Genomic DNA, 72,089 nt, shown 5'->3' on the forward strand with positions numbered 1-72,089 from the left:
CTTGAGGACAATATTATGGAAATGGAAGAGGATGTAGATGAAGACGAAATGGGAGATACGATACTGCGTGAAGAGTTTGACAGAGCACTGAAAGACCTGAGTCGAAACAAGGCCCCCGGAGTAGACAACATTCCATTAGAACTACCTTCGGCCTTGGGACAACCAGTCCTGACAAAATTCTACCAGCTGGTGAGCAAGATGTATGAGACAGACGAAATACCCTCAGACTTCAAGAAGAATATAATAATTCCAAACCCCAAGAAAGCAGGTGCTGACAGATGTGAAAATTACCGAACTATCAGTTTAATAAGCCACGGCTGCAAAATACTAACGCGAATTCTTTACAGACGAATGGAAAAACTGGTAGATGCACGCCTCGGGGAAGATCAGTTTGGATTCCGTAGAAATGTTGGAACACGTGAGGCAATACTGACCTTACGACTTATCTTAGAAGAAAGATTAAGAAAAGGCAAACCTACGTTTCTAGCATTTGTAGACTTAGAGAAAGCTTTTGACAATGTTGACTGGAATACTCTTTTTCAAATTCTAAAGGTGGCAGGGGTAAAATACAGGGAGCGAAAGGCTATTTATAATTTGTACAGAAACCAGATGGCAGTTATAAGAGTCGAGCGACATGAAAGGGAAGCAGTGGTTGAGAAGGGAGTGAGACAGGGTTGTAGCCTCTCCCCGATGTTATTCAATCTGTATATTGAGCAAGCAGTAAAGGAAACAAAAGAAAAATTTGGAGTAGGTATTAAAATTCATGGAGACGAAGTAAAAACTTTGAGGTTCGCCGATGACATTGTAATTCTGTCAGAGACGGCAAAGGACTTGGAAGAGCAGTTGAACGGAATGGACAGTGTCTTGAAAGGAGGATATAAGATGAACATTAACAAAAGCAAAACGAGGATAATGGAATGTAGTCAAATTAAATCGGGTGATGCTGAGGGAATTAGATTAGGAAATGAGACACTTAAAGTAGTAAAGGAGTTTCGCTATTTAGGAAGTAAAATAACTGATGATGGTCGAAGTAGAGAGGATATAAAATGTAGACTGGCAATGGCAAGGAAAGCGTTTCTGAAGAAGAGAAATTTGTTAACATCGAATATAGATTTATGTATCAGGAAGTCGTTTCTGAAAGTATTTGTTTGGAGTGTAGCCATGTATGGAAGTGAAACATGGACGATAACTAGTTTGGACAAGAAGAGAATAGAAGCTTTCGAAATGTGGTGCTACAGAAGAATACTGAAGATAAGGTGGATAGATCACGTAACTAATGAGGAGGTATTGAATAGGATTGGGGAGAAGAGAAGTTTGTGGCACAACTTGACTAGAAGAAGGGATCGGTTGGTAGGACATGTTTTGAGGCATCAAGGGATCACAAATTTAGCATTGGAGGGCAGCGTGGAGGGTAAAAATCGTAGAGGGAGACCGAGAGATGAGTACACTAAGCAGATTCAGAAGGATGTAGGTTGCAGTAGGTACTGGGAGATGAAGCAGCTTGCACAGGATAGAGTAGCATGGAGAGCTGCATCAAACCAGTCTCAGGACTGAAGACAACAACAACAACAACAACAACAACAAAGTGATACTGATAGTGATTTTTGTTATGAACAATTTAAACCGAAGAGATGGTTGACTAATGAACTAAAGGAGAGACTAATAATTGCAATAGAACTATTACAGAATGGAAGAGAATAAACTGAGAAAATGAAAAAAGTATTAGCAGTAACTAAAATTAAGCAATGGCTACAGCTACTGACACAAAAAAATAGTAAAAAGTTAATACAGTTACAAAAACAATTAGTTGAAGGTACAAATAATTAAAAAGTTAATACAATTACAAGACTATATCTGAGTGTAGGACTGTTACAATTTGCAAATGGTGTTAAGTTTGACTTTTGGCTCGAGTAGGTTCACTTAATACTATTTAGTTCTGTCATGTTTGTGACTGTCTTCTTTCCAGCTGCAGTCTTAATGATTACTCTGCCATCCTGAGTCCACACATTCTGAAGACCGAAATGGAATATGGCACTGTTTAAAATCTTTAGCCGCTCGTGTGTCAGATTTTCCCTTATTGTAAGCCCTGTCCTTGCTAACTTCTTCTTCTGGGTAAAGATCTCAGCCCTTTTTCGGTACGACACAAATTTAATTATTATTGGACGAGGTTTGGTAGCACCTGCTAGTTTTCGTCCCACCCGGTGGCTCCTGTCAATGTCTGCCTTCGTCACTTCAACGCCTAATTTTTCACGCGCAACCTGTATAAGCAGGTTGTCCGTGTCTTCTTCTTTATTTTCTGCTACTCCAAACAGTCGTAGACTATTTCGTCTTTGGTACTGTTCTAGCTCGTCTGTTGCGGCAGATAGTTTCACTTCCAACTCTCGTGCCTTTTTCTCGTGTTCAGACACAGACTTTTTTAGTGCTGTAATTTCGGCAGTATTGGCCTCAACAGTTTCACGCATTTTAGCCAATACTGCTGCCGTTACAGTATCTGATATAGTGCCTGCTATCAGATCGAGATTGTTTTTATCGCGAAGCGCAGCGTTTACCTCAGCGCGGACCAGCTCCGCTATACCGGGAGCCGCGGCCGCACCTTCCGCCAGGAGCAGGCCCGCCGCACCTGCTGCTTCCCCGCTGCTGGACGCGCTGCTGTTCACTCTTCTGTTTACCATTTTCTCGAAGATATTGGCGGAGCACAGAAAGAAAAATAGCACTACTGCACTGAACACTGTTGTTTACACGATTTCCACTTGTACTAGACAACACCACCTGCGAGAACACCTTCGAATTCGACTAAATTTCGCGAGACAAACTTAACACGTGTTACACTGCAGCCGCCATTGGCATTGAGAAAGGATTTTTGTATAGACATCGACCGCGTGTACCTGAATGGTGGCAAATCAGACTTACATCCACTCTCTAATAACAATGATCCGTCAAGTAAGTTCTAAATGCAATCACACGTCAGGACGGATCAAAAGCAACCCAGAAGATGCTACCAATTTGATAATAAAACGGTCGCCAGCCTAATTAGGCATTAACTGATTTTTTTCTCTGTACAAGTAGGCAGATATTCGTGCAAAGTAATAAGTAGTAACACTGCATAATATAGTAGAATTTTAGAACCAGGAAATCTATTGAACTGATAGTTTCACGTTCTGTACTGATATGGAAAAACCATGAATATATAACACTACACTATAAAGTATACTACAAAACTTTTTACTGTCTATTAATCTGATTAAAATCGGGCATAGGTTACCCTAGAAATAGCACTTTCGAGCGACACACAAAATGTCAATTTTGATAAAGATAAAACACAGATAAATTTTGACTTTTATAGTCACTTTAACTTTTGCTGGTCAAACCAATTTAAAACACTTCAGAATTCAAATGAATAAAAGGGGGGGTGGGGGGAGGGACCCTGAAACTTTTATGATCACTGGATTTAAAAAAATGATTACTGAATTTATTATGCGTTCAAGATCTCCAGTATATAAGTTACTGCTCTTTTCATCTTATTTACTGCTCATTTAAATATCTTTATATCTGTCTCTAAATAATAAACTTCATTACTATACCGATATTAAAGTTATCTTTCAACTTCGTTAGACCTTCGTTATTCATTTACTGGTTCATTAACGAAACATTTCTTTAGACACCATTCTAACATAGCTAGTTCTGCAAACAATTATTGTTAACACAAATTTTAATTTCATTTCGGGACACTCGGATTGCACAACATTTGGAAAGGAACCTGTCCAGGTTAGTTGTGACGATAATTAAATGATGGGAAAGTTCTGGTAAAATTTAGGTTATTATTGCACAATTCACTCTCTGATTCATACGTATACAGTACTAAAAGTTTCAACCTGCTAGTATCGATGGGGCAGTTGGCGGGCGGCGAGATGGCGAGGCACAGAGCACACATACAACCACAGCTATGGCTCTTGACGTTTCGGCACTTTAATTCTTCTTAGCGTCGCAATACTTTTCCATTTAGTGCCTATGGAATTTTGCCACGCTGTGCGGGCGTTGGAACGGCCTACCCGAGGCTCAGTGAAGCCACGTCTTCCAGGAGAGCCTCCTCGCTCCAGAAGGTGTTGCTCAAACCAGTTCCAGACTCCAACTACTACTGAGCACGTTGTGCCGTGCAGTGTCCGCGTGCATTTTCCCGCGCTCGCCTGCCATCCACCTTTTACCGCTCCCCGACAGACCGGGTATTCACCCGAGGTTTTGCGTTCTACATATCCTAACACATTGCCTACGTATGGACCAGACGCACAGTTACAATTTTAAACTTTTACAACAGTTTCAACATTTTTTACTTTTCAATTCTATTACAATATTGCTTGACATTTGACATAAACATTAATATTCACATTGAAACCTATTTACAGTTTTCTTAACATAATGACATGAAAAAAGAAATGAAATCAGAACATCAATTACACACGTTTATCGAAAAATCAGAAGAAAAAAATTATTTATATGTACAATAGTACAGCGTCATTGTTGTTACACATGGTAATAAGACATCCCGTGGGGAAAACAGGAACAGAACAGATTGAAGACTTCGAAATGTGGCGCTACAGAAGGATGCTGAAAATTAGGTCGATTTTCATGGTAAGAAATGAGGAGGTATTCCAGACAATCGGTCAGAAGAGGCACATATGGAAGACACTGACAAGAAGAGGCAGGATGATAGGACAAATGTTAATACATCGGGAAATAATTTCGACGGTAGTAGAGGGGCTGTAAGGGGCAAAAACTGTGAGGAAGACAGAGGTTCGAATACATGCACGAAATATCTGAGAATCAAGGTTGGAATTGCTATTCAGAAATAAAGAGGTTGGCTCAGCAGAGGAATTCGTGGCGGACAGCACACTGATTGCACAGGATTCTGGACGGAAGTATGTCAGCATTCCCTATTGTGGCATGATTTTAGAGAAAGTGGGATAATAGTTGAGGGATTCAAATATTATTCCGGCTTTGTTTATTCTTCATAATAATGACCAATGTCTCATTTCCCATGGATATGGGGAACCTAAACCGTTTAGTAGAACTACGATTTACTGTATTTTTCCATGGATATGGGGAACCTAAACCGTTTAGTAGAAGAACGATTTACGGTATTATGTGTCAGCAACGTCACTGGCGCTAGGCTGGACAAACTGGCAGATCTTTCCAGACTTGTTTTAAGGAGCATTGTATCCTTCACCAGTCCAAATCAGCGATGTCTATGGATTTAGTTTTAAGTAATCATAAAATACGCAATACTGAGGAGGATCTTTCCGTGTGATTTGGGCTTTTCTTTAATTTTTTTGGAGGAGATCGAGATTTTTCAAATGTAAATTTAACAGTCCTGACACTGCTGTTAACGAGCAAGTTCAGCTCAAGCATAATAATATCCTGAATAACTGTACAACGATTTCAGTGACCTGTGTCGGAGTCAACTTACTGTCTTCTGCTCCTTTTTCACAACCCTGCCACGGGCCCTTCATGTGCGTTCTGTATCTCTTTTGTTGCAATAACATCAAATGGTTGGTTACTGTAAAATCGTGTTTACTTTTGAACTTTTTTAAATGTTTTAAGTTTTTTATCTTTCAGATGTTTTACCTTTTATTTTCACTGGTTCACAACCTGTAGTTTGTTGTGTTTGACTTTTCTGCTGTTGGATATAGTTTTTTTCGATTTTATGTCTTTCGGTTCTTGCCTTATGCTATTATTTATAGCAGCATTCTATGTCATGTGTTTCTTGCTTTGTTGCACTTATTGTGTTATCAGTCATGCAGCTTTTTCTTAATTACCTGTTAAAGCGAACATCTCCCGTATTGGAGTGCCATTAGTTTCGGTTATTACCTACACTGATTCTGCATTTTTTCGGCATTCTTATGTGCTTGTACCTCAGTTCCTCTCCATACCATGTTAGACATCCCTTTCATGGTGTTTACCAGGAACATTAGTGGAGTAGGTTACAACAGTTTCTTTTTTTTTCATTTCAGACAGATAGAAGAGGGGGTAAGACACAGTATGGTAATGTATAGTGAGTTCTACTGTGCAAGACTTCGATCAATAAAAATATTTTACAACTACGGCGAATTTGTTTACCATGAACATGTTGCAGAAGACTTGTGGATTTCCCACAAATAAATTTTTTTAGAAAAAAGTAATTTAACAGTTACACCTTCTTAACCTATTCATGCTACAGGAGGTTTCACTGAAATGTAATTATTTACATCAAACAAAGTGCGCAGTTTTCTTACACAGGCGCGTTTTACTTCGAAACATGGAGAAGCTCTTTATGAAATGCTCGTGAATACTCCAGGCGAAAATGTATAGATAGTTCTACTGTACTGCGTAATGTATCTGTAATTACTTTTAAAGCTGCACTCTGGAACGTTTCAAAACATTTGTTGCCTTAGCTACCGTTCTAGTTAGGCGAGACTACATGCATCCCCATTCCAACCCAACGGGAATGCAACATGGCGCTAGAGATTTCCCTGGAGCTAAGTAACAACTGCTTATTTACGAGGCGTTGTAAGCGTTAAGGTCATCACACAAAGTTTCTGCCCTACGGACATTAGTTGTGGTAATTGATGGTTAGGACAATCGCCCTGGAGTGCCGTTCCATGACTGAGGGGGGTGAACTTCGCTTACTGAAATCTCAAGTTTGATTAGTACTTCACCCCGGAGGAGATGTCACACGACGAGAGAGGAGCTATTCTCATTTTCCATTTCTGTATCTCTGCTGTCAAAAGAAGAGACTTCGCACATAGGAATAAGACGTATTTCAAAGAAATAAAGGTGAAGATAGGTAATGACACAAATAAATAGGATTTCTGTCGTTGTTTTCTGCAGTATATAATCACAAAAACTAGAAATTACAAATCTGTACTTTCCTTTTAACTCTAAGAGTTCATTTTCTAGACAAGATATTTCTTGTACCTATCTGTTTCTCCAGGTCAGATTACAGGTTTTCAGGACGCCCCAATTCAGACCACTTTCATACAAAACTTTCTGAAATTAAGATCAAAGGACAATAATAATAATATCTGAAATTCATTTCAACTTTGTCACAAAACCAATGTCTTGATTTACATTCAGATGTCTTATCCTCTCTAGAGATGTTTACAAGTCGAATCACGATGGAAAGGAAGGTCAAGATTATAAAAAAATGGGTCTACAAAATAAAAATCGAAGCAAGAAACATAATCTAAAATAGAAGAGGAGAAAATGTGCGAATTTGGAGTTTGGTTATATGGCGATGGAAGTAGAATGAAGGAATGTAAATGAAAGAAATTCGTCTTGAACTTTTTAACTCAAAACCGAAAACTAGAATAACGTGCTAAATACATATTTTAAAAAATCTGGAAGAAATGGGTGTACAACCGAAAGACGCACAAAATGCAGACATCTTACAAACAGCTGTAGTCACATTTCACGGCGAGGAACGAACAACTGTTGTCAAGTAGTCAGATGAACAAAATGCTAGACAAAGTGAATCGATCGAAAAAGTCTAGCTTAAACTACAAAGTGAAAACCGAGAACAACGGTAATAATGGCTTTAAGTTTATTGTGGCCATTAAAAGACCAACTAACAAATTAAATTAAAAAATAATAATAGTTAAATAATACTGCTGAATAGATTGTTGGAACTACTCTGAGATGTCTCAAAGGCCAAAACAACTCTATTAGTTCCGGTGTCGCTAAATTAATTAATTGTATTTGGACTCGTATTGGCGATTAAGATATAATAATAATTATTATTATTATTATAATAACTTATTTGGAATAGAGCTATCACCCTGCAAAATACTAGTACGAAACTCGGTTTACTTATTTAAGTGACATATCCACATTTTGCTAGCGCTCCATACTCCATGAATGATTGTTTACGTGAACTAATGCGCTGAGCCTGTTGAGCGCTTTAAGTTGTATTGGATTGTTACAAGAACTTTTAAACTTCATTTTATCTGAAAAGATGGTGACCTCAAAAATGAGGCGTCTTTCATATCTGCTTCAAAACAATTGCTGTAAAAAGACATGGCACTATAACTGCGTGTGACCCACAACCATCACGCTGACAGTTTAAACGATTACTCTGCATGGGCTCTTCTGCTGTGAATTTGATAACTGTGGAAGTGACGCTGCAGTAAGCACAGTGACCGACAAAGCTCCTTACTGCTTTGGCTGACGAAGGTACTGTCTTGCCTGCGTCGAAGCCACAGCATTCCAGTAGCTGCAGTGCCTCCCAGAGAAATTTATCTGCTGGGCAGACAATAATTCTTACTTAACTGTCGGACTTTTCTCCGACTGTGTGAACAAAATTTGCGACCGAATTATACGTTTATTTTGGACGTTTCATTATCATCTTAATTAGGCAGCCAGCGCAAACACCTGGGCCACGAAGAGGCGAATTTCTTTCCAGATAAACGAGAAGACAATCTCATCTGTTGCCGGCTTATCTGTCGTCATCCTGCAGTCGGTGCCGGGGAAGCTAAAAAAGAAAGAAAAAAAGGAAAACGACTGCCGCTCCAGCTCACAGGCCCGCTGGAGGGACCGTAATTGGCTGAAACATTAATTGGCCCGATAGCGAAAAGCGAAAGCGTCCAGCTGTTTTTCGATGTTATTTCCTAATGACTCAGGCCTCTTAACAAGGACCTATACGGCGCTCGAGACCACAATAAGGTAATAAGTTTCACACACGTATGCAACTTCCAGCGAGACCTTACAGAGTTAAGAGTGTGAAATCGGAAACGCTGACCTTCTAGGAGTCTGTTTTACGCTCAGCGTAGCATGTATCTCAAGCGAGCCGTAGTGTCAGGCAAACAGTCTGTTTCCACGGCTGTGCAGAATCCGGCAGACTCCGGCGGAGCTAAGGAAACGAAAACTAACAGATTAAAACCTAAATAAGAGACTAAGCACATTTGAATTTGAAGCTGTGTCAACGGATGCCAGTAGGATTTAATATGTTTGTACTCTACAAATCCCTGTGTAGTCATGCTTCCAAACTATTATGGTAGTCGGCCTTCCAAAGGAAAATGTTGCCGAGTCTTATGCAGATCCGCTAACTCGTGCAAAGTAAAGACTGCAAGTGGCCTGTTCCGTAGTTATTTGTCTCATGATACGTCGAAAGTCCCTGAGATCTGAGAAACGCTATTTACCACTGCAGGTAGCATACTTCACTCTCGGACTACGATCAGAACACATTTTTGTTTCAATTACAAAATTCCATTGTAATCACGTCAGATGGAAGCAAAAGTTTTCTAGCTTTTTTTCAAGGACGGTTTCAAATTACAGTTTTGGAGTTACGCTGTACGTGACAGTCGTAAAAAAAGTACATACACAGCCTAACCTAGGTAACGAAGAATTGGATAAGTGAAAAAACATCATCAGTGATACTAACAACCACGACATTGTGACGGTACGGAACTGTTCATAATTAGTGTCAAGTTTTCTGCGTCCTCGTCGCCTTACATAGATGAGTAATCGTGCTGTTTATTGATAAATGTGTGGGCGCACAGATCCATGTTTGGGGAATAGTGTTATGTATTAGTGCGTATTGTTTTTTTTGCTGAATTTCATCTGTTTGAGGTACTCCTTGGGTGGCGTGCAGCGTTTGAAGTTGGTCAGCAGGCGCCTGTTACGTCACAGCAAGTATGGTTCAAAGCTTTCATTTCCACACTGAGTCGTAAGGAGGATTTCGGAATAAGAGGCTAAAGACTCCAGAAAAAATTTGTACGCAAGAATATGTATGAGGTAGCTCACAAGAAAAGCTTTGAATTTGTTTTACTACTGAAACTTTTGTTACAGATCTATCGGCACTTACCGTCTGTTGCATAAGCTGTTGTAATAAATGCACAGTGGCATTTAATCTGTGGATTATCGTATAGTCGATTAAAGATATTGATTAATAATAGTAATAATTGTTTGGTTGGCTGATTTTGGGGAGGGGACCAAACAATGAGGTCATAGGTCCCATCGGACGAGGGAAGATAGGGTAGGAAGTCGGCCGTGATCTTTAAAAGGTACCGTTCTGCCGTTGGCCTCAAGCGGTTTAGGGACATTTGCAGAAAACCTAAATCAAGATAGCCGGACGCGGGTTTGAATCGTCGTCCTCCCAAATGCGAGTACAGCTTGCTAACCACTGCGCCACCTCGCTCGGTGTATTAATAATAATAAATATATTTATTTTAAAGAAAAGATACTAAAAGGGTTACTACGATAACGCCATGCAGTGAACCATTTCAGCCTGTACAAGCGGGAGTCTGTCTGGACCTCTTGATGTGAGATCACCCCAGTTTCCGTGTATAGACACGACGGTCGCAGGAAATATGTTGTTTACCCAATGTTTTAAATAAACACAGACCTATAATTATTGTTACACACTTCCATAGTCGGATAAACTACAAGTGACGGATAAATCGAATTTCTCAGACAATTTCTATTTTATATCTCTTATTTCCTTATAGTTTTTTTAAAGGGATTCTAGAGTTGAATCAACGAAAACTTACACGAATTCCTGTTTATCAGTCTATAGAGGTTCAAAAAAAGTGGTTCAAATGGCTCTGAGCACTATGGGACTTAACTTCTAAGGTCATCAGTCCCCTAGAACTTAGAACTACTTAAACCTAACTAACCTAAGGACATCACACACGCCCATGCTCGAGGCAGGATTCGAACCTGCGACCGTAGCGGTCACGCGGTTCCAGACTGAAGCGCCTAGAACCGCTTGGCCACTCCGGCCGGCCATATAGAGGTTCATTAGCGGCTTCTCTTAAAGTGCACAACATTTACCTCGCGATTAATTGATCGCAGTCGCTTCAACTTTCGCTTAACTTAGTTCAGCTGTATTAGTGTTTGTACCTTGTAAGAATTAACTATTGAGCAAAACTGGAGTTAAACCATATATGCTGGAAACTGATTTAGGAAAGGTACGCAGACGATCAGCTGGCAGATAGTTAAAACAATTACTGCACAATAGTGTGTCAGTATTTCATTCCATGAAGCACAATAACCTTCTTTCTAGCAGAGCAAAGTTGTTTGTACTACTGTTAGGACATTGTTCAACAGAAAGAAATTGTATATAACGATTTTGTGGGGGTTAGGATGCGCCGCCTCAACTTATGCATACCTCTATGTTCGCCTGATCAGCTGGGACGGACACTTACATTTCACTATGATTATGGTGCCTCGACGTTGGGTGGACTCCAGGCGATACCAACACATACTGGGTGGTCACCATAGTGCATGACTGTTCGACATCCACCACAAATTTGCGAAGACTGTTCGAAGCTGTGTCCAAGTCGCTGAACTTCAACTCGGTAGTGTGACAGTTGTGCAGACAGGAGTGATTTCAGGTCCTGGGTGGGTACATAATTACTATCATATAGATGCACCAATTCTCACGCCATTTCGACGCCAAACTGGAGTGTATTGATTTTCTGAACGTCTAGATATTCTGCGGAGATTTATAAACCAACAATTAATGTACATGTTCTAGCATCCATGCGTCCATTCTAATCTCTGAAGTGGGCCAAACGTGTGGGGCGGCGGCATCTGTAACGCCAACCTAGTCTGTGCGTATGGCTAGCATGGCGGCCCGTTAGTTGTTGTTACCCAGCATGAAAGAGGAGAAATGGTATTCCAGAATGAGATTTTCACTCTGCAGCAGAGTGTGCGCTGATATGAAACTTTCTGGCAGATTAAAACTGTGTGCCGGACAGAGACTTGAACTCGTGAACTTTGCCTTTCGCTGGCAAGTGTAGAGCACTTGCCCGCGAAAGGCAAAAGGTCCCGAGTTTGAGTCTCGGTCCGGCACACAATTTTAATCTGCCAGGAAGTTTCAGAAATGGTATTGTTAGAAGCCTGAGTGCTAAGAGAAATGTATTTGTAATAGTCACTGTATGGAAGAATATACGTTCCACATCGCCATGAATAAATTTCAACAAAACTTCGTACACATGTTACTAACCATCTGGAAACAAGCACTGTAAGAGCTAGAATGCCCTGCGTCCCGTTAGAGTGGAGGAGGGAGTGAAAATGGGGTGACACCAGAGCTTATCTCAGGAAAGCCTGAAACAAATTCAATCATTTTGTATGTTCTCAGTTCATTATTTACATAAAAGTAATGTGGGGGAAGATATCCCTCGTGCCTCTAGGTGTAGAAGGGGGGATATGAAGTAGGGACAGGTAAAAGTGTTCGACAACGACCTGCTGGAACATTTCCTGTATTTAATTGACAATGAGTACTTTAAAAGTATGAAGCCCAGACACTCTCATGTCTGTGTTTAGTGCGTCAACGGGGCCGCAAGAAATGCAGGGTGCTAATAATTTTGTCATCGAGTTTCGGGACACAGTGGAATACCAGAGATACGTCCGAGCCCCCCTCTCGCTTCGCATGTTATAAAACAGCGGAGAATCAGATGAAATATGCGTGCAAATACGTGCGAAACATTTTTAATAAATGTGAAACATGGGCGTGTTCGAAATGTATGCGACTTACTCATACGCGTACGAAGCCGCAGGAACAAATGTAAACCTTTTTAATCCGTTATGCCTGCCGAAGTTGTGACGGTTGGCTTGCGCCAGACCCAGATTTTCCTCTGCTGTAATCGAATCTGGTAATTGACATGCCATAGAAAGTAAACGTAGACTTTGTCTTGGTTCCACAGCTATGATTAATTCAAAGAACGAAGTCATTTACATACAAATCGCGGTGTTTAAATCCGGACAAATGAAACTCTACTTTTAAAGCAAATTTCTTAAAACAAAATACAAATGAAAATGAAAATCCTTTTATATACCAGTATTGGTATTTTCAAGAGCAACATTACTCGATGTAACCTCCTTCCGCCTTAGTGACCGCCTCCGATCATATCCTGAGGCGATCGCAAGCCCTCAAAAAAAGCGCCTTCCATATTAGCGAATGCTGCTTCGATAGTTGTGCGTAGATATGCACCATTAGGGTACCTCATCTAATTGGTAACTCTTTGAACTACGCTCCAAACGTAGTAGTCGAGGGGGCTCAAATGGTTCAAATGGCTCTGAGCACTATGGGGCTTAACTGCTGTGGTCATCGGTCCCCTAGAACTTAGAACTACTTAAACCTAACTAACCTAAGGACATCACATACATACATCCCCGAGGCAGGGTTCGAACCTGCGACCGTAGCAGTCGCGCGGTTCCGGACTGAAGCGTGTTGAGCCGCTCGCCCACCACGGCTGGCCGAGGTGGCTCACATCCGGGCCTTTCGGAGACCAGAACTGCTCTGACCAGAACACAGTTTGGACAAAACGGTTCGTGTGGGGTCCTCCTCTGCCACCCGACGCATCTTTCGCTCGCTGCCATCCAATACTGACTCCGATTTCCTCAGCGATTGGCCCGGGTCCTCCGAAATCAGCTCCTGAGACTTTTCGATGACTGCTGCAGTTCGTGACACGCGTTTACCCTAATGAGGTTTACTCGTTGGGTTAGCGGAACCTTCCCCAGACTTCTGCGAAGCATTCATTATACTTGGCCGCAATATCGTAAACAGTTGATCTCGGGTACCCGAAAAATCGAACGCCCAGAGCGAGGACTTTCGATAATCGCGGTTCTTCGGCTTTGCTCTGCACTTTTCCGTAACATCTCGGCCATTTTGAGGTTTTGACTGTTTAATAGTTGCGCATGGCTTTCAAGAACGCCAATTGCGACCTCCGGAGGAACTACGATATGGTGAGAAATTGTAATTGATATTTGTCCGGATTTAAGCGTCGTGCCCTGTGCAACGAAGACAGTAACATTACAGAAATTAGAAATTTCTGTGGTCATTAGTGAAACTGATTTATGGTTAGTTGTTTATTTCAAGTTTCAGCTATCAGTCACTTTTTATTTTACGCTTAATCTAACATAATGCACCGAGTTTCCAACATATTCTGTTCGTCTTCAGGCGTTTATACATACATACATACATATAGAGAAGTGTTACTTAAAAATAAACTGTCTTAAACTAGATTAATATAGAACTTTTTATCCATTGTCTTTTACTGTAGCTGCTGGTGTGGCATTTTGGGGAAAGAAGTGGGGCAGTGTATGGCTAGAAATCGAAATCAGTGATGCCTTCTACTGGTTTTCTTCTATGCGGTTGACTATGCATATCACAGCAAGATGATGAACAGAACATGTTCGAATCGCGGTGCGTTATGTTAGATTAAGCATAAAATAAAAAGTGACTGGTAACAGAAAATTGAAATAAATAATTATCCCACACAGTCAAGGTGCACAAACATAGCCATTATGGCTGAAATTAATTATGGTTTTTGGTTACTTTCCACGGAACTTTCCAGCAACTAAAATGAAGTCATGTAGAAGCTATTGTCATACCAGGAATACTGTTGTTAGTTGTTTATACTGTAAAGTGGTAATCGTGCAGTTCATTCTTCCAATAGATGTTCATTCATTACAACATTAAATCATTTTTACGTCCTAGGCCGTTCAGGGTAACAAGCCATGCTTGGTGTCCAGAATGAGATTTTCACTCTGCAGCGGAGTGTGCGCTGATATGAAACTTCCTGGCAGATTAAAACTGTGTGCCCGACCGAGACTCGAACTCGGGACCTTTGCCTTTCGCGGGCAAGTGCTCTACCAACTGAGCTACCGAAGCACGACTCACGCCCGGTACTCACAGCTTTACTTCTGCCAGTATCCGTCTCCTACCTTCCAAACTTTACAGAAGCTCTTCTGCGAACCTTGCAGAACTAGCACTCCTGAAAGAAAGGATATTGCGGAGACATGGCTTAGCCACAGCCTGAGGGATGTTTCCAGAATGAGATTTTCACTCTGCAGCGGAGTGTGCGCTGATATGAAACTTCCTGGCAGATTAAAACTGTGTGCCCGACCGAGACTCGAACTCGGGACCTTTGCCTTTCGCGGGCAAGTGCTCTACCAACTGAGCTACCGAAGCACGACTCACGCCCGGTACTCACAGCTTTACTTCTGCCAGTATCCGTCTCCTACCTTCCAAACTTTACAGAAGCTCTTCTGCGAACCTTGCAGAACTAGCACTCCTGAAAGAAAGGATATTGCGGAGACATGGCTTAGCCACAGCCTGAGGGATGTTTCCAGAATGAGATTTTCACTCTGCAGCGGAGTGTGCGCTGATATGAAACTTCCTGGCAGATTAAAACTGTGTGCCCGACCGAGACTCGAACTCGGGACCTTTGCCTTTCGCGGGCAAGTGCTCTACCAACTGAGCTACCGAAGCACGACTCACGCCCGGTACTCACAGCTTTACTTCTGCCAGTATCCATCTCCTACCTTCCAAACTTTACAGAAGCTCTTCTGCGAACCTTGCAGAACTAGCACTCCTGAAAGAAAGGATATTGCGGAGACATGGCTTAGCCACAGCCTGAGGGATGTTTCCAGAATGAGATTTTCACTCTGCAGCGGAGTGTGCGCTGATATGAAACTTCCTGGCAGATTAAAACTGTGTGCCCGACCGAGACTCGAACTCGGGACCTTTGCCTTTCGCGGGCAAGTGCTCTACCAACTTTTTTTTTTTTTTTTTTTTTTTTTTTTTTTTTTTTTTTTTTTTTTTAAGTCGAAAATTTGTGCCGGACCGGTATTCGATCCCGCGCCTCCCACTTACTAGGCAGATGCTCTGACCATTTTTTTTTTTTTTTGGGTCAAGTGCTCTACCCTCTTTTTTTTGCCATAACAAACATAAACTGCTTCTAGCATTTTTTTTTTAATATAGAAGACGATGACTTCATAACATAAATTTTTTCTGGGAAACGTAAATAAGTGGACTGTCCACCTTTTTTTTTACATAAGTGTGGAAAAAAAAATAAAAAAAAAAAAAAAAAAAATAAATAAAAATAAAAAAAATCCTGCTTCCGTCAGGACAAAACAACAACGGTCTACGTTCCTCTTTCAGGCGCGTACCTCGCTAATCCCGTCATACCTCGCGTTGGTGTCGGGTACGTCTTCACGTGTGTTTGTGGATCCTCTCCACTGTCCTGGTCCTTTCTTGTTCTAATACTTATAGGTAATAATTACATTCTCCTACCCGGGACACCCCAACTGGGTGGGGGATCAAGCAAGGCACTCCCTAAAAAATTTGCGTAATATGTTCTATATCTCGGATGTCTCATAAGCTGTGAGTGATGTTCCTGTAATAAGGCCCAGAAGTCAAGCACATTCTTACTGCCGTCTCGGAAAAGATAACGTACAGTCAAACCTCGAATCCAAGTCACGGCGTTTGTCTTTGTTCGGGGATAATATGTCCTATCTGGGAGAAGTAATGTGCGTGGTTCTACTGTTTGCGGCCCCACCCGAAGGAGGAAGGCGATCATTTTTTTGACCAAACACCATACGTCCGCCGAAGGACCGCATATCAGGCGATGCTCCTCTGTGTCTATAACATTGCACTGCGGACACAGTGGCTCGTCCGCCATATGAATTGTATGCAACCTGGAACGAGTCACGTATTTCCCATTTACCACCTGATACCACAGTGCGCGCGTTCCTGTATCAAGGTGTGGATGGTGCACTGTACGCCATACCACTGACCACGTAACTGTTGGTTGGCGGCGCTCTACGGCATTGTTCGGCCGTCGTCGAGTTAAGATGTGATATATATCACGTGCCGTTGCCGTCCTGGTAGTCGGTAGTTCCATATGTACATAACTGTGTTCCACAAAAAAGGTTCGCATATGGGTAAGCGATGGTGAGATGTGAGCCACCGCTACTGGAGCCGAACGAGAAGGTGGAGCGAGTACGTCTATCAAGGTGCCCGTCAGACTTGTCTGGTGTCGTGTCCACATCTTTATCATTGTGGTTACATAAATAGCCATTGCTCGGTCGCGTACGTGGACTAGTCCAAGACCTCCACGACTACGAGGAAGGGTGAGGGTTTCGTATCCTACCTTAAAAAGCAGACCCGTGCTCACAAAATATCCTAGTGCCGCCAGGATTCGGCGGGCCAGCACCACCGGCATAGGAAGAACTTGTGCCAGGTGGGGGATGCGAGAGGCTAGATAAGTGTTGGCAAAGGTGACCCGTTGTATCATATCCAGTGCCCTTAACCTGTGACTTCGGACACTCGCACGAATTGTTTGCAGAAGATGTCTGTAACTTAGTGCCGCCGTGCGTCGAACGTCTGTAGTGAAGATAATTCCTAGGCATTTCATCTTGTTGATCGGCTGTAATGGTGCTACACTTCCTGTCGGGAGTCCTCTCCCGATGTTCATCGCTCCCGACTTTGCCATGTTCAGGCGACTTCCCGTAGCCATACAATACAAATTAATCCAATGCAAGGAGGCTCTTGCCTCGTCTCCTGACCGTGCTAAAAACACTAGATCATCTGCGTATGTTCGGCATATAAACTTGTTGTGCCTTATCGTCATTCCTTGGAGTCGATTCCGGAGCCCGCAGAGCAGGGGCTCGACAGCGATGGCATACAATATCGTTGACAGCGGGCACCCTTGTCTGACCGATCGTGAGATGGTGATGGGCCCCACCAAGCGTCCGTTGATGAGCACTTTGGATGCGGCTCCGTGGAGTAGTCTCATAACGACGGTGACAAAACTTTCCGGAAACTTCATTTTTGTCATAACGTCCGTGAGATAAGCATGACTCAGCCTGTCAAATGCGCGATCGAAGTCTATCGATACCAATACACCCCGGAGACGACATGTTGAGGCCAGTGCGATAACATCGCGGTAGTCACTGAGTGCCGTTTGTATATTACTGTCTCCTCCTAGCTGGGTTTGGTCGAGTGAAATCACTTGACGTATTACGCGTTTAAAACGTGCTGCAAGTATCCTGGCGTAGATCTTGTAGTCGCAATTAAGAAGGGTCAGTGGCCGGTAGGCCTGTATCCCTGTGCCGCCAGATGGTTTGTGGATGGGGATGATCATTCCTTCCACGAAGGCGGGTGGAAGAGGCACGTTGGGAGACATCAATTCGCAGTACATGGCAGTCCATCGTGGAATCATGAGATCTTTAAATGTACGATAGAACTCTAACGGAAACCCGTCGGGCCCCGGCGACTTGTGCGACGCTCCCTTATCAATCGCTCCCATTACGTCGTCAACTGTGATTTCACCTGTTAACTCCAGGTTGGCCGGCTCGTCGAGACACGCGGAGAGCGTTCGACGGACCTCCTGAAAGGCTGGCTGATCGTGTTCCGCTTCTTCATAGAGATGACCGTAGTGTTCCACGAAAGCGTTGGCAATGTCTTTTTGCGTTGTCATGCGGCGACCATCTGGCAGTACGACCGTCTGTATTAAGGTTCTGCGGCTACGTTGTTTTTCTCTGATAACGTGATACATCGACGGTGATTCTCCATGGACTCGTTCAAAGGCCCTTGCACGGATTGCGACTCCCTCCAGACGGCGGCGCGTTATGGAAATTATTTGGGCCTGTGCTCGTTTTATACCGGCTCGACGCTCTTGTGAAGGTGCTTGTACAGAAAGTTCGCGGAGCATCGTGAAATAAAATTCCGTCGTGTGTCGCCTCCACATCATCTGCTCTCTTCCGTATGCAATTAACGCTCGGCGCAATGCAGGCTTAACGCATTCCAGCCACCACTGCAACGTCGTCGGATATGTCGGGAGGCGTCGTTCACACACGTGCCAAGCATCTTCGACTATGCGTCTGCACTCAGGTTCCCTGAGGTGTGCTGTATTCAGTTTCCAAACACTGCGACTCCTCCAAACTTGTTGGCGACTCAGGGAGACCGTGCAAATATATGCTATGTGATCTGAAAAGGCGACAGGCCACAATTCCGCATCGAGGATCGCAGGTTCGAGACGACGTGTTACGTAAATGCGATCGAGCCGACTTGCAGAGTGACTCGTGACGTAGGTGTATCCACGTCTGTCGCCATGTATCTTCTCCCATGTATCAATGAGATTCATGTCCTGTATGAGTTGTCGCAGCTCCGGGCATGAAGTATAACGTGGGTGTTGATCCTTTGGTGCGAGCACGCAGTTGAAGTCGCCTCCAAATAAGACATTTTCATACCGACCTAAGAATAGTGTTGCAATCTCCTCTGCGTAAAATCGGGATCGGTCGCGCCGTCTGTCGGACCCCGACGGTGCGTAAATGTTAACGATCCGTACTCCCAGAACTGTGAGAGCCAGTCCCCGCGCTGACGGCAGGTACACCACGTCCTCGGCTACTATGCCACTACGTAGAAGTATCGCTGTTCCGCTGCCGCCGTCGGTAGTAGGTGTAATGTACGTATCGTACTCATAGAGGTCGGGGAAGCTCTCAACACATACTTCCTGCAGCAGAATGATGTCGACGTCTGACGCACGCAACATGTCTCGTAATAACTGCAATTTTACAGGCATTCTGATCGTATTAATATTAATAGAGGCTGTTCGATATGCCTGCCGCTGTTCCTCAGTGCGTAAAGCGCACATGAACGCTTATGTTAATTTGTGTGCTGCTGCCCGGTGACCTGCTGTCTGTGCGTCAATCTGCATCTTCTGCGCGGTTAACATCCGGTGGACGCAGCACCCGCCATTGCGGGTGCGTCGTCAGTGTGTGGGTCAGCATCGGATTCGTCGGCCCAGTTACTGTGCTGGAGGTCCAGCTCCCGTCGCGTCTCTCCGGTCGGGTTGACCGAAGGCGGTGGCGTTGCTGCGGTGGGTGGAGGGTCTCCTTCCGTCGGCTTTCCGTCCGGTGTGTCTGTATTCAACTCCTGTCTAGCGTGATTGGCGTCGTACTGCTGTGTGGGGGGTAGAACCTCCCGTTGCGCCTCCGGATGCACTGTATCGACGTTACACCCAAGATCGTCTGACATGGACTGCAGTAAGCAGGTATCCGACGGCGCTAGCCGTCGTTTCTTGTGGCGCTTCGGCGACCGTTGTTTGCGCGTGTGCGCCTCCGTATCCGAGTGCGGAAGTGACTCCCGGTGCTCAGGGACGAAAGCAGCTGTCGGCACAACCGCAGGATCAATTTCCATATCTCCTACCGATCCTTTCCGCTCGGTTAAGGGCGTCGTCGGCGGCGGAGCGGCAGAAGTGTGCGTCGTTTCGTCACTGGAGGCGGTCTCTGCTGCAGTCGGTTGCCGTAAACTGTCAGGATTCTGTACCTGGTCATTCTTCGGGATGGGATCTGTTCGGAATGCGTCCGCATACGTTAGTGGCAGCGGCGTCAACGTGGACGTAGGTACAGGTTCGCCATTTGGAACTTGTACTATCCTCCGCTGCATACATTCGGAACGCACGTGGCCCTCTTTCCCGCATCCTGAGCATGTTTTGGGTTGTCCATCGTAGATGACTATAGCTCTGCATCCGCCGATGAACAAGTACGAGGGTACATGTTGTGTCAGTTCTATTCTGATTTGACGCACCCCATTGAGAACGGGGTAAGTCGTGAAGTTGGACCATTTTTCCTGAACGTGGCTGAGCACTCTTCCATACGGGCGTAAGGCGTCAATGACCAAGTCAGACGGAACCTCGAAGGGAAGTTCGAAAATGCGTATGTTTCGTAAGCCCAGTCCTGCATGATCAATAGTTACTTCTCCAACATGTCCATCAGAGTGACGAAATTTGAGTCCATGTTTGGTATCTCGGATGATTCTGTCACATACTGCATCGTTAATCAGCTTGATGTAAACGACACTGCTCACTATGGAGAGGTGGATTCCGATAAGTTCGTTGTAGTCAAGTTTAACTTCGTCTCGTAGGAACCTTTCTATTTCGTAGGCTTTCGGTCTCGCATATACGTTCGAAAAACTAATCTTGAGAGTCGACTTCCGGTATGCATGTGCCATTCTGTATCGAGTCGTCTAAACGCGCGAGTACTCCGAAGAGGTAAACAACTGCGCGAGCGCGAACTACTCCGGCAGGGACGTAAACAGACGTCCGTGCCGTAGCACTGCCGAAGGCAGACTACTGAGCTACCGAAGCACGACTCACGCCCGGTACTCACAGCTTTACTTCTGCCAGTATCCGTCTCCTACCTTCCAAACTTTACAGAAGCTCTTCTGCAAACCTTGCAGAACTAGCACTCCTGAAAGAAAGGATATTGCGGAGACATGGCTTAGCCACAGCCTGAGGGATGTTTCCAGAATGAGATTTTCACTCTGCAGCGGAGTGTGCGCTGATATGAAACTTCCTGGCAGATTAAAACTGGCAGAAGTAAAGCTGTGAGTACCGGGCGTGAGTCGTTCTTCGGTAGCTCAGTTGGTAGAGCACTTGCCCGCGAAAGGCAAAGGTCCCGAGTTCAAGTCTCGGTCGGGCACACAGTTTTAATCTGCCAGGAAGTTTCATATCAGCGCACACTCCGCTGCAGAGTGAAAATCTCATTCTGGAAACATCCCTCAGGCTGTGGCTAAGCCATGTCTCCGCAATATCCTTTCTTTCAGGAGTGCTAGTTCTGCAAGGTTCGCAGAAGAGCTTCTGTAAAGTTTGGAAGGTAGGAGACAGATACTGGCAGAAGTAAAGCTGTGAGTACCGGGCGTGAGTCGTGCTTCGGTAGCTCAGTTGGTAGAGCACTTGCCCGCGAAAGGCAAAGGTCCCGAGTTCGAGTCTCGGTCGGGCACACAGTTTTAATCTGCCAGGAAGTTTCATATCAGCGCACACTCCGCTGCAGAGTGAAAATCTCATTCTGGAAACATCCCTCAGGCTGTGGCTAAGCCATGTCTCCGCAATATCCTTTCTTTCAGGAGTGCTAGTTCTGCAAGGTTCGCAGAAGAGCTTCTGTAAAGTTTGGAAGGTAGGAGACAGATACTGGCAGAAGTAAAGCTGTGAGTACCGGGCGTGAGTCGTGCTTCGGTAGCTCAGTTGGTAGAGCACTTGCCCGCGAAAGGCAAAGGTCCCGAGTTCGAGTCTCGGTCGGGCACACAGTTTTAATCTGCCAGGAAGTTTCATATCAGCGCACACTCCGCTGCAGAGTGAAAATCTCATTCTGGAAACATCCCTCAGGCTGTGGCTAAGCCATGTCTCCGCAATATCCTTTCTTTCAGGAGTGCTAGTTCTGCAAGGTTCGCAGAAGAGCTTCTGTAAAGTTTGGAAGGTAGGAGACGGATACTGGCAGAAGTAAAGCTGTGAGTACCGGGCGTGAGTCGTGCTTCGGTAGCTCAGTTGGTAGAGCACTTGCCCGCGAAAGGCAAAGGTCCCGAGTTCGAGTCTCGGTCGGGCACACAGTTTTAATCTGCCAGGAAGTTTCATATCAGCGCACACTCCGCTGCAGAGTGAAAATCTCATTCTGGAAACATCCCTCAGGCTGTGGCTAAGCCATGTCTCCGCAATATCCTTTCTTTCAGGAGTGCTAGTTCTGCAAGGTTCGCAGAAGAGCTTCTGTAAAGTTTGGAAGGTAGGAGACGGATACTGGCAGAAGTAAAGCTGTGAGTACCGGGCGTGAGTCGTGCTTCGGTAGTTCAGTTGGTAGAGCACTTGCCCGCGAAAGGCAAAGGTCCCGAGTTCGAGTCTCGGTCGGGCACACAGTTTTAATCTGCCAGGAAGTTTCATGCTTGGTGTGTTTGTAAATACATTTAAGAGAAACGTTACTAACACAAGCTCTGATTATATAGCAAATATTATTTCTGCCATACGTAACAGACAAGGAGCCCAACTATGGATCCGAGATTCTAATGTAGTGTCCTAGAACAGCTGCCGTGTCACCTGATGGTAGATTTCGATTGTTGTATAAGCAAGCAATGTCACTTCATTCGAAACAGACTCAGGTGTAAGGTAGCTGCTGGTACGAGGGAAACAAGAGAACGTGGGAAGCCAGGCAGAAGAGGTCAGCACTGAGGTGTCATCTGTACACCTATCCTGTCCACGACACTGCTCACTCAAGCCAACACCACGATACTCTGTTCCGAGTGGTTAGTAATATTAATAGGAAAAATGACGCTGTCCTTAACGCAGCACCAGAAAGTAACTATTGTTGATGATATGCACAGATACATCTTCATATATCCGTCCAGATATTCGCGGTGCAACCATTAAACGACCCACCGAGACGGTTCCACATCAGATGCCTCAACTTTTCTTTCTTTTTTCAGTCCATCAGTCCTCTGACCTGTCTGACGCGCCTCTCCACGAATTCTTCTCCTCTGTCACCCTCTTCTTCTCAGAGTAGCACTTGCATCAAATAATGTCAATTACTTGTTGCGTTGTCTTTTCCATTTACAGCTCCTAGTTCAATAAGTAATTAAACATATATTTCTCCCGACCAGTTTTGATTGAAAAAATGCGGAATTTGCATGGTGTAATATTCCCGCTTCAGCGCCTACACTTTCATTCTGTGGCGGCGCTATGTGTAGCATTTAAACGGGCATCAGTAACGGAGGTACGTCCCAAAAAGAGAGTTTTCATTGGTCTTCTTTTGGAGGAAAACCAGAGTATCGTAAATACTCATGGCCGCCTTCAGAATGTCTGTAGAGACTTGGCAGTAAACAAAAGCACGGTGAGTCGTTGGGCGAGGCCTCTGTCATGGTCGCAACAAGGTCGCGCAAACCTGTCCGATCTCCCGCGTGCTGACCACCCGTACACAGCTGTGACTCCTGCGGTGTTGGGACGTGTGGGCACTCTCATTCGAGGTGAAAGAGGGACCACAGTCTCACACCCCGCCGCTGCTCAACTAGACGGCTCTCTGTCGGTAGTGCTGACACATTCGTCCACCAATTGGGACACTGAAAGTGTGTGCCCGCTGGTTGCTCGTTGTCTAACAGAAGACCACAAACAGCAAAGAAGGACCATCACATCGGAATTGCTTGCGCGTTACGAGGCTGGTGGTGACAATTTGCTATCGAAAAATCGTCACAGGCGCTGGAAAGTGGGTTATCACTTCGAACCGGAAACCAAACTGCTGTCTAGGGAGTGGCAGCGTACCACCTCTCCCCGAAGAAAAAGTTCAAAGCCGCACATTCAACCAGTAAAGTCATCGTGACGATCTTCTGGGACTCTGAAGAGGTTATTCCGCTTGATGTCCCACCTCACGCAGAAAATATCAATTCTTAAGTGTATTGCGCTACCCTTACGAAACTGAAGAAAAGACTTCAGCATGCTCGTTGGCACAAAAATTTAAACTGAACTGTTCCTTGTCCACGACAATAAAAGGCCTCACAGTCGTCTGTGTAGCCGGAAGGAACTCACAAAGTGTCATTCGACGCTGTAGGATGGATACTTTTTGATAATGTTATTGGATGTGTTCGTAAAGGAGAATGGTATATTTGCAGAATTGTGTTCAGAGAAACAGTTCTTAGGCAGCAGTATCTCTGTCTGCGATGGCAGCACTGTGGAGTCTTAGAATCTTTGACAGATAGTAGGGGATATCTACCGTGTGCAGCAGGCGGATTTTTCTTTGAGTGTATTGTGTAATGTATGCACGAATTTTTAGAAGGTGAATTGCAGGTTTATCTCGAGGAGGAATAATGACTCAGAACAATGGTCGGATAGCATACAGACATAAAAAAAGGTTTTGAAATGAAGGTCAGGGTATTATATAATGACGTAAAAAAGTTTATTTTTACGTTCATAGATTTGTATTGTTGGTCCACTTCCCCCTTGTTACAGTCGAGTTTTTGATAATTATATTGGCTGATCCTTTGAGTTAATTTACTGTACCCTTTAAATTAAATGAATTTTCATATTAGAGCCTATAAAAGTTTTCTTTGACAGGTTCCTTTTCTAACTGAAATGTCAGAACTTAGAGGTTGAATCATGTTATTCATTTTCAAGATTATGAATCCAGTTTCCCTGGACCAACTGTAGCTAGTTTTTTGCACTATTTTTAAACCAGTTGCGGAGTCTCTCTGTGTTGCTGTTTCTGCCAGTACTTCATTTTACAGGTAAGATTCGTAATACGTGATTGTTTCGTTTCCTTTGCGCAATGTAGGTTTTGTCAGTTTCTTTAGTTTACCAGTGCCATATATCGGTGCAAAAATTTTGTGTTCTAGGTTGCATTCTTACACAGATCGAAATTTCAGTTTTCTATGCAGTTACTTTTCTTTTCAAGCAATTCTCACTGACCATATCTACTGAGCATGAAATTATTGTTATGCTTGTTTATTTTCTTATGAATGAGACCGGTTTTCATAGACACAGTATTCAGTTTCATGTAAGTGATGTGGCTTTGAGCTTAGTAGCACATGTAGGTTGTCAGTCCCCATTCTCATGTTTGTATTTACGATAACAAACACACAAGTAAAGGCTATTCACTTACAAGATTCTTCCTCATGTACCCTACAGCCTGCACCTCACACCTTCCGACTTCCATCTGTCTGATACAATGATGCAAATTTATGTGTATACAGAATGAAACAGGAAGTGAAAATGTGGAGCAGGACTGGGAATCGAACCCGAGTCCCCTGCTTACTAGGCAGGAGCGTCGGCCACTGAGCCGCTTTGGCACAGAGCTTCAGACAACTGCACGGATCTCCCTGACACTCCTCTCTCCTCGATCCAAACTCTCAGTGCCAACCAAGTCTACATTAAATTATTAAATTCCCCGTCACACACGAACAGAACTGGCGAGGCTCTCCATGTTGTGGAGCAGCACTTCACCATCGAACGTAAGTGGAGGATCCAGACTGAAACCCAGTCGCAGGTACTTATACAAATAAAATGAGACAATTTCAGAGACTTTACATGCAGATACGATTTTATGTATACAGACTGAAGCGGCAGTTGTAGGAACCGCTGCGCTAAGGTGACTTAGTGGTAAGCAGGAGACCTGGGATCGATTCCGGGCCTTGGTACAAATTTTCCTTCGCTGCTTCAGTCTACATACGTAAAAGAATATCTGTATGTCCCCAGTAACTTCTCGCAAATTTTGTCATTTCATTTGGCAAAGAAGCCAAGCACTCCACGAGAAGCAGTATGTGGGCGAAGGGGAGTTTGTTGATGCATCAAGACGCTGGCTCCGACGTCGAGCAGTAGTGGTACGGTGCAGACCCTGCCAGTAAGGCGGCGTGGGGTCGTCCCATTCACCGGAGGCTATGTTGAGAAATAGTGCTTTGTAGCCAAATGAGTATATGCTGTATTGGAGTCCTGAAAAAAACCAACTTGCTTTGGAAAAAAATGTGTTGAATTACTTACAGACCGCGTCTCGTATTATCCGTAACATTTGTTCGCTGTTGAAATGTACAGAGCAAAGACCTACTATTAACATTTGTTATTCACTTCCGTAAAACTACAAGTGGATGAAATGTTATACCTATTTCTATTTTGCACATGCTCTGTACGTTACAACATCTTCATTTTACTGTTAGGACATGGATATCATTTGTAGTTCGGGCAATAAGTTATGTAGGAAAAAAACACTAATTACGACCGTATTCCTGGGGTTAATATAGATAAAGGAAGGCGGATAACATGTTACGTGATTAGGCTACTGATTTTTCGATCGATATGGTACCGGGTAGTTCCGTTACAGTACGTTAATTCGTTAAGAGCAGGTATAACTGTATAACTCAAAATCATTCGAAGAATCCGTGTGGCCACGTGTGGTCTGGATATGTATTAAGACGCCAAAAAGTTTATGGTAGCGGGTTTCCAATTTGTGACTCCGGGGTCTGCGACAGACCCTTGATTTCCTCGGATAACGAGTGGCTTTCCTTGTTCCCCGGTCGCTGCTGCGGCTAGTCCGCTCGCCTATTAGCATAAGCAGGGAACCGGTAGCCCTGCTCTGTCCAGGTGGCCGGGAGGTGCGGGAGTGACGTCATCACACTCCTCCAACCTCACACACTGCGATATCCCGGCAGACGGTCGCACACGGCCAGCCGTTCTGGCTCAAACCTCCACCGTAACCAGACGCCTTGTCCCTCTTCTGCATTCAAAATACCTGATCAGTTAAGAAAACCTGTGTAAATTCCCTTTATCTTTTCCATAATTTACTATAGTGATTTTCATGGAGGAGGCTTGCACCACTCGTTGTTTTGTGTGGCACTATCACAGCACAGGCCTACGCTGATCTTTAAAGTGTCTTCTAGCTTCCCACAGTTGAAGAGCAATTTGGGGATGGCGGTTGCATCTTTCAACACGATAGAGCACCTGTTCATAATGCACGGCCTGTGGCGGAGTGGTTACACGACAATAACATCCCTTTAATGGACTGGCCTGCGCAGAGTCCTGGCCTGAATCCTACAGAACACCTTTGTTTTGGAACGCCGACTGTGTGCTAGGCCTTGCCTCTCCTCAGTGCAGCCCTCCGTGAACAATGGCTGCCATTCCCCAAGAAACCTTCCAACACCCGAATAAATGTATCTCTGCGAGATTGGAAGCTGTCGTCAAGGCTAAGGGGAGGGCCAACACCATACTGAATTCCAGCATTACCGATGGAGGGGCCACGAACTTGTAAGTCATTTTCAGCCCGGTGTCCGGATACCCTTGATCACATAGTGTACCAGAAATTAAAACAGCTATATGTTTCATTACCTCTTTAATTGCACTCCTCTTAAGTGAAAACGCGCTTTATATCACTTTCGTGATAGGAAATTAGACAAATGGTTCAGTTATTCTTTGTGTTTCTATTTCATTACTATTATTATTATTATTATTATTATTATTATTATTATTATTATTATGATTGTGGAGGTATCAAGCTAAGTTACTACGTAACTAAGACTGAATATGTTGTATGTTAGCGCCTAAACAAATTCTAGCTAGTGCACCTAGATTTTGAGGGCAAACTTAACAGCCGGTTCATCCATCATGAAAATCGATAATCTCGACCACTTTTGCCTTTTGTGGACAGTGATACTGCCAACACATAGGTTCCCGGAATTCCAGGATTTTCGGGAATGTTTTAATTTTAAATTATTCCCGTAATTTCGCATTCGCAATTGTAATTTTTCACCTACATCTACATCTACATGGCTACTCTGTGAATCACACTTAACTGTCTGGCACAGGGTTCATCGAACCAATTTCACAAAAATTCTCTTTACTCCACTTTTGATCACCGCGAGGATAAAACGAGCGCCTGTATCTTCCCGTGCGATCTCTAATTTCCCTTATTTTATTATGATGATCGTCTCTCCGTCAACAAAATATTCTGCGTCAACAAGATCCCGCCCCAACGAGGAACGCCATTGTTTTAATGATGTTCACTCCAAATCCGGTATCATGTCTATGACACTCTGCCCGCTATTTCTCGATGATGCAGAACGTGCTGCTTTTCTTTGAATTTTCTCGATGTCTCCTATCTCGTAAGGATCCCACACCACGCAGCAGTATTTTAAAACAGGACGGATAAGCGTAGTGTACGCAGTCTCTTCAATCGCTCTGTTCAATTTTCTAAGTGTTCTGCCAATATAATGCACTCATTGGTTAGCCTTCGCCATAACATTTTATGTGTGTTCTATCCCATTTAAGTTGTTCGTAATTGTAATTCCTAGGTATTTAGTTGAATTTACGATCATCATATTTGACTGATTTATCGTGTGACGTAAGTTTAACGGATTCCTTTTAGCACACATGTGGATGACCTCGCACTTATCATTCTTCAGGGTCAAGTGCCAATTTTAACACCATACAGATATCTTTTCTGAATCGTTTTTATCTTGTATGACTTTACTAGTCGATAATCGAGAGCATCCTCTGTAAACAACATAAGACGGCTGCCTAGATTGTCTCCTAAATCGTGTATATAGATAACGAACAGCAAACGGCGTATAACACTACCTTGAGGAACGCGAGAAATCACTTATGTTTCACTCGATGACTTTTCACCAGTTACTACGAACTGTGATCTTTCTGGGAGGAAATCACGAATGCAGTCACATAACGATATTCCATAAGCACCCAGTTTCATTACAAACCGCTTGTGTGGTGCAGCGTCCAAAGCCTGCTGGGAATTTTTAATACCTTGTCAATAGCACTCAAGATTCCGAGTGAATAAAGAGATATTTGTGTTTGACAAGACCGATGTTTTCTAGTTCCGTGTTGACTGTGCGTCAATAGACCGCCCTCTTCGAGGTAATTGTAATGTTCGAACACAATGAACGTTCCAAAATCCTGCTGGGCATCGACTTTAATGATATCGGCATGTAAAATAGTGGATTACTTGTACTGCCTTTCTTGAATGTTGGGGGAACCTGAGCAACTTTCCAGTCTTTGGGTACGGATATTTTGTTCGAGTCAGCGGTTGAATATGATTGTTAAGTATGGAACTATTGCATCAGCATACTCTGAAGGGAACCAAATTGATATTAAGACTGAATCAGGAGACTTCATTTTACTATATGATTCAAGTTGATTCACTACTCCAAGAATATCTACTTCTAAGTTGCTCATGTTGGCAGCTGATCTTGGTTCGAATCCTGGAATATTTATTTTTTGGGGTGGTTTGGGAGCTACGGTATTCAGTCTCGCTATGGCTGCCCTGTGGTCACTAATCCCTCTATTCGTGTTGATGCTCGTTATTAGCTCAGGACTTTTTGCTACTAAGAGGTCAAGTGTGTTTTAATAGCCGTTTACTATTCGAGTAGGTTCATGAACTAATTGCTCGAAATATTTTCAAGGAATACGTTTAGAACAATTTAGGATGATGTTTTATGCGTACCTCCGGGTTAAAACGTGTATCTTCTCCAGCATATACAGGGTAAATTAAAGTGGCCACCAAATATAATTGTATGAGTCGGCTACTAGTATGAAATGAGGCTCAAGTTTTTTTGTACCTTTCAGCAATTGTATCATCATTTTATGCGTACCTCTGGGTTAAAACATGTATTTTCTCCAGCATATAGAGGATAAATTAAAGTGGCCACCAACTATAATTGTATGAGTCAGCTACTAGTTTTTTTGTACCTTTCAGTAACAGTATAGTTGGGAGGTCAGTCTGGTTGCCAAGAATGCCGTGTACCCATACTAACTCGCAGCAATTCCCTACTTCAATTTCGCATCAAAATAAACTACTTTTAACAGCAAGAAATTCGCTTGGCTACAGCCTATCATCTCTGAACACTGTTAGGTCCTTCGCAAAAATTTCGATTGATCTCCGGCTTTAGCCAGATCTCAATGCCAATAACTATTTGAGCATCAGTGCTTTCTATTAGCGCTTGGAGCACTGGTACTTTCCCCACACAGCTACAATTTACAAATGTTATACTGTTCTTCCTGTGTTCGACCTGCGCCCTTTCAGACTGGACCCCTGTTTGGTTTCCACGAGATCCTATAACCTAAAAACCGCCCAGTCCATGCCACGCAGCCCCTCATACCCGTGTAGCTGCCTCCTGCGTGTAATGCATTCGTGACCTATTTGGTGGAAACCGAAACCCCATCATCCTAAGTCGAGGAGTCTGTAGCCTACAAAGTTCCAGAACCGTCCGATCCTTTGACTCCGACCCTCCACTCGACTTTCATCCAACGGTACACAATCGGTCCTGTCGACTACGCTGCAAATTGTCAGCTCTGCTTTCATCTCGCAAGCAAGACTGTCTATCTTTACCACTTCTGTTAGCCGCTCTAAACCAGAGAGAATCTCTTCTGATCCAAAGCGACACACGTCACTGGTAGCGACGTGAGCCACCACCAGCAGTTGGCTGCATCCTGTGCTCTTCGTGGCATCCAGAAGGTCCCGTTTCATGCCTGGAATGACCCCACCCAGTATGCACGTGGGGTGCACGCTGGATTTCTTCTCCCCCTTGGCAACCATGTCCCTAGGGGGCCCATAATGCACCTGATGTTGGAGCTCCCAACTACCAATAATCCCATCCTTTGTGACTGCCTAGATCTTGCAGGTTGAGAGGTATCCCCTGGAAGAGGACTACTACACCTGGCTGAGGGACAGTGTCAGCCACACACAGCACCTAGAACGTTTTTGTCAAACTAACCGGGGAAATGTTTCGCAGCCTACGACGGCTCTAGGCGGCCTCACACTGGAACACAGGTGAGGGGTCAACCCCAAATGGAGTAGTAACTGGCCTGGCCACCAGTACGAACCGACAGATGGACTCGTGAGTCGTGCTGGACGTTCGTTGGATCCCTACGGCTGACTCGCAACATTGATGCCCATCCACCACAGCCTCAAGCTGTGTACCGAAGCCAGTGCAAAATGGAGCTGACAGTGAAGTGTCAGCAATTAGACTCGCTTCCACACTCAGCATACACAGTCTGTATCCATAATAATTATGGTGTAAAACTACACTACACAAACAAACCACTATCGACACTTGCTATGAAACTCTTTGTAGACACTGGCGTAGACCCTAGTAGTGTGTCCAATAAATTAGATTATTATGCAAAGATTCAAAAACTAAACTACCAAACCAAGCAGGTAAGTAGGAACTTGTAATATGTCGCAAAATCGACTTACTTTTCAACACAAATGGAAACACGAAAACTGAGGCTATCACATGTTAAATTAACATGCAAAAATTAAAAAACATGTTCGGAACAGTCCCTTACTTACAGTCTAATTTTTACAGAGTTATATTTTTTTCTTTATTGTTATCCCATCCCTCACGCCCAAAATGGGCCGGAGGGGTGTGGTCAGCCAGCTGTACAGGCAACCTGCTCTTTAGCCAATTGACAATAAAAATTAAACTATATGTAAAAAATGGAAGAAAAAAACAGGAGAGATATTTACATTGAACTTAAAATTTCTTGGATGTGAAAAATAAAATGGCATAGGAGAAGTATGATCTCTTGGTTTAGTAAAAAAAGTAACAATAAAAGATAAAATGAAACACAATAAGCCCACACTTAAATAGATGTAAAATTTCATGCTGGAACACTAACATTTAAAAGAAGCACTTTTCTGCCACTAAGAAACGGCAGATCTGTTCTGGGATTGGAAGTTCTTGTTGAAGGGTGAAAGGTTACCCAGTGAGGAAGGTAGGAATGTAATGGTATGAGGATGGTGAACTGATACTTAACAGCTGTAGGATAGGAATAGCTGTTGGGACACAAGAGAAGGTTGTTTTGTTCAAAAATGGTTCAAATGGCTCTGAGCACTATGGGGCTTAACTGCTGTGGTCATCGGTCCCCTAGAACTTAGAACTACTTAAACCTAACTAACCTAAGGACATCACACACATCCATGCCCGAGGCAGGATTCGAACCTGCGACGTAGCGGTCGCGCGGTTCTAGACTGTAGCGCCTAGAACCCGCGCTCGGCCACTACGGTCGGCGGTGATGTTTTGTGATGCTATTAGTTGTGGGGAAATGGGAAGTGGGGAAAGAATGGCGGATGTGTGTGTGTGTGAGGGGGGGGGGGGGGTGGAGGGAGAGAGGTGGAAGGAAAGGGAGCCCTGGTGAGATGGAATCGGTGGCGTCAGAGTTTTATCGTGTTACTCACCCTAGGCCACATGTGTATCAGAATCGCACGGATACAAATGTAAAACAAATTAAAAAAAATGTGTTCATTGATGTAAACTAGACGCAGTTATAAAATACGTATTGCTCATGAAAAGCTGGGGTAATTTTATAAGCGTGGCAAAGCATCGTTCTCACAGCGGGAGGGGAATGTAATTGATCGTACATTAGCCAATTAACACGAAATATTTGTTAATTACATACACTAAGCTCCTTCGTGAATCGCTCTTTCTGTGACAGGGAACTACAGCAAAATCCCATGGTAGTTCCTGAGATTTTTGACGGATTGCGAATGCAGTTTTGTAATGGAAAAAGAAATTTTATGTTTTATAATTAGCTTCTATTTCGTTAACAGCTATAATGTTTTCTTGTTTACAATTCTGGCACATACAGTACAGCACTGTAATACTTTTAAACGATATGTTGTGTACAGTAAAGGTAGTCCTTGATTAAAATAGGCAGCATCATTACTTTCTTTTTTCTTACGGTGGAAGGAGTGTATAACGTTACTCAGTAGAGTAACTTTACAGGGAGCGATATCCTGACAGAATATTGCTCATCTTACTGTGACGCTTCAGGAAACAGAAAGTTCCAGTCCAAGAAAACACAATCTTCGTAGAACTGACACGCATGGAGTCAACTAATTATTTTTTCTTCTGTTAAAATGAATTCACACGGCAGCACACGACTGATTCAAAAGGCGCTTGACACATCTAAAACCAGTACACTTGAATTTCTTCCAGCCTCATCATGCACACGCACAAAATAAGTTGCACGGGAATGATCTACGAAATCGTGTACAGATTTTCAGTCGGAATACCAGCATATGCACGCCAAGCAGAACTTCTCTGATGTTCTTTTCACCACTGAAACGTGTCTGATGTCGTATGACCCTTATTTCATCAACGCAAACATACGCGGCAGGGCATATTCCAAATTCCTGACACGAATTCTTCCTCATCTTACAGGTGAAATGCCGCTATGGATCATTATACTTGTGTTGTACAAACGCCCTGGATGTCCAATACACACTACGTTGCCTGCTCGTCGTGTTCTGCACGGAAGGCATACATCCCGTCAGATGCACTGGTCGCGGAGGAAGAGTGGATTTATGTGCTTGGCCTCCCAACTTAATTCCACCGGTCTTTCTTCTTTTGGCGGCATGATGTTGTCAAATGCAGCAACTCCAGAGAACATGCAGAGGGCCGGCGACGGCGTGGGAAACTTCACTGTGTGGGTCACGGTTCGGCATGTTGCGACTTTGCTCGTTCCTCCGTCTAAGTAGTCGCCATAGCGGAACGTTTCATTCAGTATCGCAGTGTGGCGTTTTTCCGTCGGTACAACTCTCTCCAGTTCGTCAGAATCCCGATGTCATCGCGGTTCACACTTCACTGTTTATTCGTGATATCAAGGACATTTTCAAGTCCGGAGGAAGTTTCCATAAAAAGAGGCAGTTTAGCGATCTACTGTCACAGCCCTTTGGAAACGAATGGGAACGACAGAAGAGAGGTATGAGAACCCACAACTTCTATTATGCAGTAAAATAAGCAACGGTACAGCGAATTTGTTATGAAACGGTATTACAATACCATGCAGAAAGAGCTTTGGGGTTGGGTTGTTTCGGGGGAAGAGACCAAACAGCGAGGCCATCGGTCTCATCGGATTAGGGAACGATGGAGAAGGATTTCGGCTGTGCCCTTTCAAAGTAGGCTGCTACGGTCGCAGGTTCGAATCCTGCCTCGGCCATGGATGTGTGTGTTGTCCTTAGGTTAGTTAGGTTTAAGTAGTTCAACGATCTAGGGGACTGATGACCACAGATGTTAAGTCCCATAGTGCTCAGAGCCATTTTGAACCTTTCAAAGGAACCATCCCGGCATTTTCCTGGAGCGATTTAGGGAAATCACAGAAAACGTAAATCAGGATAGCCGGACGCGGGATTGAAGCGTCGTCCTCCTGAATGCGACTCCAGTGTGATTACCACTGTGCAACCTCGCTCGGTGCGCAGAAAGAATTCAAAGATTTAGTTAATAATGAAATAGCAAAATACTACAACGATAGACAGACACGTTGTTCAGTATATCAAGTAGACCTTGTGCTATATGCAGGTATGGAGGTAACTGATGCTACGAACAGTAACATTTCTAACGTCGCTCGCATTATTCCACTGCCAGTTGCAACAGTTTTCTGTTTAAGTGAACGAAGACTGTGGAGACTTCGTATGTCAATGAAAAGTATGTTGGTTAAATCAATGGTCAAGGCTGGAACGACTTTTCGATTTAATTTCGTTGAATTTATGAAGGAAAAACGAGTGCAGGAGCAACAATTAGAGACGTCGCATTTGAAGTGGACTTGACTGGACACTGACTGCCCACAGTAAGACACCGCAAGGAGAGAAACAACTTCTTTCTGTTTTGATGGGGATGCATCTAAAAAGAAAATCGCCTTATAGAAGAGACACGTTCTGTCACAGAACTGTTCCCGAAGCTTACATCCGCTAAATAAAACGTGACTTGTGGGGAATTCACTGTGATCGTCATAGCATTAGGAGGATAGTTTCCTAAATGTTTCGAGCACACTGTCTATTTTCTAGACCGTTTGCCGTTTCGTAATCTTACGATGCTTTTTCTGTCTGTTTAGACAACGCCGAAAATGAATGAGTAAACGGGTGGTAAACAATCGAATGCAGATTTAATACGTGAAATCTTGGTTTGATGTATGTACTGATACAAGGCATTAGTGAAGCACCACTTTTTAGAAAGAGAATACACAGACAAGTGAGAACATAACCTCGTACTAACAGTGTCAAAAAAAAAGGTGTATAAGTATTCCGTACTCACGGGAAAGGTGTTCTGGATGATTACTGAATCGGACTGTTCACACATGAAACGTCATACTGTTGGCTCTGTAGGTACCGAACATGGGGAAATTATAGTCCCAACTGTGGCACATGTCGGCACGAATGACGCCTGCTGCTTGGGTTCTGAGGCCACCCTCGGCTGCTTTCGGCGGCTGGCTGGTTTGGTGAAGGCAACTAGCATCACACGCGGGGTGCAGGCTGTGCTGTCTATTTGTAGCACTGTACCCACGGTCGATCGCAGTTCTCTGGTTTGGAGCAGACTGGAAGGTCGAAACCAGAGGTTCAGACGACTCTGCGACGGTATCGGATGCGAATTTCTCGATTTCCGCTATCGGGTGCACAATTGTAGGGTTCCCTTTAATAGGTCAAGCGTGCACTACACACAGGAAGCGGCTACTAGGGTAGCGGAGTACGTGTGGCGTGCACATGCGGCTTTTTTAGGATAGACAACTTCTCTCCTGGGATCAAACACGACTTGTCTGACAAATTAGCCACAGCAGCCTCAGAGAAAGTTCGTCGCCGCGGATCCGAGATAGAAAAGGTTAATATGGTTTTTTATACACTGCAGGACCATCCAAGCAAAGGTCTCAGAGTTAGTATTGCTTACTGAAGGTTATAATGCCCAGATAGGATTTCGTTGTCATTAACGTCCGGTTTCAACCAACTTCCTGTTCGTAATACTAAGTCCAGATTGGAATAATTATCGCAAAAATAGGTTAGTCGCAAATAGTGTAGCGAGGTTATCGGGGATTCCGATAATCTGGGTGAAAATAAGTATTAAAATTCGGTAAAATATGGTAATCGGATGTTTTTATAGGCAGCCTGGGTCAGGAGCTCTAGTAGCAGAGCTCTTCAGACAGAACTTGCAGAACATTGTCAGTAATTTTCCTCATCATGCCGTTGGAATATGGATTAACTTCAATTTGCCCGTTGTAGTTTGGGAGTGTCATGCTACCAAAACTGGTGCCATAAGCTGGGATTTATATGACATTGAACTGAATGTCTCGTCCGAAAATTATTTTGACCAGATTATCAGATGACCAACTCGTGATAATAACGTCTTGGACCTCCTGGCAACAAACAGACCTGACGTTATCGAATCAGTTAACATAGAGGAAGTATCAATGATCATAAGTCTGTGATAGCATCTAAGACGATGGGTATTACAAAGAATGTTAAGAAAGGTAGGAAGATATTTTTGATTAGCAGGAGTGACAGGATAAAAATTTCAGAGTATCTGAGCAGCCAGCATCAAGATGATCAGGACGGAGATGTGGAAAACAAATGGAAATAACTCAAAGGAAGCGTGCAATATGTCCTAGACAAATATGTTCTGAGTAAGTTCTTAAGGGATGGGAAACACCCGTTACGGTTTAATTGCCGTGTCAGAAAACTGCTATATAGGGTGTTACAAAAAGTTACGGCCAAACTTTCAGAAAACATTCCTCACACACAAAGAAAGAAAATACGCTATGTGGACATGTGTCCGGAAACGCTTACTTTCCATGTTAGAGCTCATTTTATTACTTCTCTTCAAATCACATTAATCATGGAATGGAAACACACAGCAACAGAACGTACCAGAGTGACTTCAAACACTTTCTTAAAGGAAATGTTCAAAATATTCTTCGTCCACCGTCAGTCGCATGGAATCCCTGATGCGCTGATCCAGCCCTGGAGAATGGCGTATTGTATCACAGCCGTCCACAATACGAGCACGAAGAGTCTCTACGTTTGATACCGGAGTTGCGTAGACGAGAGCTTTCAAATGCCCCCATAAATGAAAGTCAAGAGGGTTCAGGTCAGGAGAGCGTGGAGGACATGGAATTGGTCCGCCTGTACCAATCCATCGGTCACCGAATCTGTTGTTGAGAAGCGTACGAACACTTCGAGTGAAATGTGCAGGAGCTCCATCGTGCACGAACCACAGGTTGTGTCGTACTTGTAAAAGCACATGTTCTAGGAACACAGGTAGAGTATCCCATATGAAATCATGATAACGGGCTCCGTTGAGCAGTACATACTGACGAAACTAAAATGAGCTCTAACATGTAAATCAAGCGTTTCCGGACAAATGTGCACATAAAATGTTTTCTTTCTTTGTGTGTGAGGAATGTTTGCTGAAAGTTTGGCAGTACCTTTTTGTAACACCCTGTATAAGCAAAGGGAGCTACATTTCAGATTCAAGAGAAATACAAACCTATCTGACAAACAAGAGCTGAACGAAGAGAAAATTAGTGTATGGAGATCAAAGAGAGAAACTTTCCGTGGTTTTGAAAGTGAAACTTTGTCAACCGATCTGAGTAAAAACCCTAAGAGGTTTTGGTCGTATGTAAAACTAGTGTGTCAAAGTCATCTATTCATTCACTCACTGAACATACTGCCACCGAATCGGAAAGTAACAGAGAGAAGGCCGAAATACTGAAATCGATCGTCCGAAATTGTTTCACCACGGAAGAACGTAACACGGTCCCTTCTTTCAATCGTCGTACGAACGTCGAGATGACAGATCTTGAGATAAGCGAACGCAGAATAGAAAAACATCTACAATCGCGTAGTAGTGGAAAGACGGCAGGACCAGATGAGATTCTACAAAGACAATGTGAAGGAACTTGCTCCCCTCCTAGCAGTAATTCATAGTAGATCGCTTGAGCAACCACGGGTAACTAGAGAATACAAGACAAGAAAGCACAGGTCATTCCCGTTTTTAAGAAGGGCCATAAGACAGATACACACAATTACAGACTTACATCGTTGACGTCAATCTGTTGTAGAATTAAGGAGCATGTTTTACGCTAAAAATTGTGACGTTCTTGGAAAATTTCCTCACGGATTCCGAAAACTGAGATCCTGCTAAACTCAGCTCGCTCTGCTCCTCCACGAGATCCACAGCGTCGTAGACAAGGGCACTCAGGTCGATGCCGTTTTCCTTGACTTCAGGGAGCCACTTGACACAGACCCGCATTGCCGTTTAGTGAAACAAAATACGGGCTTATCGGGTAATGGAACAGATTTGTGACTGGATTGTATACTTTCTTGCAGATAAAACTCAACACGTCGCTGTTAACGGAAGAAAATCGACAGATGTGAAGGCAATTTCCGGTGTACCCCAAGGAAGTGTCACAGCGCCGCTACTAGTTACGGTAGATATAAATGACCTAGTAGATCGTTTAGCTGGCGAGGAAGCGTTACGGAGATGTTCAACAAACTCCACTGGCAGACGTTACAAGAGAGGCATTGTTAATCACGAAGAAATTCACTACTGAAATTTCAAGAGAGCACTCTCCGGGAAGGGTAGGACAACATAATACCTCCCCCCACATTCGTCTCGCGTAATGACCACGAGGAGAAATTTCGAGAAATTAGAGGCAATACAGAGGCTTACAATCATTCCTCCGATTCACTATTCGCGAGTGGAACAGACTTGGAGGACTCAGCTAGTGGTACGAAAAGTACCCTCCCCCACATACAATTAAGTGGATTGATATCATGTAAATATAGATACTGTCACTTAACTTTCGACATTAAGGTCTGGAAAAGGACCTATGAGGGGTACACTCTGCTGCGTCTAGGAATTCTGGTTATAACTGATGGAATGGCGAAGACTACAGATGGGACAGATAGGCTACAGTACTTCGAATAAAAATGAAAGCATTTCCCGGGGAGGGTAACAAACACTATTCATACAATAATTCATTGCTTCAAAAGAAAACTAGGTGCTTCACGCTCGTGGTGTGCTAATCCAGTTAGAATACTATTTTAGAAACTCTCATGGTGTATATGAAATAAACACGCATCTTGTTGAAAAACATGAAGCGAAGATTTTCAGTATAGCTACATGAAGACGAAGAAGGTTACCGCTGAGTCACAGACTCATGGCGGTGAAATAAAGGTTGGTATTTAACGAATGTATTCTGTATTATACTGTTCCGTAAACATACGTAATATTTAGTTATAAACGAGCTATTCTGTGCTATCTCGATAGAATTAGTTCATCACCCAACGTTTTGCTTATTAAATTAGCCTCTGCGTATATTAATGAGTTTATAAAGAAAAATTACATTTTTAAGAGAAATATGATGATGTAAAACTTCTGCAACAATTTGTCACAAACTTTCTTTGGTTTACGGGGTAAAAGGCACATAACACAAGGTTAATTCCGATGAAGGTAACAAATAAAGACTATGTAGATACGAATCAGTGGCACAGAATGCTGAAGAAATTTAATGGATGACAAATGGGATTCATTTATAAATTAACCAGAAAACTTAGAAGATATAACAGATCTATCAAACAGGCTGCTTACTCTACTCTTGTCCGTCCTGTTCTGGAGTAGTACCGCTCGGTCTGTGATACTTACAAGGTAGGATTGATGGAGCACATCGAGATAGTTCAAAGAAGAACATCACGTTTTGTGTTATTGCGAAATAGGGGAGAGAGTGTCACTGACATGATTCAGGATTTGGATTTTTTGATGCCCACCTACATAGACAGAAACGATCATCATAATAAAATAAGGGAAATCAGAGCTCGTACGCAAAGATGTATATGTTCAATTTTTCCACGCGCTGTTCTCGATTGATATAATAGAAAATTATTCTGAAGGCGGTTAGATGAACTCTCCTCCAGGCGTTAAAGTGTGATTTTCAGAGTATCCACGTAGAGTATTGATGTAGATGTAGATGCAGAACTATTTATGTTCATTTTTTGTAATGTTTCTGGATCAAAAAATTATAGCCGGCTGTTGTGGGCGAGCGGTTCTCGGAGCTTTGGTCTGGAACCGCGCGACCGCTACGGTTGCAGGTTCAAATCTTGCCTCGGGCATGGATGTGTGTGATGTCCTTAAGTTAGTTAGGTTTAAGTAGTTGTAAGTTCTGGGGGACTGATGAGCTCAGACGTTAAGTCTCACAGTTCTCAGAACCATTTGAACCATTTTGAAAGAATAACAGTGAGATTGCGGTACTGAAGTACAAAGCACACAGAAGAGTGACGATACCACAAAATGTTGCACAATATGTTAGTGTCTAAATAGAATTTCTTGCGTGGAACAGAAACTCGTTTAGAATGGGACGATGCTAGTTTCTTGTCAACTCTTACGAAGTCCATGAATAGAAATAAGATGTCACTTACATACCCACTCGTAGATGGTAGTTCTTATATCTATGCATGGAAGTAAATGACGCCTGTATCGCAAGTATACAGATTACGACAACCAGTGGTGAATTAAAGGGGCTTTAAGGTACTTTCACTTTTACGAACACATTTAATTTGCTCGGAAAGTGTCGAGAGATTCTCGCAGGAGCGCAGTGAGCTCTTTTACCTGCTAGAATGAGGCTAGTTCACAGACGGTCAACGGCATTGTTAGCTGGAGATTCATTCTTTAGCTTATTACCATTGTTTTCAAACTGTCAGTGGTTGCTACTGGAATCTTATTACAATGCAACAGTGTCGATAAATTACCTAGTGGGTCTTATAGTCGTATATGAGTGATTTTAAGACACAGAATTACACGCTGCACGGTTCGCATGTACATGTAAAGTAACCTGCCCTGTATGCTCTCAGCCGGGAGTTCTTAATGGCGAAGTCATATCGAACCTCGACAGAGCTGTTTTTTATGATTCGAAGTTTAGTGCTGATGTATTTTCAGAAAACATATTAGTATTTTTATGATGTTGCTGTTCTTCCTCGTCCTCTTTTTGGGTACCTCTGTTATCCCGGTTTAGTATCTATCTGACCTTTACACCACTTCATTGGTCTACCTGTTGATATTTTGCTGTTGGTCGATGATTTATTATTTTAGGCACCTTATTTTGATTAAGTCTTGTAACATGATGTGTCCTTTTATCGCTACACTCATTCATCCGTTTATTTGTGGTTTCAACTCCTACCTGGAATTTTGTGATTCTTATCAGATGATGATCATCATCCCATCTTATTACACAGTGTATAGCAAACTGGTCCAGCGGGTACTCATCGATCATACTGCTGTTGTCTTTATGCTGGTATGTTATACACGTAGAGTGTATGTGTGTTCATGTATGTCCAGGATATTCTCCGAAACCCTTGTTTCGCTTTCAACCAAATTAAGCACAGAAGCAGCAGGCACCACAAGTTTCAGCACTGTTGGTTTTATAACCTCCCATCTCCAGTAGGAGCGGAGATATGGCCAAAAACTTGTTTTCTTTTTCAGTCCTTGGCCACCCTATATGACAGGCATGTTGTTTGGGTACAGTATTGGCCTGCCAGATGAACATGTTTTGCAAGGCAGCATACATGTCAAAAGCAAGAAACTGTTGTCCTGCACGATAGGTAAATTGTGCTGGAGCCCTACCAGCCTGCTTTGCGATGCAGCCTGTTTGTCGGAGGCAAATAAATGATTTTCAAATCTTTGGTGTGTGGTCTGCCCTGCATGACATGCTTGTTGTGAGGTTAGCCCTGAGCTAGTTTATTGAAGTGTGTCGCAGGGATTACACATGCCGATGAGCATAGCTTTGGACAGGTCGAGACAAGAGGAGGGGATGGGCAGAATAAGGAGTAGGACGATACGGGCAGAGAGAGGGGAGGAGAGATGATGCATTAGGGAGTGGAAAATGTAAAGAGGTTGTGGGAAAGTGGAAAAGGAAGAGACAAAGGTGGAAAAAGAAACGGAGAGGAGGCTATGTTCATAGGGAATGGGCAGAAAATGGTAAGAGAGCAGGTGCAGCGGATATGGACAAAGAGATGGCAATGAATACTGGGAAGGAGAAGACAGACAGGCACGGGATGTGGACCTAAAGAGGAGGAAGAGAAGGAAAATACACGTGGCGAACTCATTCAAATTGTTCCAATGGCTCTAAGTACTATGGGACTTAACAGCTGAGGTGATCAGTCCCCTAAACTTAGAAGTACTTAAATGTAGTTGGCCGGAGTGGCCCAGCTGTTCTAGGCGCTTCAGTTAGATTAGATTAGATTAGTTTTTTCGTTCCATAGATCCGTACTGAGGAGATCCTCGTGGATGTGGAACATGTCACTTTTTTTAAGGTGAAATACAATACTAATAATAAGAGTATATACAATACATCATTTTTAAGCTGAAATAACAATACTAATAGTATGAGCATATACAATAAATCATTTGTTTCTATTAAAAGGTTCGTCAGTGGAGGAGAAGGAGTTGGCCACTAATAAGTCTTTCAGGCTACCTTTTTAACTGATCTCTATTTGTAACTAAATTTTTTATGTTTGTTGGCAAATTATTGAAAATGAGTGTTCCTGAGTAGTGGACCCCTTTTTGAACTAAAGTAAGTGCTTTTAAGTCCTTGTGCAGATCATTTTTGTTCCTGGTATTGTATGTATGAACTGAGCTGTATGTTGGAAAAAGAGATCTATTATTTAGGACAAGTTTCCTTAAGGAGTAAATATACTGAGAGGCAGTAGTTAGTCTACCCAGTTCTGTGAAGAGGTTTTTACAGGACGTCCGTGAGTTTACTCCACAAATAATACGTATTAGACGCTTTTGGACTCTGGAAACTTTTGTTTAACTTGAAGATTTACCCCAAAATATTATACCATATGACATTATGGAGCGAAAGTAGGCAAAGTATGCAAGCTTTTTCATTTTTATGTCGGCTGTGTCTGCTAACACTCAAATTGCAAATACAGATTTGTTAAGGCGTTTCTGCAGTTCTGTGGTGTGCTCTTCCCAACTGAATTTATTATCAACTTGTAATCCTAGAAATTTAAGACTAAGTCTGGAACAGCGCGACCGCTACGGTTGCAGGTTCGAATCCTGCGTCGGGTATGGGTGTGTGTGATGTACTTAGGTTAGTTAGGATTAAGTTGTTCTAAGTTATAGGGGACACAGACCTTAGCGGTTAAGTCCCATAGTGCTCAGAGCCATTTTGAACTTAAATCTAATCAATCTAAGAACATCACACACATCCATGTTCGAAGCAGGATCCGTACCTGCAACCGTACCAGCTTAGTGGTTCCGGACTGAAGCACCTAGAACCGCTCAGGCACAGCGGCCGGCTGGCGAAGCTGCAGGGAAAAAGCTATTATGCCATAAAAATGAGAAAGCAAAACACTGTCTGCAATGTAAAAGAAAAAAATTGATATTCAAGAGAACTATTAATCTGTACTATAGCAGAGGGGGAAAGTGAAGTGAATAAATCCATTTGGGCACAGCGTGGAACATTAAGGAAACGTGAAAAAGGTTTTGTTGCGGACTCTGTGAGTTGGAAAAGGATAATGGAATATTTACAACGAGGAAAGGTTGGTGTTTCTTTTCACGTTGGCACACTACACTGTGCGGCAGACTGCACCGCAAGACACGACCGACGCACGGCGACCACGTCCAGCTGGCAGCTGGCTGCGGTGTGCAGACTCCCACGGCGGCCTCTTCCCCTGCCACGGCCTGCTCATATCTGGGAGCGGGGATTATGCAAAACACGGGGCGGCCGGCCAGCAGAGGGCCGCCAGAAAGGAAGCGGCAGCTCCCGGCTGACGGATGTCCAGGGGGCGGGCTGCCCCGTGTCCGGAGGGAGAGTAGCCCTGCGCGACGCCGCTCTTTACTGCGCGCCACCCCCACCACACACAGCGCTACCTGCTCTCTGTGCGAAAAAGAGTGCCGAGGCAGCCCGCTGCCTTTGTTTACACCAGAAGCGGGTTTTCCGTGTGTTGAACAAGGAGTTAAGAATTTATTTATTTATTTAGTGTATGGCTCATAACATCACAATAAAAATTACAGAAACAACACGATTTAAAAAAAATCACATATGTATAAACAGAACAATAAATAACAGTTTGTATACAGGGTGTTACAAAAAGGTACGGCCAAACTTTCAGCAAACATTCCTCACACACAAAGAAAGAAAATACGCTATCTGGACATGTGTCAGGAAACGCTTACCTTCCATGTTAGAGCTCATTTTATTACTTCTCTTCAAATCACATTAATCATGGAATGGAAACACACAGCAACACAACGTGCCAGCGTGGCTTCAAACACTTTGTTACAGGAAATGTTCAAAATGTCCTTCGTTAGCGAGGATACACGCATCCACCTTCCGTCGTATGGAATACCTGATGCGCTGAGGCAGCCCTGGAGAATGGCGTATTGTATCACAGCCGTCCACAATACGAGCACGGAGAGTCTCTACATTTGGTACCGGGGCTGCGTAGACAGGAGCTTTCAAACGCCCCCATAAATGAAAGTCGAGAGGGTTGAGGTCAGGAGAGCGTGGAGGCCATGGAATTGCTCCGCCTCTACCAATCCATCGGTCACCGAATCTGTTGTTGAGAAGCGTACGAACACTTCTAGTGAAATGTGCAGGAGCTCCATCGTGCACGAACCACAGGTTGTGTCGTACTTGTAAAGGCACATGTTCTAGCAACACATTTAGAGTATCCCGTATGAAATCATGATAACGTGCTCCATTGAGCATAGGTGGAAGAACATGGGGCCCAGTCGAGACACCACCAACAATGCCTGTCCAAATGTTCACACAAAATCTGTGTTGATGACGTGATTGCACAACTGCGTGTGGATTCTCGTCAGCCCACACATGTTGATTGTGAAAATTTACAATTTGATTACGTTGGAATGAAACCTCATCCGTAAAGAGAACATTTGCACTGAAATGAGGATTGACACATTGTTGGATGAACCATTCGCAGAAGTATACCCGTGGAGGCCAATCAGCTGCTGATAGTGCCTGCACACGCTGTACATGGTACGGAAACAACTGGTTCTCCCGTAGCACTTTCCATACAGTGACGTGGTCAACGTTACCTTGTACAGCAGCAACTTCTCTGACGCTGACATCAGGGTTATCGTCAACTGCACGAAGAATTGCCTCGTCCATTGCAGGTGTCCTCGTCGTTCTAGGCCTTCCCCAGTCGCGAGTCATAGGCTGGAATGTTCCGTGCTCCCGAAGACGCCGATCAATTGCTTCGAACGTCTTCCTGTCACGACACCTTCGTTCCGGAAATCTGTCTCGATACAAACGTACCGCACCACGGCTATTGCCCCGTGCTAATCCATACATCAAATGGGCATCTGCCAACTCCGCATTTGTAAACATTGCACTGACTGCAAAACCACGTTCGTGATGAACATTAACCTGTTGATGCTACGTACTGATGTGCTTGATGCTAGTACTGTAGAGCAATGAGTCGCATGTTAACACAAGCACCGAAGTCAACAATACCTTCCTTCAATTGTGCCAACTGGGGTGAATCGAGGAAGTACAGTACATACTGACGAAACTAAAATGAGCTCTAACAAGGAAATTAAGCGTTTCCGGACACATGTCCACATAACATCTTTTCTTTGTGTGTGTAAGGAATGTTTCCTGAAAGTTTCGCCGTACCTTTTTGTAACACCCTGTATAAGGACACCACCAATTGTAAATTTACACTCACAGAAGAGCAATCACAAACAAACGTCCAGCTTAGACAATATATAGTCGATTGCCTCTTGGGTCGCCATTAGGAAATCCTGTGTATCATCCTCGTGTGCCCTTAGTGGGTATTCCTGCACGACGTGTTTGACCGTCTGCCTCTCAGCGCCACAGCCGCAAGCGGCCGAACTAAGTTTACCCCATCCGTGTAAGGAGTCGGCGCATCTTCCACAGTTGGTTCTGATGCGATTGAGAATTGACCAAACTTTGCGAGGGCAATCAAATTCTTTTGATTTACTAAAGATGCATGGCATACTGTGGCAGTTTACTGCTGTTCTGCTCTCCCACTCCTCTTCCCGTCGGTCATTTATTTTAAAGTTGGTTTGGTGCAGCGCTGTGCGGTCTTTAGTGGAGGATGCCTAGACCGGATTCGGTTTCCTCGGATGTCGTGAGTATCTTCATGGATTTGTGACTGAGGGTTGGTCATGATTTTTTGAAATTCTTTAACCACAGTAGAGCGTGTTCTCGGCGCAGGTTAGGAAGGGCTATGTTACTGAGAACGGGCAGCCACACTGCAGGAGTTGGCCTGATTGTGCCTGATATAATACGCATTGTTGCATTTAGTTGGCTATCTACCATGTGTGTGAGTTTGCTGTTGAGCCACGCTGGGGCACAGTATTCTGCCACTGGATACACCAAGCCAAGTGCGGATGTTCTTAAGGTAGATGCTGTGGAGCCCCAAGTGGTGCCACAGAGCTTCTGTAATATGTTGTTGCGTACTGAAGTTTCGCTGCAGTTTTCGTCAGCTGTTCCTTGAATGTTAGTGACCTGTCTAGGGCAACCCCAAGGTTCTTTGGGTGTTTGCTGCGATTTATTATTTTCACGTCTAGATATACGAGTAGTTCTCTGTTGGCCATTTAGTTGTTCAAATGGAAGTCAGATACTTCCGTCTTTGTAGCACGAGGCTGTAGCCTCCATTTTCTAAAGTACTCGCCGAGAATCCCTAGTTCGCCCGTAAGGATATCTTCGGCAGTTTCTATACTTCTGTGGGCTGTTGCCAGAGCCCTGTCGTCAGCATAACCAAATTCGCGCGATCTGGTTGCAGGCGTGTCAGCGATGTAAAGGCTGAAAAGAAAGGGGCGCTAGGACAGAGCCTTGTGGGAGTCCATTATTCCCCATTATTACTTGGAAGGTTATATTTGACAACATATCTCAAGGAAGTTGGTTTTCTTCTTGCAGGGGACGGCACAGATTAATTTGTACATGAGTCCCTGTTTCCAAACTGTATCATAGGCTGCTGTTAGGACAACGAATGCTGCAGCTACTTTATGTTTCTTCTGCAACCCCGCCTCTGTATATGTTGTCAGGGCTTGATCTGTACAGCAGCGATAGGAACGGAATCCTGCTTCTTCGATAGGGATTTTTTTGAGTATAGTTTGGCTTATTCTGTTGAGGAGCAGTCTTTCTAGTAATTTATAGACCGTACTGAGAAGGGCAATGGGGCGGTAACTTTCCGATCCATCGCCTGGTTTACCAGGTTTCAGGACTGCGATGATCTTTGCTCGTTTAAGTGATGGAAGAATGTTACCCACTTGGAGAATGTCCGTAAAGAACTTAGCCAGCCACTGTTTTGTGCAGGTTCCGACAATTACGAGGAACTCAGTTAAGATTATTACCACTCTTTAGAGCACAGTAGTGAATATGAAATCACTGATATGTATTTTCACTTTCAGCTGCTTGATCGTCTTAACGAAAATGCCTCTTCTCCGGATCTTCTATTGTCCTGCGAGCTATTACGAGGGTCGTTCAGTAAGTAATGCCCCTATATAAAAAAACCATAAATATGTATGGACAAACGTTCTTGTTGGTGCTTCACATTTGATGTTTGTCCTGTGCGCCGGTGAAGCTTCGAACCGTTCTGGCAGATGGCAGAGCCGTAGTACAGCGTGAAAATGGCGGCTACATACGACTCACGTTACAAGCTGCGTGCTGCTATTGCTTTTATGGACAAAAACAAACCGTTGGTGAACATCCATGAAGTTTTTTGTGCAATGTATGGTGATGTTGCAGTTGACAGGAGTACAGTTGGGGGGATGGGTAAAGATAGTTACAGCCTCAGGAAGTCTGTATGGTGCTAAAATTGTCAATTGACGCTAAATAACGAAAAATGTGAGGTCACAGACGTGAGTGCTACAACGAATCCTTTAACTTCCATTACATGTTACATCAGTGTACTCTAAAGACTGTAAATTCATCCAAATACCTAGGAATTACAATTAGGAACAACTTAAATTGGAAGGAACATACAGAATATGTTGTGTGGAAGGGTTACCAAAGACTCCGTTTTATTGACAGGACACTAAGAAGATGCAACAGATCTACTAAAGAGACTGCTTACATTATGCTTGTCCATCCTCTTTTAGAATACTGCTCCGCTTTGTGAGATCTTTACTAGACAGGATTGACGGAGTATATCGAAAAAATTCAAAGAAACGCATCACGTTTTGTATTGTCGCGAAATAGCGGAGAGAGTGTCATTGAAATGATACATATTTTGGGGAGGACACAATTAAACCAAAGGCGTTTTTCGTTCGGAGGAACGCCGACCTACATAGGGAGAAACGATCACAAAACAAGGGAAATCAAAGCCCACATGGAAAGATATAGGTGTTTGTTTTTTCCGCGCTCTATAAGAGACTGGAATAATAGATAATAATGAAGGTAGTTCGATGAACCCTCTGCCAGGCACTTAAATGTGATTTTCTGAGCATCCATGTAGTAATAGATGTAGATGAAGCGAGCAAAACCAAGTATTATACATAGTTATCGTTTGGTGTAAAGTTCCACATGTGAAATAGAGGATACATAGGTTGTGGTGACACAGCGGAGAAGTAGGTTCTGTGTTTTATTTCCACACAGCAGGAACATTAGTTACGAACACTCAAAGACAATAAAGGAGCGACGTACACTGATGTGTATTCATCTAGAAATAGGCTCTGGTCGGAAATAAGCTGCGACCATAGAAACGTTTAATTGGTGGGTTCAGAGTCTTGTAACAATTTTAAATAGCATAACGAAATTCAAGGAAGGCTAAGTAATACAACCTAAATTACACAAAAAGTAAATAAAAGTTATCATTTCTCTGTAATCGGCGCATCTGAAAAAGTTCAGAGCTTTACGTCCTATCAATTTCCTAGTCATCAGAAAGTTGTACATTTAAACTTGGATGACAAAGGCAAGCCGCACAAAACTAAGGATGGACGTCGGGATGTTACGACTTCCGAACGTCAGTCTTGCTTTAGGCACTGTGCCTGCACACCCAATTAAAAATTCAGAAATTGCAGAAACTTGAAAGCAATAATCCGGATCTGTAGGATGTCAGAGAAAAATGCTTGTAACGAATATACGCTTAGATGTGGAAGCGAATAACGAAACCTTATTGAGTCATCGTGCATTGGGATGGATAGGAAAAACTTAATTTAAGAAATTTTCGTGTTAAAAATCGTTTTTCTTTATTCTGCGGCTGAACAGACAGTTTTATAACAAGAAACTTTAGCCCTCGGCTATTCTTCTCAAAACAAGGATTGCAAGAAGGAAAAAGAAAGAAGGATCTGCTTAGGAGCCTCAGGGCTAGCGCCTCCTGTTGTTTCGGCATCCCAATATCTTATTACCCTCTCCCCACATCCTCATTCCGCCTCCATTCACAATTTATATTTCCGAGCAGTAAGACCATCGCCTCCAGGGACCGCTATCCAGAAGGTACGAGAGACAGATACACAGCTTGTGTTCGCAGTACGGTGTCCGCATTCATAACAAAATTAATATGTAACAACATGTCACGAAATATCAAATGTCACTCTAATTTTGCAGGAGTAGCTCTAGATTGAGAACAACGTATCTTGTTGTTTCGAAATCGACCCCAAATGACTCTGGAAAAACGCATACTCTGTGAAGTAATAGTTGTGATCTTCAGTCCAAAAATAAGTTTGGTGGAATTCCGTTGGACAGCTAGCTCTGCAAGACTCTTCATCTCCGGGTAACTACTGTAACCTGCATACATTTGAACCTGCTTAATGTATTCAAGTCTTGATATCATTCTACAATTTTTACCCTCTACACTTTCCTCCAGTACTAAGGTGGTGATCCGTTGATGTCTCAGAATTTATCATATCAACCGTTTCCTTCTTCTAACCAGATTCTGACACAAATTTCTTTTCTCTTCAATTCTATTATGTAGGTCTACCTCCTCATCACTTACTGAATCTTTCTACCTAATCTTCAGCATTCTTCTGTAGTAGACGCATGGGATTTAAAAAAAATTCTGTTCTCTTTTTGTGTGATCTGCTTTTCGTCCAGTTTCCACGTCCTTACAGGCTACATTCCAGACTTCCAGAAAACACTTCCTAACACTTAGATTTACGTTACAGGGTAGGAAATTCCGGTTTTACCGATATGCTTTTCCCTGTCAGTTTCAGTCTACATTTTACATTCTGTCTGCTTCAGGTTTTAGCAGTTACTTTGCTGCCAAAACACCAAAACTCATCTACTACTCTGAGCGTCTCGTTTCCTAATCTATTTCTCACTCTTGATCTAATTCGACTGCATTCATTTACCACTATTTCACTTTCGTTGATCCTCATGTTATAGTCACTGTTCAATACATTATTCATCCCCTTCAACTGCTCTTCTAAGTTCTTTCCTATCTCTGAAAGAATTACAGTGGCACTGGCACTCCCCAAAGCTTTTATTTCTTCTCCTTGAACATTAATGCCTTACCCAGTCAATGTACAGATTGAACATCATCACGAATAGGCTACAACCGTGTCTAACTCCCTTCCCAATTATTGCATCCATTTCCTGTTCTTCTACTGTCAGGTTTCTGTAAAAGTTGTATATAATCTTTTGCTCCGTACATTTTATCCCTGCTACTTTCAGAATTTCATAGAGCGTACCCTAGTCAAAAATGTCCAAAGTTTTCTCTATACAAATTCGTAGGTTTGTATTTTTTAATGAATATTTTAAGATAAGTCGTAATGTCAGTATTGAATCAAGTGTTCGTATAATCCTCTGGAACCCACAATAATATTCCCCGACGTTGGCTTGTACCAATTTTTCCCGTATTCCGTAAATAGTTTGTGTCAGCATTTTGCAACCATGACTTCTTAGTAAGATAGTTCGGTAATATTCACACCTGTCAGCACATGCTTTCTTTGGAATTGGAATTATTCATTACATTCTTCTTTAAGTTTGATGGAATTTCGCCTGTCTCATACATCTTGCACACCATGTGGAATAGTTCTGTCATGGCTGGACAATTCTGGGATAACCAGGAGCCTTGTTTCGACTTACGCCTTTCAATGCTCTGTCAGATAAGTCTCGCATTACCATATCAGCCGCCTCATATTGATCTACTTCCTCTCCCCTTTCAACAGTGTTGTTTTCATTTCCCTTGCAGGGACCCTAACACATACCTTCCACGTTTCAACTTCCTCTTTTTTACGCAGTACTGGCATTCTACCTGAGCTCTTGATATTCATGTAGTTGCTTCCATTTTCTCCAAAGATCTCCTTAACGTATCCTCATACTCCTACAGCCTTACATTTGGGGGTTGGGACACTTTTGAGGAGCGTCAGTGGCAAGGAGCGACATTTGTGATGAGACCCGGCCGAGCAGGTAGCGGGCGGTCTACAGGGGCTCCAAACGGGTGGTGCACCGCCGTTCAGTTCTGCTGTGGACACCAGATAGGTAGCGCACCGTAGTGCAGTACTGCTCCTGTTGTAAAGATGGAATTCAGCACGACTACGAAAGGGAAGCCTCTAGTGATTTATAACGGTTACCAGTTTATAGTGGAATATACCAACAATAAAGGTATAAGTTATTGACGGTGCGTAAACGTGAACAAGAAGTATAAAGGAAGACTATCCACCAGAAACAACTTAGTTTTAGGGGAAGGCAGCCATACATGTATTCCGGACGTCGCGGCTAATGAAGTGCGAAAACACGTGGCAAACTCCAAAAGGCGTGCAAAAGAAACGGACACATCAATTTCTTCTGTTTACGCCGGAGAAGTAGGGTCATTGTTGAATCAAGGATACGTCATCGTCACATCACTGACGGCAGACAGGAATGCAAAACGATCGCTGCGACGTATCAGAGAAAAAGGAGTGGGATCTACACAAGATCCGACAGATGCTGCAGAAATATTTCTGCACGAACATCATTTGCTAATGAATGATGGGAGCAAATTTTTTCTTGCAGATGACGACAGAGGACCAAATGATAGGATATTGGTGTTCGCCAGCGAACGGGGAAAATCCTGTTTGACAGACTGCAATTCTATCTTTGTCGATGGAACATTCAAAAGCTCCAGCAAGCAATTTGGACAGTTATTTATTGTTCATGCCGATATTTCTCGTTCTGAGGAGGAAACAAACAGAGTTCCAACCGTGTACGCCTGGATGGAGTCTTACAGCTATCATGATGGATTTTGAGCTGCAATCATACAGTCATTAACACATTTGTTTCCTGATGCGAAGATTAATGGCTGCAACTACAATTTCAATCAGTGCTTGTGCAGGCAAGTGCAGAATTGCGGCCTTGTTACTGCCTACAAGGAAAACGAAGAAATTCGTTTTCCCATAAGATTGTGTTCCCCTTTGGCTCACATTCCCCTGGACATGTTAGATGATGGGTGGCTATGCATTCAGGAGAGCACGCCAGATAATGAAAAACTGCAGGATTTTTACGACTATTTTGTTGTACAATGGTTGGATAACGAAGACATGCCAAGGGATATATGGGACTGCGCAGGAAGGCGTCACCGCACCAACAATGTTTCAGAAGGATGGAATCGGAGGATAAATATATTAATTTTGAAGGTTCATCCAGATTGTCACTTCTTAGTAAAAATTCTACATCTACATCTACATCCATACTCCACAAGCCACCTATTCCAGTCTCGTATTGTTCGTGGAAAGAAGGATTGTCGGTATGCTTCTGTGTCGGCTGTAATCTCTCTGATTTTATCCTCATGGTCTCTTCGCGAGATATACGTAGGGGGGAGCAATGAACTGCTTGAGTCTTCGCTGAAGGTATGTTCTCGAAACCTCAACAAAAGCCCGTATCCAGCTACTGAGCGTCTCTTCTGCAGAGAGTTCCACTGGAGTTTATCTGTCATCTCCGTAATGCTTTCGCGGTTACTAAATGATCCTGTAACGAAGCGCACTGCTCTCTGTTGGATCTACTGTATCTCTTCCATCAACCCTATCTGGTACGGATCCCACGCTGCTGAGCAGTATTCAAGCAGTGGGCGAACAAGCGTACTTCCTTTGTTCTTCCTTTGTTTTCGGATTGCATATCCTTAGGATTCTTCCAATGAATCTCAGTCTGGTATCTGCTTTACCGACGATCAACTTTACATGATCATTCCACTTTAAATCACTCCTAATACGTACTTCCTGATAGTTTATGGAATTAACTGCTTCCAGTTTCTGACCTGCTATTCTGTAGCTAAATGATAAGGGAAATACATTTCTATGTATTCGCAGCACATTACACTTGTCTACATTGAGATTCAATTGCCATTCCCCGCATCATGCGTCAATTCGCTGCAGATCCTCCTGCGTTTCAGTACAATTTTCCATATTTGCAATCTCTCTATACACCACAGCATCATCTGCAAAAAGCCTCAGTGAACTTCCGATGTCATCCACAAGGTCATTTATGTACATTGTGAATAGCAACGGTCCTACGACACTCCCCTGCGGCACACCTGAAATCACTCTTACTTCGGAAGACTTCTCTCAATTGAGAATGACATACTGCGTTCTGTTGTCTAGGAAGTCTTCAATCCAATCACACAATTGGTCTGATAGTCCATATGCTCTTACTTTGTTAATTAAACGACTGTGGGGAACTGTATCGAACGCCTTGCGGAGGTTAAGAAACACGGCATCTACCTGGGAACCCGTGTCAATGGCCCTCTGAGTCTCGTGGACGAACAGCGCGAACTGGGCTTCACACGATCGTCTTTTTCGAAACCCATGCTGATTCCTACATAGTAGATTTCTAGTCTCCAGAAAAGTCATTATACTCGAACATAATACGTGTTCCAAAATTCTACAACTGATCGACGTTAGAGATATAGGTCTATAGTTCTGCACATCTGTTCGACGTCCCTTCTTGAAAACCTTCTTGAAATCCTTTGGAACGCTACGCTCTCCTAGAGACCTACGATACACCGCTGCAAGAAGGGGGGTAAGTTCCTTCACGTACTCTGTGTAAAATCGAACTGGTATCCCATCAGGTCCAGCGGCCTTTCCTCTTTTGAGCGATTTTAATTGTTTTTCTATCCCTCTGTCGTCTATTTCAATATCTACCATTTCGTCTTCTGTGCGACAATCTAGAGAAGGAACTACAGTGCATTCTTCCTCTGTGAAACTGCTTTGGAAGAAAACGTTTAGTATTTCGGCCTTTAGTCTGTCATCCTCTGTTTCAGCACCATTTTGATCAAAGAGTGTCTGGACATTTTGTTTTGATCCACCTACCGCTATAACATAAGACCAAAATTTCTTAGGATTTTCTGCCAAGTCAGTACATAGAACTTTCCTTTCTAAATCATTGAACGCCTCTCGCATAGCCCTCCTCACACTAGATTTCGCTTTGCGTAATTTTTGTTTGTCTGCAAGGCTTTGGCTATGTTTATGTTTGCTGTGAAGTTCCCTTTGCTTCCGCAGCAGTTTCCTAACTCGGTTGTTGTACCACGGTGGCTCTTTTCCATCTCTTACGATCTTTCTTGGCAAATACTCATCTAACGCATACTGTACGATGGTTTTGAACTTTGTCCACTGATCCTCAACACTATCTGTACTTGAGACAAAACTTTTGTTTTGAGCCGTCAGGTACTCTGTAATCTGCTTTTTGTCACTTTTGGTAAACAGAAAAATCTTCCTACCTTTTTTAATATTTCTATTTACGGCTGAAATCATCGATGCAGTAACCGCTTTAGGATCGCTGATTCCCTGTTTTGCGTTAACTGTATCAAATAGTTCGGGTCTGTTTGTCACCAGTAGGTCTAATATGTTATCGACACGAGTCCCCCGCAACGAAAAACGCCTTTGTTTTAGTGATGTCCATCCCAAATCCTGTATCATTTCAGTGACACTCTCCTCTATTCCCCACAGCATTGTATGGTTGTGAAACATGGACATTAGGAAAATCGGAACAGAAGAGAGTAGAAGCATTTGAGGTGTGGTGCTGCAGGTGAATGTTGAAAATTAGGTGGGCTGGTAAGGTAAGAAATCAGAATCGCAGAGGAAAGGGGTATGTGGAAAACACTGACGAAGAGAAGGGACGGAATGATAGGGCATCTGTTAAGAAATCAAGACTAACTTCCACGGTAATAGAGGGAGCTGCAGAGGAAGGCAGAGACTGGAATACGTCAACCAAATAATTGAGGACGTATATTGCAAGTGCTACTCTGAGATGGAGAGGTTGGCACAGGAGAGGAATTCGTGGAGGGCTGCATAAACCAGTCAGAACACTGATGACGGAAAAAGACGGATAACTAGTTATTGTAGTTTCTCATAGTGACGCGGTTGGACTCCCAAAAGAATTTTAAGCAAGATATTCGAATCTGTTTCTGTTAATACATATTAAAGAGAAGTAAACTTAAAAGAAACTGATGCGAGAAAAAATGTTGAAGTTGAAATAAAAGTACAAACGTGTTTCGTACAAGAAATAAATGTCGGTTTTATTTAAGAATGCAGCTCCGTAGAATAACTGACAACATGTTAAATACTAAAGAAGAGATACAAAGAAGAATGAAAGCATGAGCTGCAGGCGGATACGGTCCCTCTAGGTAACAAACTACTAATTATTTTACATGTATTACAACATTAATATGAAGTATGGAGACGGGTGATCCGTTACCTAAGTCAATATCGCTTAAATTCCTTTGAGTTCACTGATGACCCATCTTCAGATTTAAAATACAGAGAATTGCACATAATGGTTGAAAGGGCTTATTTACTGATAACAATATATCTTTGCCTCTGCAGGTCGCAGTAGGTACTATCAATAGTCGAGTGCCCAGAGAGTGGTCAGTATTGAGACTCTAAGCAAGTAAGTTGTTGGTCGCTAAGCGAGCAGGGCGGATTTTGGCAGGACGGCCGATCGCGTTTACAGTTGTTTAACGACTGTGTGTTTCACCCAACGCCTTGGTCCTGACCTCCAACAAATACAGAAATGGCGTTCATTGGATGTTTTCTTTGATGTGTTTAAGTGTTCATTCGAGCACCGTGACTACGTGACAACCGCACCGTATACCAACGATCTGCATTGCAGTGAGGATTGTGCATTTAGTGCTACGTGAAGAATATTGGCGTGTGACAACATTAATAGGCAACCTGTTATGAGTTAACCGTTATTATTTTGTCAGGCGAAGGGAGTAACTGACTCATTCGTGCTCAAATGGTTGAAATGGCTCTAAGCGTTATGGGACTTAACATCTGAGGTCGTCAGTCCCCTAGACTTAGAAGTACTTACGCCTAATTAACGTGTCACACACATCCACGGCCGAGGCAGGATTCGAACCTGCGACCGTAGCAGAAGTGAGGTTCCGGACTGAAGAGCCTAGAACCATTCGACCACAACGGCCGTCTCATTCGTGCTGTTTAGACAAAAGATATAGGACATTAACAACAAAGTATGTACCGATTATTGCTACCTGAAAACCTAATTAGCTTTGTTGCATTTGGGACGAAACAACTCCCGTGCAAATATTAATCGATCAGTCTTTATCAGTTGAACACGGTCAAACTATTTTAAACTGTTAGGCCATAATCCACTAATCAATAACTGTGGGTTAATAAGGAAGTGTTTCAGGGTCGAACAACAGCGAACTTTGTTTCATATTTCAACTTCCACTATATGAAACACACCAATATAATCATGACTTAGTTTAGAGTGTGGTTCATACACACTGAATTAAATAAAAATTTTATTTGTATTTATAAAATAGTGAAAGATAAATGGTAAAAGTATTTTGGTGGTCTATACCTGTCTCATGCACTTTTCTGCATATTATATCTGGAGATGGCTCATCAATGAACGGAAACAAGTTATCAATAAAGGACTTTTTGCTATGTTGACTTAGGATATACATCTCTTTTTTCCTTTATTGATATTTAAATACCTTTTAATGAAGGTAGGCGGGCAGCGGCCTATCTACGCCGCTCTTCGGCCACAGAAAACCATAGAACAGATAACATGTAGACAGAGATACAGAAAACATGAATATGAAACAACAGGCGACACACATAATGATAAAAACGTTCTAGCCGAAGACACTAAATTGCATGAGTAAGTGCAAACGTACATGAAGGCACAATGAGTACACTGTCGAACGGTGGAGGATATTGAAGAGGCACAATTGCACTTAAACCGTGAAACACTGCACAGAAAACACTGACGACGATCTTCGACGCACTGCACACAATACTGCACGAAAAAAGGATGGGGCCTGCCACACGGAATATGCGAGGGTAGGAGGGGGGAGAGGAGGACGCCAGTGGGAGAGGGGAAGTGAGGGGGAGGGGAGAGGGTAGGGGTGGGCGTGGAAGCCCGGAGGAGGGGAGGGAGGGGAAGGAATTTAGGAGGGAGAGAGAAGGGAAAGAGGGAGCCCTGGTGGAAAAGCTCAGGAGGAGGAAGGGTAGGATCAAATCTGGCAGGAAGGGCAGGATGGAGGGGACGGGGGCATCATCCTGGAAGGCAACAGTATGGAGGGTGGTAAGATGGTGAGCAGGTGGGATGCAGAAGTACAGGTGCAGCAGCGGATTGGTGTGGGAAAGGATGGGAGAGACAAGCGGGTGAGGGGGATCAAGTTTACAGGAGGTGTAAAGGATCCGTATCTGTGCAAAGAAGAGGAGGAGGTGTGGGAAAGGAATAAGTCATAGAGGAGCCGAGTAGGGGATGGGAGGCGGATGCGATAGGCGAGGTGGAGATCCCAGTTGGATGGGGATAACAGAGGATGGGGCGGATGGGATTCCTTTTTTAAATTTCATTCCCCAACCCCATATGGGCAGGGGAGGGCTGTCAGCGGCACAATCACCCACTCTTCAGCCAAGTGATGTGACAACTAAGACAAGAATAAAGTGTTACATGTAAGGCGATAAAAAAGGGGGACATAAGACAGAGTAAGGGAGATAATGGTAATAATACACTGAGATGGAGACGTTCATGGTCGGACAATTAAAGAAAAGGTTGACATAAAGTTAAACAAATACAGTCGGCAAATCTTAAAACACAAAGAGGACACTGAATTCACATGACAAGGTTAAAAGTTGACCACAGTATTATAATCACCCCAGAACAACGCACTTAAAACCCAATTGGAGCACACATGATGAATAATAAAACTGGCAGGTGGGACCTGCCGAGGGAGATGCCACCCCCTGCCCCTTTATTGTATTTCGATTCTCCCCAAAGGGGGCAGGCTGGCAGCAGCTTATTACACTGCTCTGTAGCCTACAGACCTTTTAAAACGCAAGAAAGAAGATAAGAAAGAATAAAAGCAGGCGATAAAACGGTGACTGAAATTGTAAAACGGTGGAAAATTGTGGAAAGTTAAAACAAAAAGCAAAGGGTTGCCAAAGCTAATAAAATACACAGGAAACAGACAGGGAACATAGTACGTAGAGATTTAAAAAAAACATGGCGACAGTCTGGTTTCTGTTCGCAAGAGATATAAAAGTCACACCCAGCGACAGTATGATGTCCGTTCGCAACACTTTGGACAAGACACACAACACTGAACACTGAACACTCACTGTAAAAAGTCGGCACAGAGATGATACACCATAGCCAAGGGCAGATTGGGGGGGGGAGGGTAAATTAGAGGATGGGATGGATGGGATATTTGTCTTTTTTCTTTATTGTGAGGGGAGGGCTGTCAGCGGCACAATCCGCCACTCTTCAGCCGAGTTGCACGGCAACGTAAAATAAGAATAAAATGTTACATACATAAGGCAATAAAGGGGAACTTAAAATAGAATAACGGGAGAAAATGGAGGTAAAAAATATAGACTAACATGGAAACGTTCATGGAGGACAGTTAAAAAAAACAATAAAAGTCACCAGAAAGTTATAAAACACAGTTGGCGATTCTTTAAAACCCAGAGAAGGCACTTTTTTTTCTTGTTTGTGTTTCAGTTCCCCATCGGGGCGGCCTGGCAGCAGGATATGCACTGCTCTTCAGCGGGAAGACTTAGAACGATCAATAGAAGACATTTAAAAATAAGAAAGGAGAGAATATGGTGAACATAGATATAAAAAAAGGGGAACATCATGGAAGGCAATCGATAAAAAAAACGGGGTGACTGTAAAATGGAGATAAAAAAATGTTAAAACGTAGCACACACAAAAAGCCACACACTGCGACAATTAAAAGAACACAAGGCACAGTATGACTGGAGCATAAAAGGTATAGACAGATGGTGTAGCACAGAACAAAAACTGACAGCGAACCACAAGGCAGTACACAATTAAAATCACAATTCTTGATGCACAGGAGAAACAGCACTAAACACACTGATGTGGCACACTAACGATGATCGAAGTGGAGGATCTGCCAGGTGCAAGCAGATGAGGGAGGGACGGAGGGGAAGAGAGGGGGAGATGAGCGGGGGGCGTGCTGAAGGGGACCAGGTAGGGATGGAGTTGGCAAGGAAAGAGGCAAGTATGGGGTGTAGGGTCTCAGGGGGGAAGGAGGAAGATCCGCTCTGGGAGAAGGAGGAGAGAGGAAAAAGGGGGCTCTGGGGGGGGGGGACAAGGCCAGGTTATAGTTGGGAGGAAGGGTAGATGTCACGGCAAAGTTCGTCATCCGGGAGGGGGAGGTGTTAGAAATAGCTGTAATAAAGGAGATGGGGGTGTGGAGGTGGAGAGAGGAAGGGATACAGCGATAGAGGCGCAGCAACGGGCAGGGGGTGGAGAGGAAGGAGGAAACCAGAGGGTGGGGGGATCAAGCCTGTGGACAATATAAAGGATGCGGAGATATTGGAGGAACAGGAGGAGGTGGGGGAAGGGGATCAGCTTACACAGGAGCCGTGTGGGGGAAGGAAGGCGGATGAGGAAGGCAAGGCAGAGTGCATGGCGTTGAAGGATTTGGAAGGCCTTGCAAAAGCGGGTGGGGGCAGAGATGAGGGATTTGTAGGTGTGGAGGATGGTAGAAGGATGCAATCCCCACGTCCAGCCAGACAGGAGTTTCAGAAGGTGGAGGCGGGAATGGGTTTTCTGCTGCACGGTCTGGAGATGAGAGGTCCAGGGGGAGGCCAAGGTATTTCAGGGTGGGGGTGAGCTGGATGGGACGACCATAAAGGGTGAGGTAGAAATCACGGAGGCGAAAGGAGCGAGTGGTGCGGCCTATGATGATTGCCTGGATTTTGGAGGGATTGAGACGGAGGAATCACTGGTTACACCAAGTTGTGAACTGGTTAAGGTGGGTTTGGAGGGTACATTGGGACGGTTGAAGGGTAGGATAGAGAGCCAGGAAGGCGGTGTCATCAGCATACTTTAGAAGGTGGACTGGTGGGGGTGGCTTGGGCGTATCAGCCGTATACAACAGGGGAGAGGACAGAACCCTGGGGGACACCAGCTGTGGGATAAAAGATACGGGAGTTGGTGTTGTGGAGGGTGACATAGGAACGACGGTGAAGGAAGCGAGCATATGGACAAAATTGATAGGCAGGGCGTAGGTTTGGAGCTTAAAGAGGAGATCAGGATGCCATACACGGTCATAGGCATTTTGGAGGTCAAGGGAAACAAAAATGGCGGAGCGATGGGAGTTGAGCTGGAGGAACAGAAGGTGAAGGAGGTTGAGGAGTTGGCCTTCAGCAGAGAAGGAGGGTCAGAAGCCACACTGGGTAAGGGGGAGGAGGTGGTGTTGAGCAAGGTGCTGATGGATACGGTGGGAGAGGATGGATTCAAAGACCATACTGAAGATGGAGGTGAAGCAGATGGGACGATAGGAAGAGGCAGCAGAAGGGGGTTTGTTGGGTTTGAGGAATAAGAGGACGTGGGAGGTCTTACACAGGTCAGGGTAGAAGCCAGTAGAGAGGATGACATAACGATGGGCGAGGACAGTCAGGAAGCAATAGGGGCTTTCCAGAATGAGATTTTCACTCTGCAGCGGAGTGTGCGCTGATATGAAACTTCCTGGCAGATTAAAACTGTGTGCCCGACCGAGACTCGAACTCGGGAGGTCCCGAGTTCGAGTCTCGGTCGGGCACACAGTTTTAATCTGCCAGGAAGTTTAATAGGGGCTTTCTCGAAGGTGACGGTAGGTGACACAGTCGTGACCAGAGGCCGAAGGATAAGTTTAATGTCTCGTGCTGTGACGGAAGTTTTAATGTCGGAGGGGGCAACTGCCCCAAGTACTGGAGACTACGAGCAAGTGGAGCGACCGAGGTATCGGTAGGTTCCATGACTGTGGGGGAAAGAGAACAATCAAAGTGGGGATCATTGGGGATGGAGAAGACCTCCGAAAGCTGCGAAGCAAAGTGGATAGCCTTACCGAGGTTGTCAGGAAGGGGGCAATCGTTATGGAGAAGGGGGTAGAGGGGAGCGGAAATGGAAGCAGTAAGGCGATGGAAGGCAGACCAGTACTTGGAGGAGTTGAGAAGGCACTGAATGGACAGGACTTTTGTGCCACCGTATGAGTATGTAAGGGCCGAGAGGTTCATAACGAAAAGTGAGTTGACTCATTTCGAGGCGTCATTGTTAAGAGACGCTGACAACAATTTTACAAAACAGAATTACTTTCACGTAGCTGTTGCTGGTGTTTATGGTAAGAATCTGCGAAAACTGCTGTTTACGAGAATCGTATGTGGTGCGTGAGAGGCCCCGCGCCCGCTACGCCCTGTGCTCGGTGTGCTCCCCGGCGCCTCCTTGACTCCCGGGCAGGCTTCGGCGGCTGCCCGGCAGGTGGAGCTGCGGCGCGGCTGACTCTCACTCGCCCCTGCGTGCCGCTGCCGCGTCGCGTCGCCATTGATTCAGCCTCAGCGGGCCAAGTCTCGCGGCTAACGACGTTAAGCTCGCGGAACTAACTTCCTCGGATTTGATTAGTCCTGTATCGCCGCCTATCAACGAAGCCACATTAAATTTCCTCTCGTAGGGAGGGCTGCTGACGGTGCGCTGTATATTGTCGCAGAGCTGGTCCTGCGTGCGGTCCTTTAGGTTCATTACACCTCTCCCTCCCTCCTTATAAGACAGTACCGACCGGGAAATTCTGGTGAAGGTTTCTTGGCAATTGCCATCTTAATGAAAACGCTCCAAGATCAATTGAATCTTACAACAAACACATGGAGCGTATAATTAATTATGGACCCTACACTCATCAGGTGCCTGGAATTCGTGTAGGAACAGCAATGGCCGGCAGTGGGAGTCTTATTTCTTATCACTGTACATCAGTTACGAATAAACGTACAGTTCGCAATGCAGTGCTCTGTATACGTCAAAGGGTACAATGGACTGCAATTCCCTGACTTACTCTGCTCGCATATGGAGCGAGCTTTAACGACCACCTGTAATGCGTCAATACGCATTATATTCCATCACATCTTTCTATCGAGAACCCTTTCTGCCATGTGAAATGGAGACAATAATTTTCCCGACATCTGCAATGAATATTGATCCATATATCGAACTACAGGAGGGAAGTAAAAATTTTCATACCGTAGAACAATACTTAATGCTGACAATAAAAGTGAAAAATCAGTAAAACAAGAAAGGTATAAATGGAATGAAACATAATACTTGAAGCCAAGGACTACGATAGATCACTAAATGATCAACTGAAAGCATCAAAATTCACAAATAAATATTTTCCTCGGGATTACAGAAAGATGTGAAGCCAGCATCCTCAGATGGAGACACGGCTAGTACAGTACATACTTAACCACCAACAGAAGTTAATGTCAATAACACAGTACAAAATGAAAAGGAAGCACAGATGAAGTGCCACGCTGTCCGCTGAATGAATCAATAAATAGCAAACAAACCCTCTTAACCAAAATACTAAACGATACCTTAATTTCAGGCACTTTCCGAACTATCTAAAACAAGTGGAGGTTGTATCTCTGCTAAAGAAAAGTTATGGAAAAGATTGAAAATTACAAGCCTGTCTCTCTGCTGTAAACCTTCTCATAAATTATGTGATATTCACCATCTTCATCTTCTCTTCAGGTATTAGGCAGGAATTGCCTGTTATGGTACCTATCTCCGCTGGAGTCTTCCTGTCTTTTCCCCCATGGCTCTCATAGTTTCTTGCTTTTAAGGGAAGTCTCTCTCTCTCTCTCCATTCTTTGTAGATGTTCGTTCCATTTTCTTCTGTAATCTCGAATTTTAAGATTAAGGCTAAAGATATGCAGTTCTTTTAGATGTCTTGATTCCTTAGCCTGTCTTCTCTTGTGCAACCTTTAACACCTCTAAGGAAATTCATTTCTTGTAAGAATTTTTAGCATATTGCAGTCCCGTCAGCAACTGTGATAGACTAAAATTTTGAAGAATCAGCATCAGTAGCTCAAATTTTCTGGTTTTTACCAGGTTTCGGCTAAATTAATCTAGCCTTCTTCAGAAGCATAAAATTGCTATAACATGCCACAGTAAGGCACAGTCAACGTTAAAATAAAAACCTATAGGACTGTGGTACCATGTCGAATTAAAACTACTTAACTGAAGTCCAGCCCTGCATTCTTCACCACCCGGTCGGTTGGCAGCGTTTTTCTTGCTTCTTCGTAATCACCCAGGTCTCACTTCCATAGAGCAGTGTGGGAACTGCAACAGTTTTGTAAAATTTAATTTTAGTGTCTCTCCTCGTTTTATTTTTTAGGTGTCTGTTAATTGTTCCACATACACGGCTGAATTTACTAAGCTTAATTTCAATAACTCTTCTGTAGCCATATGTAATTTCACATCCTACATAACTGAAAGGTTTACTTGCTCTAAAATCTTCTGATCTATCACTATTTCCGTTCTGATTGGTTGCTTCCCCAGGAAGGCCACTGTCTTAGTTTTTTTTTCTTTTGAAATTTCCATGTTAAATTTTGCACTTATTTGTTTTGGCAAATAGATTCCTTTCTAAACTTCATCTTCCCTGTCTGCTAGGATCACTGCATCACAACATATAGTAAATTATTTAAAAGAATGTTCCTGTCTAGGTAGATGCCTTTCGGAAATTCTGATTTCCAGATATGTATTATTTCGTCAATGTAGATGTCGAACATAGTTGGAGAGATGCAGTAGCCTTTTCGTAATCCTTTGTTAGTTGGTATCTCCTTAGTTGTTTTATCACTGAGATCTAGAGTGATATTTGTGACCTGATATAAACTTTTTATCGCATTTACTAGATGCTTTTCATATCCGCGATCGTCATTATTTCCAAAAATTTCTGTTTATTGACATTGTAGAAAGCTTTTTTAAAGTCAATAAAAGCAATGTGTGTCTCTTTATTATACTCTCTCCGTTTTTATATTCATTGCCGTGGAGTAACATCTGTATCTATTGTGGAGCGTCCTATCCTAAAACCTATTTGTTCCTCATGTAGGAAATTATGAAATTAAGTGTGAATTACTGTACCTGAAAAAGTGTAGTCTTCTTAGAGAAAGGCAGTTAAGTTCACGAAGTGGTACAGAACAGCTGCAGTGAAATTTACAGAAGTACTACATGCTGCGCTACGCGATAGGCATATTCATAGACCTGTACAAGGCGTTTGGCACTGCCGACTACAAAATTCTAGTGAAAGACCTCAAGTTGTTAGAGATAAGAAAAACTACAAATAAAGGGTTCTGATCACACCTGTAAAACAGGTTAGACAAGGTAAAGACATTACGGACGTCAGGATACAAGAGTTCCTCGAGGCAGCACACTGCTGCCGCTATGTTGGTGATGCAGATTATCCCATTAAAAATGCTGCAGACTATCCAGTTAAAGATGCGGAGAAAAAATTCTCTTTTCCGTTGATAGGAACACTGTAATTATAGACAAAACAACAGACTCACTCCTAAAGAATGTTAATGAACTATCACGCTTGTAACTGCGTGATACTCAAAAAACTAACGTTACGAGTAAAAAAGAGGGATGAGAGTACTGTCGCATCAAAAGCAGACTATAATAGACTGTGTTATAAACACCAATTTTGTAGGCTTGAATATTATTTTAGTTGGAGTAGAACGAGGACGCAAAGATGTGACTCAACCCGCGGAAGGCAAAGGTCCCGAGTACGAGTCTCGGTCGGGCACACTGTTTTAATCTGCCAGGAAGTTTCATATCAGCGCACACTCCGCTGCAGAGTGAAAATTTCATTCTGGAAGCATATTATAATTAAATACTATTCCTTTGTACATACTATTCCTCAAGATGTGCCACTGCCAAGTAACACAACTCGATGGAACATGGTCCACACGTAGAAAGAACAGCTGCGGTATAGTGTAGCAGGTAACTGAAAGAAATGTGCAATAGGATTATTCAGAGACAATAGTTACACCGTGCTGTATGATGCTGATTCTTGAAGTTTTCCCGGCGTGCTGAATATTCTACGAGGTTTCGGGACTGCAGCCGAATCATGCTGACTTCTTGCCACAATATTTCGGTTGACGGCCGCCCATCCATCTCCAGATGAGTGTCTGCCAGTGGAACTTGTGCTTCACGGTGTCGTGAGCTAGCCGACACAGTGAACTCACAGTGTCCAGTGGCGGACGATCAATTGAGGATGGCTGGACGGTTGCCAGACGCGATATTGTGCCAGGAAGTCGGCATGAGCCGGCTGCACTCCCGAAACCTTGTAGAATAATGTATGATGCTCCCCGGAACGTTGCACAAGGCGAGACATGGTTCTTAGTAGCGTGAGTGATCAGTGATGATGTTGACCGCCGAGTGTACGGTGTTCAGAGGATTGTAGGTCAGTACGCCCACGCAACGCTATGACTCCCCGCACCATAACATAAGGGCCATGCAAACGATCATTTTCGACGTGCATTACGTGTTTCCATCTTTCGGTACGTGAGGGGTGCGTAAATCGCGCCGTGTATGTTTATGATTATTGCAGCACGTCCACATCCAACTACGGTCAGCCACTAGTGTCAACCGCACTGCTCGAGGAATGGATCACCCTAACACAAGAACTCCGTACCAACCTTGTGCCCGGCATGGGACTGCGTTGCTGAGGATGCACTGCTGTCCGTTGCGATCACACCTTCTCCAATATACGAGCGCTATTTGGAAAGTAAGAAACGATAAGTCGCGAAATGGAAACCACTGTGACAAGCTATTCCGTTTTATTTGCAACAGTTAGCTACAACTTCCAGCTACTTATCTCCATAGTCGCCGATCCGACTTAAACGTTTTCCGCAGCGCTGTACCAACTTTCCAATACCCTCGTTATAAAAGGCAGCCGCCAGTGCTTTCCGCCAATTCTCTATGCTGACCTACAGCTCGTTGTCTGTGCCAAAATGTTGTCTTCATAGCCAGCAGTTCATGTGAGCAGAGATGAAACTCAGAGGTAGACAATTACGGGCTGTATTGAGGGTAATCAAAAATTTCCAGTTGTAGACGATGCAGGAATATCTTCATGGCCTCTGCGGAATGCGGTTGAGAATTGTCTTGAAGAGGAAAGCTCACGACAGCTTTATAATGTTGGCTGCATAGCTTCAGGCGAAATTTCTCACCATGCCCTCGTACTTGGCGGGAGACACTATTGTTGTAGGTATCATTATGTGCTCCCTGTGTGCTCAGAACTAAAATCAACGACGTAACGCTATCGACGGGCATAATAGAGACACTGCGCAACACACCTGTGCAAAACGTCATCGGATTTTCACTGTGGTATCCATTTATCGACCGGTACATCTACATCTACATGGCTACTCTGTAATTCACATTTAAGTGCTTGGCAGAGGGTTCATCGAACCACAATCATACTATCTCTCTACTATTCCAAACAGCGAGCGGGAAAAACGAACACCTAAACCTTGCTCTTCGAGCTCTGATTTCTCTTATTTTATTTTGATGATCATTCCTACCTATGTAGGTTGGGCTCAACAAAATATTTTCGCATTCAGAAGAGAAAGTTGATGACTGAAATTTCGTAAAGAGGTCTCGCCGCGACGAAAAACGTCTATGCTGTAATGACTTCCATCCCAACTCGTGTATCATATCTGCCACATTCTCTCCCCTATAACGTGATAATACAAAACGAGCTGCCCTTTTTTGCACCCTTTCGATGTCCTCCGTCAATCCCACCTGGTAAGGATCCCACACCGCGCAGCAATATTCCAACAGAGGACGAACGAGTGTGGTGTAAGCTGTCTCTTTAGTGGACTTGTTGCCAATGAAACGCAACCTTTGGCTCGCCTTCCCGACAATATTATCTATGTGGTCCTTCCAACTGAAGTTGTTCGTAATTTTAACACCCAGGTACTTAGTTGAATTGACAGCCTTGAGAATTGTACTATTTATCGAGTAATCGAATTCCAACGGATTTCTTTTGGAACTCATGTGGATCATCTCACACTTTTCGTTATTTAGCGTCAACTGCCACCTGACACACCATACAGCAATCTTTTATAAATCGCTTTGCAACTGTTCCTTACTTTACGAATAACCCTCGTAAGTTTTACAGTCAGAACAAAAGAAATCGTTTTTCTTCCTCGAAGTTTTACTATCGGAAATGTATTGCGCTATTCGACAGGAGTTCGCTAGGCAAAAAAATCCTAACACAGCTTTCCAATATGCCGGGTGATCAAAAAGTCAGTCTAAATTTGAAAACTTAATAAACCATGGGATAATATAGATAGAGAGGTACCAATTGACACACATGCTTGGAATGACATGGGGTTTTATTAGAACCAAAAAAATACAGAAGTTCAAAATATGTCCGACAGATGGCGCTTCATCTGATCAGAATAGCATAACAAAGTAAGACAAAGCAAAGGTGATGTTCTTTACAGGAAATGCTCAATATGTCCACCATCATTCCACAACAATAACTGTAGTCGAGGAATAATGTTGTGAACTGCACTGTAAAGCATGTCCAGAGTTATGGTGAGGCATTGGCGTCGGATGTTGTCTTTCAGTATCCCTAAAGATGTCAGTCGATCACGATACACTTGCGACTTCAGGTAGCCCCAAAGCCAACAATCGCACGGACTGAGGTCTGGGGACCTGGGGGGCCAAACATGACAAAGTGGCGGCTGAGCACACTATCACCACCAAACGACGCGCGCAAGAGATCTTTCACGCGCCTAGCAATATGGGGTGATTTTTTCTTTTTTTAGTTCTAATAAAGCCCCATGTCATTCTAAGCATATGGGTCAATTTTTACCTCTCTATCTAAATTATGCCGTGGTTTATTAAGTTTTCAAATGTATACTGACTTTCTTATCACCCGGTATAGAAATAGCAAAAATGGTAGAAAGGTATAGAGACGTTATTGATGCTAATCTCGACTTTTTCCTACGTACACATCTTCTGGCACAGTCCCACACCCTTCCACAGGGGGTTACAATATCACACAAGGTGCCAAAATGGAAATCAGGCCAACATCCGTTGGTCACCCATCGCGGCCCATAGTGTTGGAATAATCAGCTAGTTATGAAGTGAGCGCTCTACACTTTTCTACCTTCAGGCTCAGTAACTGTCAACAATTCAACAAACGATGTTCATCACCAAAAGGAGCCAGAAGCAACAACCATAATAACAAATACGGCCCGATTGGAACACCTCGAATGGAGACACAAATCAAAATGTCTAGCTGAGAAACAGAAATTTGAGGGTAATAATCAATTAGACTGGAGATCCTAGCCATACTGCGATTTTCACAACGTTTCTCTTAGCGTTCGACATTGTGTTCCATACTTAGTGGACTCAATAACTCCTCTTCGCTGGATGATATGCCTTCAGCTTTACATAAGTGTAAATCTAGGCCTTGGGAAAAGCTTATTTTGATATTTCCAGTAAGTACTTCTGGACTGGACGAATCAGCCGGTAGGTATGTGCACTCTCTACCGTTACCAGGGTGTCAGTCGCTTTAGATGAATTGATTTGCTCAGCTGAACGCTGTCAACTAGACACTACGAGGTTTTATGCTCAATACGGGGCGCTTAAAACCTACTTCTGTCCAGATTTACTGTCTTTTCGGTATCGTAACTCCAAGTATTCGTCAAGAAATTGCAGCCGATCACGATCGGCTGAAGGCTGAGACCAAAACTCCTTTCAGACAAGGATCTTCCGACCAGGCCACAACGAGGAGTGTGAAGTTTGGAGGTCTCTTAGTGCTTACGAACTGGAGTGGTAGCGTGGAATCCTCCCTTAATCTAGTGGGTTTCACGTGGGAGGATACCACCAAGTGTGATCGTGGAGAAGCACTAACTATGGAGACGTGTGACGGTGGCCTCTTTGCCCATTTAGTTGTTCAACGCTTGCAGATGATAGTGCCCTAGGTGTGGCTCAGATTTAGACAAATATCATCTGATTTACAAATTAGGTTGACGATACTACCGAATGTTAAGTTTTTATAAAACGTAACAAGTATATACCATGTATATCTACATTTACAGCTAAACCACTATTCTGCAATTCACAATTAAGTGCACGCCAGAGTGTTCATCGAAATACTTTTGCCCCGTTTCTCTAACGTACCTCTTTGTAACAGGGCGCGGGTAAAACAAAAACTTTAATCATTCCTTGCGAGTTATGATTTCTCTTATTTTATTATGATGATCGTTTCTCCATATTTAACTGGGCACCAAAGAGTTATTTTCGCATTCATGGAGAAAATTTGTGATTGATATTTCGTGAAAATATCACACCACAATGTAATCCGCATTTGTTTTAACGCTTGCCACCCTAACTCGCGTAACACATCCGTGACACTCTCTCCCCTATTTCGCGGTGATACAAAACGATCTGCCTTACATTGAACTTTCTCAGTGTCCTCCTTCAGCTCTATCTGATATGGATCCCACGGCGCACAGCAATATTGCAGAAGAGGACAGACATGTGTAGTGCAGGCAGTCAGACCTGTTGCAAGTAGAAAGTGTTCTGCCAACAAGGCATAGTCTTTGGTTCGCTTTCCCTACAACGTCGTGTAGGTGATTGTTCAAAATGTAAATTGTCCGTAATTGTAATCTCTAAGCATTTAGCTGAATTGATGTGATTTGTCTTGTAACCGAAAGGCAAGCGGTTCCTTTCAGTACTCATTCGGATGACCTCACATTCTTCATTATTTAGAACCAAATGGCATTTTTCCTACCGTAAAGTTATCTTGTCTGAATGATCTTGCAATTGATATCGACAGTCTGAAGACTCGACGAAACGGTAAAAAAAACGTCATCATCTCCAAACAATCCAAGAAGGCTACTCAGAATGTCTCTTAAGTAGATGATGTAGATTAGGAATAGCACAGGACCTATAAAACTTCCCTGGGGAACTCCACATAACATTTCTGTTTGTCTCGACGACTTCCCACAAGTAACTACGAAATGTGACCTTTGTGACAGGAAGTCACGAATTCAGTCCCACAACTGAGGCGGCACTCCATAAGCGCTTTATTTGATTAGAAGTCGCTTGTGAGGAACGGTGTCAAAAGCTTTTTGTATATCTTCAAATGTTGAGTCAACTTGAACCCACTGGTGAATGGCACTCATCATATCATGTGAACAAAGAGCTCGTTGTGTTTCAAAAGAACGATGTGTCCTGAATCCGTGCTGGCTATTTGTTAATAGATGTTTTCGTATAGTTGAGTACTGCATAGGTAGGCTTCTGACACGAGAATATAAATAAATCTTATATGGCAGACAGATGCCAATGCTACAGTTACTTGCTCGACTGACGATCAACTAAGAGGAATTTAGAGAAGAGAATAACAGTTAACATCCCATTTCTAAGAAATAAAAGACCCCACAACTGAAGAATAAACTTCTCGTTGAGACGAGTCTTGCTCTTAGCAGGCCCTCTGTCTCGCATTTAGAGTCCCACTGCAAATGTCTCGCTTGTCACTCTGTAATATTACAAGAAAACTCAACGCAAGTCAACTTATTACAATTCGTATGCAGAGAATGTCCTGTTAACGACAGAATATGAGTCGAGATTTTAGTGGAAAATGCCGGTGAATATGCTGCCAAAAGCTCTTCGTTGACTTCTATTCACTTTTTTAAGCACAATGGTAAAAAGTGCAAAAGAATTGTAGATACGGTGTTGGAATGCAAATGCTGGCATTTAATGCACTGTTTCATGTCAAACTGCCCCGCAGTTGGCACGTTTTTACAGAATTACTGCTCTTAAGGACAATCTATGGACTGTACCTGCTATTTTGTCCGCTGTCTTTGAGTTTACAGAACATAACATACAGTGACGAATGTTTAACATTACCAGAGGTACCTCTTCGAAGAGTTTCTCGTTTCACGCAGACTCTGGAATCAGTTAGCGGCTCATCTTCCGAGAAACGCTAGAAGCCGGCACATATAACACCGCTGGTGCGCCTCAGCTTGTTACCCAAGCTGCCTCTCGCGAGAGCCAGACATCTGAGCGCCGGTTCGTCTTGAACGACAGCCGCCCTGGGAAAAACACGAGCCTTCAGCCAATTCCCGTCACTACCGTTAGTAGCCCGAACTGTTACCAGATGCACACGCTGTAAGCTCAATCGGTGTGATATCGTGCTATGAGACGTCGTTATCTTCCCCAGCAAGTGCAAATAACATACAGTTCTTATGCTGCCAGCTGAGAGAAACCGTGGAAGTGACGCACCGTTTCGATGAATATCACTAGCAACACTCCGCCAAAATGTTGTTGCCAACAGAAAAAATTCTAAGCAATTCAAGAGACAATTGCCTCAAAATAATGAAAACTGCAAGGTCATCCGCATGAGTACTAAAAGGACGCTGTTAAATTTCGTTTACACGATAAGTTACATAAATGTAGAGGCTGTCGGTTGGTTGGTTGATTTGGGCGAGGGGACCAAACAGTGAGGTCGTCTGTCTCGTCGCATTAGGGAAGGATGAGAAAGGAAGTTTGCTGTGCCCTTTAAAAGGAACCATCCCGACATTTGCCTGAAGCGATTTAGGGAAATGATGGAAAACCTATATCAGGATGGCCGGACGCGGGTATGAACCGTCATCTTCCCGAATGCCAGCCCAGTGTGCTAACCACTGCGCCACCTCGCTCGGTAAATCTAAAGGCGGTCACTTCAACTAAACACTTATGTATTACAATTACGAATAATTTAAATTCGAATGATCATTTAGAAAGCGTTGGGGGGGGGGGGGGGGGGGACGTACCAAAGGCAGCACAGTTACAAGATGTTGCAGGACTGTTAAAGAGACTGCCTACGCTAAGCTTATTTGCTCTTTTCTGGAGTACTGCTGCGCAGCGTGGAGTCCGCATCAGACAGCACTGACAGATGGCATCGAGAAAGTTGAAATAGTGGGAGAGCGTCGCTTGATGAGTACTCTTCGGACGCCTTCGCATTTATAACAGCTTGGACTCTTCCACTGAGGTCTCCGAACGTCTGTGGTGCAACGGTACCAGTTCTACCTC

The 72,089-nt window shown here is 43.6% G+C and overlaps 6 non-coding genes across 6 annotated transcripts; 3 read left to right on the forward strand and 3 right to left on the reverse strand.

Moving 5' to 3' along the window:
* Positions 1–14,573: 14,573 nt before the first annotated feature.
* Trnas-cga (transfer RNA serine (anticodon CGA)) lies at positions 14,574–14,648 on the reverse strand. The gene has a single exon. It is a non-coding gene; the product is annotated as a tRNA-Ser (tRNA).
* Positions 14,649–14,873: 225 nt separating this feature from the next.
* On the reverse strand, positions 14,874–14,948 carry Trnas-cga (transfer RNA serine (anticodon CGA)). Its single transcript has one exon. It is a non-coding gene; the product is annotated as a tRNA-Ser (tRNA).
* A 225-nt stretch (positions 14,949–15,173) lies between these two features.
* Trnas-cga (transfer RNA serine (anticodon CGA)) lies at positions 15,174–15,248 on the reverse strand. Its single transcript has one exon. It is a non-coding gene; the product is annotated as a tRNA-Ser (tRNA).
* A 6,221-nt stretch (positions 15,249–21,469) lies between these two features.
* On the forward strand, positions 21,470–21,544 carry Trnas-cga (transfer RNA serine (anticodon CGA)). Its single transcript has one exon. It is a non-coding gene; the product is annotated as a tRNA-Ser (tRNA).
* A 225-nt stretch (positions 21,545–21,769) lies between these two features.
* Positions 21,770–21,844, forward strand: Trnas-cga (transfer RNA serine (anticodon CGA)). Its single transcript has one exon. It is a non-coding gene; the product is annotated as a tRNA-Ser (tRNA).
* A 225-nt stretch (positions 21,845–22,069) lies between these two features.
* On the forward strand, positions 22,070–22,144 carry Trnas-cga (transfer RNA serine (anticodon CGA)). The gene has a single exon. It is a non-coding gene; the product is annotated as a tRNA-Ser (tRNA).
* Positions 22,145–72,089: the final 49,945 nt, after the last annotated feature.

Source organism: Schistocerca gregaria, chromosome 4 (assembly GCF_023897955.1).
Source record: "Schistocerca gregaria isolate iqSchGreg1 chromosome 4, iqSchGreg1.2, whole genome shotgun sequence".
Lineage (NCBI taxonomy): Eukaryota > Metazoa > Arthropoda > Insecta > Orthoptera > Acrididae > Schistocerca > Schistocerca gregaria.